The sequence below is a fragment of the Talpa occidentalis genome, unplaced genomic scaffold (assembly GCF_014898055.3).
Source record: "Talpa occidentalis isolate TD23 unplaced genomic scaffold, MPIMG_talOcc4v2.1 talOcc4.2, whole genome shotgun sequence".
Taxonomy (NCBI): domain Eukaryota; kingdom Metazoa; phylum Chordata; class Mammalia; order Eulipotyphla; family Talpidae; genus Talpa; species Talpa occidentalis.
Genome location: NW_023602073.1, coordinates 50800816 through 50872404, shown reverse-complemented (window position 1 = coordinate 50872404; position 71589 = coordinate 50800816). Strand labels below are relative to the sequence as shown.

Genomic DNA, 71589 nt, shown 5'->3' with positions numbered 1-71589 from the left:
GGGGTTCATGTCTCTGTCCATTATTGTTTCCCTGAAACCCTGTTCTGTGCTCTCTTTGTAAGAAAGCAGTCGCATGTTTTGGTCTCCTGTCCTCTCTATTATTATAAACCCTAAATGCTAAGTCTACTACCTGGGACGGACTCATCTCTGTCACGCCGTCCACCTTAGCTAACTTTTTCTTTATGTCTGGGGCACTATGGGTAATGAAAGCCATAGTGATCAGATGAGCATTTTCTGGGGCATCTGGGTTTATATCTGTGTTGTTAGTGTATGTTTGAATAATCCTCTCAAGGAACTCTGACGGATCCTCATCAGCTCCTTGCTCAAGTTGCAATATTTTGTTAAAGTTTTTTTGTTTGGGGATTCCCTGCTGCAGTCCTACCAATAAACATTTTTTATACAGATCCAACATCGCTGTTCCTCCATTGTTAGGGTCCCATCCAGGATCTTGCTCTGGGACAACAACATCTGGCTCTGGGGACTGCCTATCCTGTTGGTGGAGACGGTCAGCCTCCTCCCTGGCTTCTATGAATACCATTCTCTGCTCATCCAGAGTTAATAAAGTATGGAGCATGGACTGTATATCTGCCCAGTTAAGGTGGTGGGAGACGAAGATGGAGGCAAACAAGTTCGCCATCCTCTTAGGAGCCTGCCGGTACGAGGGAACAGAGCTCCTCCAGTTTAGAAGGTCCGCAGTACTGAACGGATGGTGCAACCAAAAGTACCCAGCAGGTCTCCCATGTTCATTTAAGCCACCCATTGGCATCTGGCGAAGGGGAAACTGCCCTGCCTCAGGGTGATCCTTCCTGCCAAAATGGGTGCCGAGTCTAGTGTGGGGAGGAGACGCCATTTTAGTGTCCTCCCCAGAGGGCAGTGGAGTCTGTGCAGCCTCAAGGGTCTGCACGGGAGGGGCCTTGTCACATGGAAGAGCATTTTGTCCTGATGTATTTAAAGCATTTAAAATATGATGCTCCTCCTCTTCTAACTCTGCCCGCTGGCTGTCCTCAGGGAAAGGGGAAGGTCTATCCTTTCTCTGTGCCATAAGCCGAGCCTCCGCCATATCCAATTTATGGAGGACAACCTCTATCCGGTCCTGCATATTTTTAAAAGCTTGATCTTGTATGCTTTGATAAACTGACTCAAAGATGTTACGGTTCTCATCCCTCATGCACTTAATAGTTAAATCGAAGGCCTGATGTTGTTGTTGTATGGCCACGTTAAAAGCCTGAATTTGTTGTTGCATGGCTACGTTAAGAGCCTGAATGTGTTGTTGCACATTCTCAGTATGTGAAGTAGAACATCTACCTCTCACAGAAATAAGAATGTAGCAAATGGCGCTTGCACATATTACCAAAAAAACACCCAGAAGCACAGACTGTAAAGGGATGGCTTGTAAACCACCCACGTATGTATACAGTAGTAAAATCACGTGCCATACACCAGGCTTCATCAAATTATTTATATTAATGAAACTGGTGGTGATATTTAATGGAAGAATGCTACTTAAATTCAAGGCCGGAAGGAAACTGAAAAAACTCAGGCTACGGATGAAACTGTATAGGCTCATGGTTGAGGCCATATTTGAGTCAAAAACGCACCCACAAGGGCTGTACACACAGGGGAAAAAACAGATTTTTCAGGACTTGAGATAAATATTATACCGTGAGTCTTGCAGGACTAATGCACTTATGGTGACCAACGCAAGGAATGTTACTTTGGGCTGGTCAACCGCGGGTGTAACTTGGAAGCCACGCTGGGCGCCAAACTGTTGTAGAGCAACCCCGATACAAAACGGGGTGCCTGACTGTGGGTCCTCACCCGCGCGCTTAAAAGGACTTATCAATGCTCTACTGCAGGCACACAAGAAAGATTAATAAAAGGTTTATTTACAAGGGAAGGGGAAATGAGGAAATGTACCGCTCAGGGAGAAAAGTGGGAGACAAAGTTTTAAATAAGTCCTACCTGATCCGCCAATCAGGAATCCCAAAATGGTGCTCTGAGAGCTGGCCGTGAGCCAGGAGCCATGAAGCCAGCAAGCAAGCGATAGTGAGCCCCCCAAGGCCCACGTGTTTGGTTTTTATATCCAACCTGGCTGCCCAACTCCACACTCAGGTCCCAGCTACCCTCCCTTTGGTGGTGATGGGGTTTGTCTTTCCCAATGTCTTGATGGCTTTAGTCTGGTGTGGGGGTGGGGTGCACAAAACCTGAATGGGATTAACTCAGGACATCATTTCCCCCTAATAGGATGACATGAGTAGCATGGCTCCCAGTAATTGATAGTTTTACTTCTTCTTTCCCTATTTGGATTCCTTGTATATCTTTTTCTTTTCTTATTGCTCTGGCTAGGACTTCCAGTATTATTTTGAAAAGCAGTGGTGAAAGTGGACATCCTTGTCTTTTTCCATATCTTAAGGGAAAAGCTTTCAGTTTTTTACCATTGAGAATTATATTAGCTATGGGCTTGTCATATATGGCCTTTATTATGTTAAGGTATGTTCCCTTTTATCCCAAGAATTTTGAGGACCTTTATTATAAATGTATGTTGAACTTTGTCGAATGCTTTCTCAGCATCTATTGATATGATCATATGGCTTTTTTTTTTTAATTTTTTAAAAAAGATTTATTTATTTATTTATACAAGCACTGGGTGCAGTCAGAAGCGTGGGAGGGTGAGAGAATTCACCAGAGCCAGAGCTGGGAGCAGAGCAGGCAGAAGGACCTACGTACACTGCTGAGGGGTGCAGCGGGTGGCAGAAGAGGTCTGCACACTATGCAGGACCCTCCTCCAGTGGCTGGGGAACAGCCAGGATTGAACCGGCACTGCAGAGGCTGCGGGCTACTTCGCAACCCAGCGCTCAAACTCTGTGCCACCGGGGAGGCCCTACATGGCTTTTATTTTTCTTTTGGTTTATGTGTTGGGTTGCATTTATTGATTTTCAGAAATTGAAACATCCTTGTGTCCCTAGAATAAATCCTAATTGGTTGTGGTGAATTATCTTTTAGGAGCTTTGTTGGATTCTGTTGGATTTTGTTGAGGATTTTTGCATCAGTGTTCATTAGAGAGATTGGCCTGTAGTTTTCTTTTGTTGTGCTGACCTTGATTGGTTTTGGTAATGCTGTCTTCATAAAACATATTTGGTAGTATTCCCTCCTTCTCAATTTTTTTAAAAATATTTATCTATTTATACAAGAACTGAGTTACAGACCAGATGCGTGGGAAGGTGAGAGGATTCACCAGAAACAGAGCGGGGAACAGAACAGGCAGACGACAAAATACACTGCTGAGGGGAGCAGCAGGTGCAACAGGAGAGGTCTGCCGCGCCATGTGGGACCCTCACTGGCTGGCCGGGATCGAATCAGTGCAGCAGAGGCTGTGGACAGCTTCACAGCACGGCAACCACCTGCGCCACCAGGGGAGACCCTTCTCAATTTTTGAAAGAGTTTGTGTGGGATAGGCACTAGTTTGTTTCTGAACATTTGGTAGAATTCATTTGTAAAAACTTCTGGTCCTGGGGGAGGGTTTTGTTTACTGTTTCAATTTCACTGCTTGTAATTGGTCTGTTTAGGTGTACTATTTCTTCTTTATCTAGCTTTGGATGCTTGAAAAGTTGTAGGAATATGTCCATCTTTTCTAGATTGTTGAACTTGGAAAACAAGTAAAATTTAAATATCTTTTTTTCTAAGGACATTACGTAAGCCACCCCATCCTTCTATGTGATCTTGTTTCTTTTCTTTCTTTTTTTTCCCCAAAAAGATTTATTTATTTATTTATTCATTTATTTATTTATACATACATAAATACATACATACAAGCACTGGGTACAGTCAGAAGCTCGGGAGGGTGAGAATTCACCAGAGCCAGAGTGGGGAACAGAACAGGCAGACTGACGAAATACACTGCTGAGGGGAGCAGCAGGCGTGGCAGGAGAGGTCTGCGCGCCATGTGAGACCCTCTCCTGCAGCTGGGGAACTAACTGGCGCTGCAGAGCCTGTGGGCAGCTTCGCAGCCCAGCGCTCAACCACTGCACCACCAGGGGAGCCCTGATCTGGTTTCTTATCAAGCAATTCAACAAGATGGAAATGTCAATTTCTCTCCCTCAGCTCTTATAGGTGTAGTTGCTTATCACATATTCATTCACAGTGTTTGCAAGAAAATGTCGTTATTTATTTCTAACAGTGTTAATTGTGAATCCTCCCTCTTTCCTCTTCTCTCCTCACACAGTTGGGGAACTCATGATCTCTCCTGATGTTCTCTCAGAGTCTTGCTGTGTATAACCTGAGTGTTGGGGAATGATCTGCTTCCTCCTTCCCAGGCAGGTGTGGGGTGAGGAGAGGACATGGCCTTGGGGCTCTGGGGGGAGAGGGGTCTCTGCTTCCCTTTCAGTCTGTTTAGGGACTCCACTGGAGCCACTTGTTCTAAGAACCTGTGTGGCACTTGCTGAGGGGGGCAGGGCATGTCCCATCTGGTCATTAGGGCTTGTGGGTGACCCTCCCTCTACAGCAGAGTCAGGGATCTGGGGTCAGCCTCTGGTCAGCAAATTTGATGAAACTTATGGTTCCTTCCTCCTGTCCCTTGTGTCTTGTCCTCCTCTCCACACCTGTCCCTTCCTCCCTACCTGTTCTCCAGAGCCTCTGCCTGCCCCCCTTCCTTTTTCCCCAAAAGCATTGACATTTATGGGTCCTCATATCTCCATGTTCATCATGGGGTCCTCATTTTCCCTCAAGACCCCTCCCTATCTCCCACACAAGGCCCTGCTCACATTGTTATCATCTCACACGACTGCAGGGCATATTCCTGAGACCCATGTCCTGGGACTAACTCCAGGGTCTGGCAGCTCCTTCCTTCCAGGAGCCCCTTCCTCTCCCAGGATCAAGAGCCCCCTGCATTGACTGGGGACCCCCATCCTCTGTCTACACAGCCTGCCATGCAGCCTCTTTATGGCCCTGCTGCCGTCACCATGTGACTGTCTCTGAGCACAGGTGCAGCGTCACAGCTGTTCAGGCTCATGTGATTGGTTCCCCCTGATGATCCATAGTAACATCCCTGTTTCCAGGCCCCATCTCTGTCCACCTGTGATCTGCAGAATGTTTTTACAAGACAATCTAGTTTTCAGGATGTGTGTGTAGCTGACAACTTGAAAAGCATAAATCGATGGTCATTTTGTTCAGTTGGTGTCCAAGCTCTCAATCCCTGGGTATTAAGCTTTCAACCCTAACTGTCACAGAAGGTTGCAGCATGGTGGGGGTGTGGGGGGGGTGGTGTGTGTGTGTGTGTGTGTGTGTGTGTCTATCTAAAAGATAGATGTATCAACTAAAGGTTTCCAAACATTTTCCCCTATAAATTCGATGTCACTCTTTTGTAGAAAACTAGGCCTGGACACGATGTGTCAGTATCTAGAGTCCCTCATGCAATATGTGTGTCTCTTGCAGATTGGTGAAAGGAGAAGTTCCGGGCCTGTGAGTGACCCTGTTTTCTCTGGGGCTGTTCAGCTGCTGGCTTTTCCTTCTGTTCTCTGTGTGGACATAGACTGCATCCTCGAGGGGTAGGTGCAGCTGTGACGTCCCACAACTGGGCTGGGGGTGACTGATCATGGGTGCTGAAGGGGCTCCTTTGTCCTTGGGTCCAAGTGGGTCCCCAGAGCTCTTGACCTATCTGACCCCCAATAAGTCTTGTGGCTCTTTCTCTGCTTGGAGGACTGTGGGCTGGAGTCATGAGACTCACATTTCAGGGGCCAGTCCCTCTTCCACCACAGATAAGTATCTGGGGTGAGGTGGTCTGTGCCCTTGTTTTGGGGCAGGAGGTCTTGCATAATGGGTCCTTTTCTCCACAGGGTCCATCACTCTGGATCCACTCTGGATCCTTATGTGACAGCACTTAAGATCTCTCCTGACAGGAAGAGTCTGACCTGTGGTTCTGATTGCATACGAGATATTTGGGGCCTTGAGGGCATCACGTCAGGGCGCTGTTACTGGCAAGTAGGGGTCAGGGATGGAGACAAAAGCCTGTGGGGTCTGGGGGTCTGCAGGAAAGATAAGCAAAATATGTATTATGATCCGTCTCCACTGAAAGGGAAATGAGTTTTTGGCTACTTCCATAAGTCTTTTGCAGCCTGTACTGACCCTCCTATTCTGCTACCCCTCAGGCAGGTTCCCCGCAGGGTGGGGTTTTCCTGGACTATGCTCAAGGGGAGGTCTCCTTCTATGACATGACTGATGGCTCCCACATCATCTCCTTCCCTCCTGAGTCCTCCGGGACCCTCTTTCCATACTTTGTCTGCTGTTTTGGAGACGTGTCCCTGACCCTCTGCCCCCTGGAGACTGGGCCCCAGGAGCCCTCTGTGCCCATGAACAATCCTCGTTCTCTAAGGGATCCTGTGAGTCCCCCAGGGGAGGGGATCCCCTCAGGCTCTGGTGTGGATGGGGCTCCCCCAGGGTCTGAAGCCCCCCTCCTCCCCTGTACCCCTGAGACTGTGTCCCCATGAGGCCTCTCCCTGCCCAGCCCTGTCCTGGGCTCTTCTTGGAGCGGCAGGTTCCCTGTGGACAAACCTGTGAGTGAGTCCTGGATGCTGGAGTCTCATCCTCCTGCTCTGGGTGCAGATTCCTGGGCCATGGCTGAGAGAACAGTCAGGTCAGGCCTGTGCTGAGAGTTACTTTGAACTCATTTAAGGTAGGATGAACTTTACCATGGGAAATTGCCTGGGACCAGCCTTAGCAAAATGTCGTGTGAGGGGTTCCTGAAAAGATGAGACGGCCTAGGCAACACGTTAAGGGGCTGGGGGGGGCCTCCCTGGTGGTGCAGCAGTTGAGCGCTGGGTTGCGAAGCTGCCCGCAGCCTCTGCGGCACCGGTTCGATCCCCGGCTGCTCCCCGGCCACAGGAGGAGGGTCCCACATGGCGCGCAGACCTCCCCTGCCGCCCGCTGCACCCCTCAGCAGTGTGTTTCGGTCCTTCTGCCTGCTCTGCTCCCCGCTCTAGCTCTGGTGAATTCTCTCACCTCCCGCTTCTGACTGTACCCAGTGCATGTGTAACAAAACAAACAAACAAACAAAACAAATAAATAAATAAATAACATGCCTCTGTTAAAAAAAAAAAGGGGGCTGAGGGGAAAGGGATGAGGTAGTGAGGAGACACTGACACTCTTTGAGGTGCAGGTATCTTCTGCTGAGAAACTCAGCAGGTCTTTATTCATTTTTAGTAAGCAGAAAAAAATACATTTCATGTGTAAAGCAGAAACAATTAGTGTATTCTATTCCCATGGACTACCGGCTCCTACAGGCCCCAGCTAGATGGTAGCCTTCAAGGTTAATAGAAAAAAACCAAACCTTACACTAAAACTTATTATTTCAGCTAGACAATTACCTAAGACAGTGGATAGCCGCCAGTACACCCCTATCAGCTAAAACCTAAGCATCAAAAGAAGCTTCTATTGATATGGCCTTCAGCCAGAGACCAGCTGCTACTCAGCTATCAGAATTTTTCTACCTAGAAATTTCTTAGCACAGTTAACTTCATTTAAAAACTTTCCCAAGAAACTTCTAAATAAAAAGGAACTTCTAAAAAAGCAAAAGGAGTACTTACTACAATAGTTGTGCTGGTTTGCTTGTCAGATATGTACAATAAATTGTCTCCCATTGTCAACTGGGCCAAATTGTGTAGTAACTAATTTCTAAACAGGTAATTTTCCATGCCAATTGCTTGCAGTCTACTGATACATATAATTTGTTGCCTAATGTACTTTTCTGATAAATTTTTCTCTTTTTATGACCAAGAACAAAAAATAAAAGGATGTTAAATCTCAGCCCCACGGTGTGAGGCACAAGGAATCTTCGGCCCCACGGTGTGAGGCCCTTTGAGCTTCGCTGCTTGCCAGTATCTTATCTGGCTGGGGCATCAAGTCCTCCTGCAGCAGGAAATCATTTGTCATTTGGTAAAGCAAATATTTCATGAAGAATTTATGCTGTTAGGATAAAAAAAAAGTATCAGCTCTGAATTATTCTCCTAAATTAATTGGAGTTTACTTTATCCAAATTGACTTTTTTGGAGGAATCCAGAGCCTTATGGAGGGTCCCAACATCTATTTTGAGGGGCCTGGAATACCTGACTAGAAATTTAGTCATCCAAAGTATTTGGGTAAATGGCAGATGATGGACTTTTACTTTTTTTTTTACTTTTTTTAAAATTAATTAATTTATTTATACAAGCACTGGGTACAATCAGAAGCACAGGAGGGTGAGAGAATTCACCAGATCGGGGAGAGAGCAGGCAGACTGACAGAAGTACACTGCTGAAGGAGCAGTGGGTGGCAGGAGAGGTCTGTGCGCCATGTGGGATCCTCGCCCTGTGGCCGGGGATCGAACCAGTGACGCAGAGTCTGCGGGCATCTTCGCAGCCCGGTGCTCAACCGCTGCGCCACCAGGGAGGCCCTATGATAGACTTTTAATTTTTTTTTTAAGGTTTATTTATTTATTTATTTATGCAAGCACTGTGTATAGTCAGAAGCGCGGGAGGGTGAGAGAATTTACCAGAGTCAGAGCAGGGAGCAGAACAGGCAGAAGGACTGAAGTACACTGCTGAGGGGAGCAGCGGGCGGCAGGAGAGGTCTGCGCGCCATGTGGGTCCCTCGCCCAGTGGCCGGGGAGCAGCCGGGGATCGAACCGGCGCTGCAGAGGCTGTGGGCAGCTTCGCAACCCAGCGCTCAACCACTGAGCCACTGGGAGGCCCATCTATGATAGACTTTTAAAGAAGCCTAGCATTCTGTTATATGCTTCCTATTCTGAAATGCAAGAAATATGCCTGTTTTTTTCAGAGCTCGTGAATTTTTATTACCAGTGATAAATTTGTGGTGTATTAACTTGGTAAAATCAGAAGGATTTGCTTCCTCTTTTGTGTAAACACCATTTGGAAAGTAGACAACTGCTCCCTGGTTTAAGATGTGAATGAACAGGAGACTTTTCAATTCTGGGTGACTTGGGGAGCTGGGACCTGAGCTCCAGGGATCCCTGTGCTGACTCAGTCCTTCCACGTCCTGAGGCAAAGGGTCACAGGAACCACAGCTGCCAGAGGACGTGGATCCTGAGCCCCAGACCTGCAGGGAGGAAGATGTGATCCCTCCCCCAGGGGACACTGATGTGGTTCTGGTGGGAGGAGAAGACAGAAAAGGGGGAGCGGGGGAGGAGTCAGACATCATGACATTGGTCTTGTGTGTAACTGACTACATAAAAGAGATAATAGTTTTAACAAGTTCTCTTCTTGTTGTGTGTGTAAATTTGTATTCATTATCCATTGTCTTCATTTCTCACCTTACCCTTTTGCTTTTATACAAGTTGCTGTAGTTTGTTTATAATGCAGTTTTTGGGTAACAGAGTAGATGAAGGTATTGTGAGCAAAATTGAGAAATATTTAATATAGCATGTTAGCTACAAAGATTGGAGCTTGTGAATGCTCATTTTGGGGAAAGATGAGCCCTTCTTCACTTGTAAAGGAAGCTTTTCTTGATATTTAAAAATAAGCAGTGTATACACCGTTTGTATGAAAGCTGAGTAGTCAAATGTGTGGACTCTCCCATCACCCATGCATTGCTTCCTGGCCCACATCCCCCATGTGTCCTCCTGTGTGACCTGGAGCTGGACCCCAGGATTGTGTCCGCTTTGCCCACTGCACAGAGTCAGGATGAGCCCTGGAGGGGACACTCCAGTTACAGCCAAGGACACGCATCTCTCCTGGTCATGCTGCTTTTCTTCTGGATCCCGTGATGGGCTGTTGGTCATTTTTTTTTGTCCAGCTGTTGTGACCTCCTCAAGCATTATCCATGAAATTTTTCCTTCTATTGTTAAGAAAAACTATTAAAAACCTACAAATAGGTGAAAAGTTGGGTGTCATGACTTTTCCTTGTCATTACAGAGATTGTTATTAGAAATAAATTTATGTAATTATTTAGGGTATGGATAATATTTTACCTGGGGTTTTATCATTCATTAAGGACATGTTTTCTGTGAAGTCACTTGCTGTGTGGGCAGTAGGAAGATAATTCAAGATTATAGTTTATTGCCCTATAGACATTAATTGCTCTTTTTCTTTTATTTAAAAATATTTTTCTTCATATTTGTTTGAAACAGCCACTCCTCCTGGACAATAAAGACTATATTCTTCAAATTTTTTTGTAGAAGTTTACAATTTATCACTTCATTGCTATTAACCAATTGTATAAATTACCTATTTATCTGAGTCATGCTAATGACTATGAAAACTATATATTTCTCACTTTATTTTTTATTTTTTTAAAAGATTTTATTTATTTCATTTATACAAGAACCGGGGTACAGGCCAGATGCACAAGAGGGTGAGAGGATTCACCAGAGACATAGTGGGGAACAGAACAGGCAGACTGATGAAATACACTGCTGAGGGGAGCAGCTGGTGCGACAGGAGAGGTCTGCTGCTGCCATGTGGGACCCTTGCAGCGCGGTGTAGGAAATGAAGTGTTAATGTCGTTTTGCCGGGAACATTGGAGGACGTGCCACCACCTTTTGGCCCCCTGGTCCGGGAGCCTGGCCAGTGCCCGGATGGGGAGCCAAAAGATAGGGCTGGTTATGTAACTGTTTTCGATGTCCAAGACCGCCAAGAGATATGGCTGGTTATGTAATTCTGGGGCATCATGAACAGAAACGTGACCAGCCCACCATGAATCCCTGGGCTTGGATGCTGGCCACATCCGACCTTGGGAAATTAAAAAACACAGTGGTCTACTAGCTGCTACTGCTCACAGCCACTGGACTTGGATATGTCTCCCGTGCTGTTCTCCGGAGTGCTGACTCTTTGCCTCCGTGATGCTGATTTCTGAGGAAACTGTACAGTATGTATGCATGTTCATCAGTTTGGTTGGGTTTGGGGCACTGTTCATAATTTTGCTCGCACATCGCCTCTGTTACTTACAATAAATCCTTTTTCTTTTAATACGGTGTGGTCATTGAATCCCACAGAATCGAGCCTCCCTCAAACACCTGTGCTCAGGGCTAGCAATTATATTTTATTGCTAGTAGCATGCGGCTGGGCTAAAACCAGCACTGCAGAGGCTGCGGACAGCTTCAAAGCATGGTACTCAACAGCCTACGCCACCAGGGGAGGCCCATATTTCTCACTTTAAAGACTTATTTATGCATATATGAGCTGGGATACAGGCCAGAGGTGTAGTGGGTAAGAGGATTCACCAGAGACAGAGTGGGGAACAGAACAGGCAGATGACTGAAGTACACTGCTGAGGGGAGCAGTAGGCGAATCAGGAGAGGTCTGCTGTGCCATGTGGGTTGCTCCCTGGCCAGCCTAGGGAATTGCACTCGTGCTACAGAGGCTGAAGATTGCTTCAATGTGGTGCTTAACCCCTTGCGCCACCAGGGAGGCCCATATTTCCCACTTTAAAGAGAGATTTTTTATTAAAAAAACCTTTAATTAGACTAGAAAATCTTTTACACTTGATAAAGAAAATACACTAAAAATCCCTTGCTATTAAGATTAAAACAAGAAATACTGAAATCCCAGTTATCATACAGCTCAGTACCTTCCCCTGCAGATCTGAGAAGCCTGAAGACAGGAGGACACACCAAGTCCCAGACAGGACAGGTCAGACCCTGTATCTAGATTGAAGCTGCTCATCTTGTTATAGAGCAACCCTGATATTAAAACGGGTTCCTGGCTGTGGGTCCTCACCCGCGCGCTTTAAAGGGACTTATGAATACTCTACTCACACACACACACACAAGGTTAATAAAAGGTTTATTTACAAGAGAAAAGGAAATAAGGAAAATGTAAACTCAGGGAAAAAATAGGGAAATAAAGTCTTCAATGCGTCCTACCCGATCCGACGACCTGAAACCCAAAGTCACTCTCAGAGCAGGCCGGACGCTGCGAGCTGGTGGAGAGCCAAAATGGGGGATCCCCAAAGCCCACGTGTCTGGCTTTATCCCAACCTGGCTGCTGAACCCCACCCTCAGGTCCCAGCCACCTTCCCTTTGGTGATGATGGGATTTGGAGTTCCCAGTGTCTTTGACTTTGACCTAGGGTGGGGGTGGAGTCCACAAAGCCTATATGGAATTAGCTTTGGGACATCCTTTTTCCCCCAACAATCTGACACTCATGGTCCTTCTCATCTTGTTATAGAAATTCTGGTCTTTCACCCAGGCAGAGGAAGAACAAATGGTACTTCAAGAATGTTGAGGTCAGGAGAAGCTTTACTGCTCATGCGCGAGGTTCCATACCTGGGTAGCCCAGTAAGGTATGAGCACAAGTTTAAAACAAAGGGTTCCTTTTATATACAACTGTCTTCATATTTGTTACATTGATAGCATCGTTTTCCAGCAGGCACAACCTGTTATGGGACAGGGAGAGGGGTAGCCCAAGCCCCGCAAACCTGCCTATTCTAAATGGGTTCTGCCATCCGCCGCATCAACACAAAACATATGACACTTTAATGGGAAGGAACTTTAATAAAAACTAGGAAACAATACAGGTAAGGCAAAGAGTCTAGTTTCTAAATGAAGCACCCAAAGTTACCCATCCCCTCGTGGGTAAAACTCCATCCATATGGGGTCGGCCCAGAGCAAGGCCCAAAGCCTGCCACAAGTCTAAAACATCTTCCAGTGGGGACCCACAGAAAAGGGTCACAAACAACCGGACAAGCCCGGAAGGAAAAGAGCAAAATCAACATCCAGATAAAAGCTGCCATGGTCACCTCCCCACGGGTCTCACCCACATCTGTGTCACCCAGTCCACGACCAAAAGACAAGCTCAGTTTCTTCACATGTCTCTAGGCTCCATGCGCCTCCTCCAGGTCTCCTGGCTCCATCCTGCTTCCTTCCTCAGTCTCTTCTTCAGCTTCTCCTCTTCCTGCTCAGCTCCACCCTTCCTTGGGTGGGGCAGGGAACCTCCCCCTTTCCTGGGGACCACCCTGTTACAAACCATTTGCTGAAATGTCCCCAGAAAGGAAGGGGAGGACTGGCAAAGTGGGAAAGAGGCAGACACCAGGGATGGCCTTGGAGGGACAGACCAGCTTAACTGGCTACCACAACCTTCTGAAATGCAACTATGTTTAGACAGGAGTGCTGAGGCCCCCGCCATGATATTTTTATTTTATTTTATATTTTTACTTTCCAGTTTGTTAATTTTCTTTTTTTTTAATTTTATTTTTATAGTCCCCATACAATTGCAGCCCCTTATTTTGACCCCAATCCCTCCTTTCCCTGCACCCCCACCCCCCATAGTGTGTCTCTGGTTCATTGTTGTTTGTTCAGCCATGAATCTTTAAAGGGAAAGAGCTGTAAGTAAGCAAACTTGTTAGTTATGCCTGCATTGGAGTGTTCATTGCACCTGGACTGGAAGTTCCGTTGGAATCTTTATTATATTCATTTGCTCAATGATATATTTTCTCATCATTTCCTGCTTTGATGTCCATGAGTTATTTTTCTCACAGGGCATCATCTATATACCTTTTTTTAAGTAACCCTGATTATTACCCAGCGGCCTTGGTGAGGTGAGAGACACAGGAACCCTGGGGAGGAGGAATCTTACTGGGTTGGCTGCTGCAGGGCATCTTCCCGGCAATCAGTTTGGTCCCACAGCTGGGTGGGTATTTCTGAACCATCCCAAACTTGTTTATATAGATGCAACATTGTTCTTGTAAATGCAGATACCTCCTTGGGCAGCAGTGAGCAGGTCTAGTCTTTGCTGGTCCTGGTGCACTACAGCTGCCAAGGAGTTAAGTTGGTTTTGGAGGGCTAGGGCTGTTCTAATGAGAGCATTATTTTTTTTTAATTTTTAATTTTTTTTTATTTTTAAACAATATTTGCGGGCCTTCCCGGTGGTACAGTGCTTGAGCACTAGGCTGCAAAGCTGACCGCAGCCTCTGCAGGGCCAGTTCGATCCCCGGCCACCAACGAAGGTCCCACATGGTGCGCAGACCTCTCCTGCCGCCCGCTGCTCCCCTCAGCAGTGTACTTCGGTCCTTCTGCCTGCTCTGCTCCCTGCTCTGGCTCTGGTGAATCCTCTCACCCTCCCGTACTTCTAACTGTACCCAGTGCTTGTATAAATAAATAAAAAAATCTTAAAAAAAAAAAAATATTTGTTTCCCCCTATAACCTCAGGTTGAGTCCTCATAGAATTTCCTTCCCCAAGGCACCCGTGCACCATCACCACAGTTCCCTGTTCTCCTCCCTCCCTCCCTCTCACCCCTCTCCCTTCTCCTCCCCTGCAGGATGTCTCTGATTTATAATTGTCTGTTTTTTTACTTTGTTGTGTTTTGTACTGTTATTATTTTTTTACACTGATGTCTTATTTGATTCCCCTATATTCCTGTTATAAGTGAAACCATCCAATATTTTTCTTTTTCCTTCTGGTTTATTTCACTGAGCATAATTCCTTCCAGCTCCATCCACATTGCTGTGAATGGCATGAGTTTATCTTTTTTGACTGCTGAGTAATATTCCATTGTGTATATATACCACATCTTCTTGATCCAGTCATCTGTTTTTGGCATTTGGGTTGTTTCTAGGTTTTACCTATTGTAAATAGTGTTGCAATAAACATAGGGGCACAGGTGTTCTTTTGAATCAATGTTTTTGTGCCCTTTGGGTAGATTCCTAGGAGAGGAATTGCTGGGTCATATGGTAGCTCCATTTTCAGTAGACTGAGGAGTCTCCAGACAGCTTTCCACAATGGTTGGACCAGTTTGTACTCCCACCAGCAAGGTTGGAGAGTTCCTTTTTCATTGCATCCTCACCAACATTTGTTGTTGCTTGTTTTTTTGATATGTGCCATTCTTACTGTCGTAATGTGGTATCTCAGTGTGGTTTTGGTTTGCATTTCCCTGATTATAAGAGATGTTTGCTGCGAGCCCGCCGCAGCAGCCCTGGTGTCAGTGTTCCTTGAACATCCTATGGGATGGTGTCAGCGAAATCTCAAGGAAAGGGGGAATGGGGAAGGAGTGAGGAGACACAGACACTCTGTCAAGGTGCAGGCATAGTCCTGCTGAGAGTCTCAGCAGCCCTTTATTTATACATTTCAAGCAAACTGGGAGAGTGCATAAGCATATGTATTTAGGGAAGATAACAATCACATCTTTCCCAGAACAACAAAGCTTTATTTACCCTTTCACAGAGGTTGTGACATTTATCATTTGATTTAAAGGAGGCACATTTGCTAGAAAGAAGTTTCTCAGAGTAGTCATTTACCTTAAACAACCAGTCATTTTATTACTAGCAAATGACTTAAGCAGCTGCACTAACATTTCTGTGTTTACTATAGTGAAGGGATTAACTAGAGGCTAGGAGAAACAAAGGGCAGTAAGTTACCTGGGGGGAAGGGAGACAAAGGGATTTTTCCTAACTAACCTATGAAGTTTAGACTAACATATAACTAATTGATTAAAGTAAAAAACAGAAGGCTTTTATATAGAAGTCATTGTCTATAGTATATTGTTTTAATATTGATTGGATATTAAGGAACCAAGGGCCTGGAGGGCATTAATGCCAGGCAAGCAGCACTGACTCTTCCCTAACCCCCAGCTCTCAATTAAGGGAGGAATTCTCCTAATCTAAACAAAGAGTTTTCTACCTATTACTCCTCTACTTATCTAGTCAACCTAGTTCCGTATCTAGCTTTATGATCAGAGGAAAATTCCTTTCTCAGTAACATTGCTGACTGTTGGGCCTCCCCTGTGGCACAGCTGTTGAGCACTGGGTTGCGAAGCTGCCCGCGACCTCTGCAGCGCCAGTTCGATCCCCGGCTGCTCCCCGGCCGCCAGAGGAGGGTCCCACATGGCGCGCAGACCTCTCCTGCCGCCCGCTGCTCCCCTCAGCAGTGTACTTCTTCGGTCCTTCTGCCTGCTCTGCTCCCTGCTCTGGCTCTGGTGAATTCTCCCACCCTCCCGCGCTTCTGACTGTACCCAGTGCATGTATAAACAAACAAATAAATAAATAAATAAAACATGCCTCTATTAAAAAAAAAAAGATTGCTGACTGTTGTTTGTAGTTATGAGGAATTACAAATATTTCATCAGCAGCATGGCCAAATATGGTTATAGCTAGCTCAACCAGTCACATAACTACTGTTGATTTATTCTTGAATGTATACTCTAACAGCTATCATACCATATATGCATGGGAATTAGTCCTACTTAACAGGAATAATTTAGCAGGAGTTGGCTATGACGCCTCCTGGCTTATCAGGAGTTTTCTCATACTAGGAGCCTGGCTCACCTCTGACACTTAAATGTTATTATAAAACTTAAGGTAAAAGTATTTCCTTCTCCAATTAGCCCTTTGCCTCAAAAGGCCACATATCCATACTAAAAGATTCAGCAGAGGGATGTTTACAGACTTTTGTTCCCAGAAGTTTTTTCACTTGTTAATGTAAGGACAAATGTTGAATTGCTGCCTTTTGGCAGAGAACTACTAATTTTATAAAAAATGTAATATATGTATCATGCAGTGCCATTTGTCATCAAATTGGTTATTCAGTAATTGATCAAAAAGCATTTGTAGTTTTACTTTTATTTTTTTTAAATAATAAATTTTATTTTTATATTCCCCATACAATTGCAGCCCCCCCATTCTGACCCCAATCCCTCCCCTCCCGCCCCCGCCCCCCTAAAAGTGTCTCTGGTTCATAGTTTTTTTGTTGATTTTGATTTTCACTTTCTTATAGTTATTCATTTTCCTGGTCCCTTATTTAAGTTTTCTAGATTCCTGTTATGAGTGAGACCATCCGGTATTTTTCTTTTTCTTTTTGGCTTATTTCGCCGAGCATGATCCCTTCCAGCGCCATCCATGTTGCTGCAAATTGCATGTGTTTATCTTTTTTGAATGCTGAGTAATATTCCATGGTATATATGTACCACATCTTCTTGATCCAGTCATCTATTTTTGGGCGTTTGGGTTGTTTCCAAAGCTTAGCTATTGTAAACGGTGCTGCTGTAAACATAGGGGTGCAGGTGTTCTTTGGAATTGATGTTTCTGTGTCTTTTGGGTAAATACCTAGGAGTGGAATTGCTGGATCATATGGAAGTTCTATGTTTAGTAGGTCCAGAAATCTCCACACAGCTCTCCACAGTGGTTGGACCAGTTTGCACTCCCACCAACAGTGCAGGAGAGTTCCTTTTTTTCCACACCCTCGCCAACATTTGTTGTTGCTAGTTTTTTTAATATGTGCCATTCTCACTGGTGTAAGATGGTATCTCATGGTAGTTTTGATTTGCATTTCCCTGATGACAAGTGATGTTGAACATTTTTTCATATGCCTGTTGGCCATTTGCATTTCCTCTTCAGAGAAGTTTCTTTTTAGCTCTTCTGCCCATTTTTTGACTGGATTATTTTCTTTGTTGTTGTTGAGTCTCATCAGCTCTTTGCAGATTTTTGTGATCAGTCCTTTATCATTAGTGTTGGGTGCAAAAATGTTCTCCCAGTTGGTGGGGTTTCTCTTTGTTTTTGTTATTGTCTCTTTTGCTGTGCAGAAGCTCTTTAATTTGATGTAGTCCCAGCTGTTTATCTTTGCCTTCACTATCACTGCTTTGGGTGATGTGTCTGTAAAGATGTCTTTGATGTGCAAATCACGTAGTGTTTCGCCTATATTTCCTTCTATGTATTTTATGGTTTCAGGTCTTATGTCTAGTTCTTTAATCCATTTTGAGTTGATTTTTGTGTATGGTGTGAGGTAGTGGTCAAGCTTCATTCTTTTGCATGTAGCGACCCAGTTTTCCCAGCACCATTTATTGAACAAACTTTCTTTGCTCCAATGCATAGTCTTTGCTCCTTTGTCAAAGATTAGTTGACCATAAATCTGTGGGTTTATTTCTGGATTTTCTATTCGATTCCATTGGTCTGTATGTCTCTTCTTGTTCCAATACCATGCAGTTTTGATGATTATGGCTTTGTAGTATAGTTTGAAGTCTGGGAGTGTGATGCCTCCATTCCCTTCTTTTTTTTTCAGGAGAGCTTTGGCTATTCGGGGTTTTTTGTGATTCCATATGAATTTCATCAATAATTGTTCTATTTCTTTGAAGAATGACATTGAAATTTTGATTGGAATAGCATTGAATCTGTATATTGCTTTTGGAAGGATGGCCATTTTAATAATGTTTATTCTTCCAATGAATGAGCAGGGGATGTCTTTCCATTTCTTTGTGTCTTCTTCTATTTCTTTTAACAGTGTTTTATAGTTTTCTTTGTATAGGTCCTTTACCTCTTTTGTTAGATTTATTCCCAAATATTTGATTTTTTTTGTTTCAATAACAAAAGGGATGTTTTTTTTTGATTTCTTCTTCTTCAGATTTATTGTTTGTGTATAGGAAGGCTACTGACTTTTGCGTGTTGATTTTGTATCCTGCCACTTTACTGAACTGACTGATGAGTTGAATTAGTTTTTCTGTGGAGTTTTTGGGGTTCTCTATGTATAATATCATATCATCTGCAAAGAGTGATAGTTTGACTTCTTCTTTTCCTATTTGGATTCCTTGGATGTCTTTCTCTTGTCTTATTGCTCTGGCTAGGACTTCCAGTATTATATTGAAAAGCAGTGGTGAGAGTGGGCATCCTTGTCTTGTTCCAGATCTTAATGGAATTGCTTTCAGCTTTTCACCATTGAGAATTATACTGGCTGTTGGCTTGTCATAGATGGCCTTTATGATGTTGAGGTATGTTCCTTGTATCCCAAGAATTTCAAGGGATTTTATCATGAATGGGTGTTGCACTTTGTCGAAAGCTTTCTCAGCATCTATTGATATTATCATATAGTTTTTATATTTCTTTTTGTTGATGTGTTGGATAACGCTGATTGATTTTCGGATGTTAAACCATCCTTGTGTCCCTGGAATGAATCCTACTTGGTCGTGGTGAATTATCTTATGGATACATTGTTGGATTCTGATAGCTAAAATTTTATTGAGGATTTTTGCATCAGTGTTCATTAGGGAGATTGGCCTGTAGTTTTCCTTTTTTGTGTTGTCCTTGTTCGGTTTTGGTATTAGTGTAATGTTGGCTTCATAGAACGTGTTTGGTATTGTCCCTTCCTTCTCAATTTTTTGGAAGAGTTTGTGAAGGATAGGCACTAATTCGTCTCTGAATGTTTGGTAGAATTCATTTGTAAATCCATCAGGTCCTGGGCTTTTGTTTTTGGGGAGGTTTTTGATTACCATTTCAATTTCGCTGCTTGTAATTGGTCTGTTTAGGTGTTCTATTTCTTCTTTATCTAGCTTTGGGTGATTGTAGAGTTGTAGGAATTTGTCTATCTCCTCTAGATTGTTGAACTTGTTTCCATATAACTGTTCATAGTAGTTACTGATTATTCTTTTGATTTCTGCTGTGTCCGTTGTGATTTCTCCTCTTTCATTGATGATCCTGTTTATTTGTGCTTTCTCCCTTTTTTCCTTTGTGAGCCTGGCTAGGGGTTTGTCTATTTATTGATTTTTTCAAAGAACCAGCTCTTGGTTTCATTGATCTTTTGGATTGTTTTTTTAGTTTCAATTTCATTTATTTCTGCTTTGGTTTTTATTATTTCTTTTCTTCTACTGGTTTTGGGGTTTTTTTGTTGTTCTTTTTCTAGATCTTTGAGCTTCGAGATTAGGTTGTTTCTTTGAGTTCTTTCTTGTTTTTTGATGTGAGCTTCTATTGCTATATATTTTCCTCTTATTACTGCTTTTGCTGTATCCCATACATTTAGGATATTGGTGTCCTCCTTGTCGTTCAATTCAAAAAAATTTTAATTTCTTCTTTGATCTCCTCGTTAGTCCAGTGGTCTTCCAATAGTGTGGTTTTTAATCTCCATGAGGTAGGAAAGTTCCTTGCCTTCTTTTTATGGTTTATTTCTAGTTTGATGCCTTCATGGTCAGAAAAGATGGTTGATATGATTTCAATCTTGGTGTATCTGTTGATGTTTGTCTTGTGCCCCAGTATGTGATCGATCCTGGAGAATGATCCGTGTGCGCTTGAGAAAAATGTGTACTCTGTTTTTTTTGGGGTTTAGTGTTCTATAGATGTCTGTTAAGCCCAATTGCTCTAGGTCCTTATTTAGAGCTTTGGTTTCTTTACTTATTTTTTGTCTTGTTGATATATCCATTGTTGATAGTGGTGTGTTGAAGTCTCCCACTACATATGTGTTTTCTCTGATGTCTGTTTTCAGAGAGGACAACAGTTGTCTGATATATTTTGGTGCTCCTTCATTTGGTGAGTATATGTTAATGAGTGTTATTTCTTCTTGAAGTATTGTCCCTTGATCATAATGTAGTGACCATTGGGGTCTCTTTTTATCTTTTTGAGTTTGAAATCTGTTTTATCTGATATAAGTTTAGCTGTTCCTGCTTTCTTTTTTGGTCCATTTGCTTGTAGGATTGTTTTCCATCCTTTAACTTTGAGCCTATTTTTATCTTTTGTAGCTAAATGTGTTTCCTGGAGACAGCAAAAGGTTGGGTTTTGTTTCTTAATCCAGGCTGCAACTCTGTGTCTTTTTATTGAAGAGTTTAGTCCATTTACATTTAGAGTTAATATTGATATGTTAGCATCTGTATTTGCCATTGTGTTTGTCTTTCCTTTGATTTTATTTATTTATTCTTTTAATAACTTTTTTTTTTTTTTGGCCTTTTTTCATTTTTTTTCGTCCTCTGAGGTTCTGGTTTTAGGACTCCTTGTAGTATTTTTTGGAGTGGGGGTTTAGTTGTAATGAAATTCCGGAGTTTCTGTTTGTCTGGGAAGGTCCATATTCTTTCTTCAAAGAGGAAGGAGAGCTTTGCGGGATAGAGTATTCTTGGTTGGCATCTGTTTTCTTGGAGTCTGTTGACTATGTCCCTCCACTCTCTCCTTGCCCGTAGTGTTTCTTCGGAGAAGTCTGATGTCAGCCTGATTGGCTTTCCTTTGAATGTTATCTGTTTCTTCCCTCTTGCCAGCTTCATTATTTTTCCCTTGTCCTGGATTCTTGGGAGCTTTACTATTATGTGTCTTGCTGTATTTTTCCTTTCGTCGTGGAAGTTTGGTGTTCTTCTTGCTTCTTGTATATCAATTTTCAGCTCCTTCTTCACATTTGGGAAGTTCTCTTCAATTATCTCTTTGAAAATTTTCTCTGTTCCTACTTCTCTCTCCTCTCCTTCTGGTATTCCTATAACTCTTATATTTCCTTTCCTCATGGAGTCAGATAGTTCCCGAAGTCTTTCTTCGTTCTTTTTCCTTCGTACTTCTCTTTCCTTTTCTGTTTTGGTTCTTTTTATTTCTGTGTCTTCAAGAGAACTTATTCGTTCTTCCATTTCATCTATTCTGCTTTCATTGCTTTTCCCAGAATTCTTTAGTTCTTCCATTAATTCTTTGATCTCCTGCATTTCTTTTACTTCCCTCTTTAGTGACTCAATTTCATTCTTCTGATCGTTGATTATTTTTCCCTTATCATTGTTTTCCTTTATGACTTCTGTCAGTTTTTTAATCACGGCAATTTTAAATTCTCTTTCTGGAAGGCTCAGAAGTTCTTCCAAGTTACTGTCGTTGCAATCTGGGGGCTGGTTTTCTTTTTGTGGTGTGCTTTTTCCCTGGGGAGTAGCTAGGTTGCGTGTGGTTCTTCTCCTCCCTACTGTCTGTTTTCTAATTTGCCGTATGCGTTGGGACACTGTGTTGTTGGGACTGGCCGGCATCTTGGGTGAGCTTCTCCGCTCCCCTCTGGTTCCTCCAGGAGTCATCTGTCAGTTTCAGGCAGTCTTTACTGGAGAAAGGTCCCTGTTCTAAAATGCCGATGTGGGGACACACTCCCCTGTGCGCCTGGTCTGCCCCGGAGGTGGGTTCCTGCTCCCCTCTGGGCTTGGACTGCAGGCCAGAGGGGGTCTGGCGTGGGCGAACTTCCCCCGCTCACCTCTGGCTCCTGAGGAAGCCTTCTGCAGGTAGTCTTTACTGAAGAAATGTCCCTGTTCTAAAATGGTGATGTGGGACACACTCCCTGCGCGTCCGGTCTCAGGCACACTCTTCTGCGTGCCTGGTATGCCCCGGCTGTGGGTGCTCGCTCCCCCTGTGGGCTCAGACTACTGGTCGGAAGGGGCCCGGCGTGGGCTAACTCCCCAGCTGGCCACTAGCTCCTTCAGGAGCCTCTGCTGGTTTCAAGTCGCTAGGTGGCACCAGGGATCTCACCTAGAGCCCTTGGGGAGCTGAATATCCACCCCGTGGGACAGGGAACAGAGCGGGGATGGTAGGGTACACCTCAACGGCTTTGGGGTGCTGTGTCTGCCTTGTGCCCCACTGTCATGGGGAACGCACGCCCCTAATTTCGTGCCCTGGGTCTCAGTTCCAAAGCCCTCAGTTCCAGGACGCGGGCTGTAGCCCAGTTCAGTGGCGCGGGAATGGCGCCTTTTGAATCCCGCTCCCGTGCCTGGGCGCCTGGTTCCTGCTCACACAGTGAGGGCCTCCGCGCGTCTCCCCGCAAGCCTAGGTCGCAGGCGCGGGGACCTGGGCAGCTGTGATCCGATCCGGATCCGCGTTTGCTTTTCAACTGCACTGCTTTTTCAACCTCACTGCTTTCCGCGCGATCCTGTTTCCGATCCACGCCGCTTTTTCACGCAATCCCGATCCGGATCCGCGTCTGCTTTTCCAGAGGCCACTTTTCCGCGCAAGCTTACCGGGCGGCCCGGGGCTGTGTGCTGGTCCTGGCCTCCTCCCCGGGGCGGGGTCTCTCTTTAATGGCGCCTGGAGCTCACCTCCGCGGCGAATCCTGCAGAATTCTCCACAGCTCCCGTTCACGGGGTGTGGTGGCTGCAATAGTTCCTTTCAACTCACAGTCCCGCTTGCTGCATAGTTTGTTCTTGTTGGTCGTTTTAGTTTGTTGTTTTCCTCCTCTCTGTTGGTCGGAGAGTGCAGCCTCTGTGGGCGGGGGAGGGGAGCAGGGTTCTGCGCTTTCCTCCCTTCTGGTCCTCTTTTATGGCAACTTTCTTCTTCGGGCAGTTTGCTGGAGTCACCCGTTTATCTTCCCTGTCCCAGTTCTCACTGGGACCTGCCGCTTTTCCTCCCTATTAACTTTTTTTAATGGGAGATCTTACTCGCAGTGTCTCCTCGCCGCCATGTTGCTCCGCCCCCTCGTAGTTTTACTTTTAAATGCGTGTTTTGACAATGGTAGAAACTAGCCAAAAACAAATAAGGAGAATCTAGCAGGAATCAGCTAAGGAGATACCTGACTTTTCAGGAATCTGCCCTATGTCCAGACCTTTGTCAGGCTGTTTGGGGGAAAAGGATGTCCTAAAGCTATTTCCATACAGGCTTTGTGGACTCCACCCCCACTCCAAATCCCATCATCACCAAAGGGAAGGTGGCTGATACCTGAGGGTGGGGTTAAGCAGCCAGGTTGATATAAAGCCAGACATGTGGGCTTTGGAGGAGATCCCCCATTTTTGGCGCTTGTCCAGCTGGCAGCATCCAGCCAGCTCTGAGAGTACCTTTGGGTTTCCAGGTTGGCGGATCGGGTAGGACACATTAAAGACTTTATTTCCCTATTTTCTCCCTGACTTGTACATTTCCTTATTTCCTTTTCCCTTGTAAATAAACCTTTTATTAACCTTTTGTGTATGCCTGTAGTGGAGTATTAATAAGTCCCTTTTAAGCACGCGGGTGAGGACCCACAGCCAGTTAACCCATTTTATATTGGGGCTGCTCTATAACAAGATGACATGAGTAGCATTGTAACAAGGTGGTCCCCAGGAAAGGGGGAGGTTCCCTGCCCCACCCAAGGGAGGGTGGAGCTGAGCAGGGAGAGAAGAAGCTGCAGAGGAGACTGAGGAAGGAAGGAAGCAGGATGGAGCCAGGAGACCTGGAGGAGGCGCATGGAGCAGAGAGACAAGTGAAGAAACTGCGCTTGTCTTTTGGTCATGGACTGGGTAACACAGATGTGGGTGAGACCCGTGGGGAGGTGACAATGGCAGCTTTTATCTTGATGTTGATTTTGCTCTTTTCCTTCCGGGCTTGTCTGGTTGTTTCTGATGCTTTTCTGTGGGTCCCCACTGGAAGATGCTTTAGACTTGTGGCAGGCTTTGGGGCCTTGCTCTGGGCCAATCCCATTTGGATGGAGTTTTACCCACGAGGAGACGGGTAACTTTGGGTGCTTCATTTAGAAACTAGATTCTTTGCCTTTCCTGTATTGTTTCCTAATTGTATTAAACTTCCTTCCCATTAAAGTCTCATGTTTTGTGTTAATGCGGCAGATGGCAGAACCCCATTTAGAGCAGGCAGGTTTTGGGGGGATTTCGGCTGCCCCTCTCCCTCCCCTATAACAGCATGGCTCCCCATAATTCCCCTTTTTTGTTTTTGGCTAGAAGTTGTAACACTTTTAATTCAATGTGGGTTTGTTTGATGGCTCTGCTGAGGAGTCGGACGATGACTGGAAGCAGAAACAAAACAGAAAGAATAATTAGTAGTGATATGCCAAGGTTGATAAGAGACGGGGACTGTTGTGCCCAACGTCGACCAGTGCAGCCCCCAAGGACACAGACAGTCGATGCAAGAACACAAAGGAGTTTATTACTGGCTCAAGTCCGGGCTCACGACACGCACCGATGCAACAGCAGAGGTCAAGAGCCCCGAACAGAGGAAGCAGGGGTCTATTATAGGGTCACGAGTGGCGCAAATTTTCAAAGAAGCTGGCAATTACTCATTGGCTACTACAAAGGCATTTTGGTGCACACGGTTATAGTTTCAAACTGATTGGACAGTTAGTGATGCTGTCCCATTTATGGATAGGACTGCCCTCATTGGCGGCTGGGGTGGTCTGCTTTTTTGTCACCAAGTGGAGTGAGGGTTGTGACTATTGAAACTATCTCCGGAATGCGGCTGTACAAGGACTAACATATCAAGGTAGAGGATATACAAAATGGCGAAAACTTGGCTAAGCTTGGTTCCACAGGAACCAAGTGGCTTTGGTTGTAAAATGTTGTAAAAAGGCCAGAAATGAATCTGCAACCTCAGAAGGAGTCGAAGAGGGAACGTAAGCTAAACTAATTGCCTTAATTGAATCCTGAAGGGAACCTAAATCAAAAGAAACATTATTATTATCCCAAACACCTAAAAAGTGGTGTTTTACATTATCCCAAGGAATGGAGGAGGAGTTGTAAGGGTATGGAGTCACACAAATCCATCTATATTCAGAGTGGGACCTAGTGGTTAAGTGAGTTTTGATATGCTGAATTTGATTACCAATATATAGGAGTGTCTCCTCTAAAACATTAAAGTGATCCTCAAATTTTTTATCAATGTGTTCTTGAAGAACAAGGGCATGAGATACATTATGAGATAAATTATTAACATGAGAGGCAGTGTGAACTTGCTGAACTAAAGCAGTAGTGGAGATGGCAAAGGAGCTAATAACAGTGATGAGAGCAGTAATATCTAAAATTAATGCAGCAACAAACCTTTTTGGGTGACTTAAGCCTTGTTTGACCAATTGTAGAGCATACATACCTGAATCATCATACCAGGTCTTAATTAAATTTACAGGAAGGACAACATAAGGACGTTGATGAACAATATCGAAGGTGGAGGGGCCAATGGTAGGGTCAATATAATTAGTTAAAATACAGTACAATTGACATGGAAAGCTTGTCCAGTAGATCAAATATGCAAAACACCCCTGCCCTGAATAAGGAGAGCATGGGGAGGGCTCACACAGGTAGTAATGAGAGAGAGATTGTTGATACCTCTCGGTCTTTGAAAAAATACTTTGGTGGCTGCAAGCAATTTGAATAGCTCAGGATACATATGAATGCCTTTGACTGTCTTAACAAAGAAGGTGGGTGTGATCCAACCTCCTGGATACCATATAGTAATTATTTCAGGAGGAGGAATAAAACTATCAGACCAATTATAGAAGGTTGAGCGGTGAAAAATTGTTCAGTAGGGAATTTACCAGAATCAGGTGTAGCGCCACAAACAGAAAAATCATAAACAGTCATAACGGTAAAAACTGAAGACCTGCAGGAGGAAACATACATTTATGCCAGGGTGGGAATCCCTGGGAACGATCAATTTTTTCCCAGGGAGTATTTTGGGAAGAGATTGAAAAGGAGCATCCAGGTAAGCTGAATGGGGCAGGAGCACTAACAACAGGGTCTTGATAGTCAGTTTGTCCAATAAGCATGATTTTAAGTATCCAAAGATCTCTGCAATGAGTTTCAGGATTCCGAGAGTCAGTCACGAAACTTCGATAGTTGAGGGGAAGACAAACATCTGGGAGATAAGTAACATTAGAACTAAAACACATGGGAGCAGAGGTTAATCTACCATGAAAAGAAAAATTATGATTGGACTTATGAATAATAAACGAATTTGAGTTTCCTCCCAAAAGATCAGTGTAATTAGTGAAAATGCGAAATGAAGGAAAACCCCAAGGTGTGGGCTGCAAAATTGGAGGATCAGGGATAAATGCCCAATATTGGGATGCAGAAGCAGACATCACTTGGCATGAGATAATTTCTATCATAGCCAGGAGCAAGTTTTCAGGGGTCATAGCAAGATGTTGTCTTTCTAGGCTAAGGTGAGCTTGATAGGTGAGAGATTTAAGCTGTCCCCATGTAGGAGGGAGACTGTGACTGGTCGATGAAATTGCAGAAGGAGGCTGGTTGTCTTGGAGTGGAGGTGATGGAGTCGGAGATGGAGACCAGCTATCTCCCTGTTCATTGAGACACAGTTGCCACATAGGAGGCACCAGAACATTAGATGAAGGCTGTGGAGGGGGTTTTCGTTTGGGGTGAGAGGGTGGTGTGGTCGTGTTGGACATGGTGCTGGATGAGTCTGTCAGGAATCCAAATTGGGGCATCAGAGTCCTGTGGAAAGACACCAGCATAGCCTCGCCCGCAAGTTAACAGCACATCGGGTCCCTTCCAGAAACCCGTCAATAAATCCTTCCACATAACCAGTGCCTTTGGGTGAGAATTGTCAGGATTCCAATGTTTAATGGCTGGAGAAACATCTTGAGAATCGCAGTTCAGGTAATTAATAACAAACAGAGCATGGTTTAAAACATGATGTGCTGAGCTATATTTATATTCAGAATGCTGTAATTTGAAAATTTGGGCTTTTAAAGTTTGGTGGGCTCTTTCAACTATAGCTTGTCCTTGAGAATTATAAGGGATCCCCATAGTATAAAATTTTAAATGAGGTACAAATTTTTTAAAGACAGCTGAAGTATATGCAGGGGCATTGTCTGTTTTAACAGCCTTAGGTTTCACTGCATAGGCAAAGCAAAGCATTAAATGCTGAGACACATCCTTACAGGCTTCTCCCCTTCTAGCTGTAGCCATAATTAAATGGGAAAAAGTATCCACAGTCACATGAACAAAACTGAGTTTTCCAAAGCTGGGAACATGAGTAACATCCATTTGCCACAAGTCATTTGGCCTGAGGCCCCGGGGGTTTACTCCCATAGGCAAGGAATTCTGAGTAGTGGGGCAGATGGAACATTTCCGAACAATGTCCCTAGCAGCCTCACGAGTTATATGAAATTGCCACTGTAAAGAGGCTGCATTCTGATGATGTAAGGCATGATCAGCAATAGCTTCTTGTACCGTGAACACAGTGTCTTTAGTCAATGCATCAGCCAATCATTTCCTGCAGTTAAAGGCCAAGGTAATTTAGAATGTCCTCGAATGTGGCCTACATAAGCCTTGCAAAATCTACTTCTTATCAGGGTTTGTAGCTCTCGTAAACCAGGAGCAATGGTGGTTTTATTATCAGCAATGATAGCAATGATAGCAATATCAGGAAATAGACTGACCACATATTGGGAATCAGTAAAAAGATTAAAAGGCTGTTTATGCAAGATTTTAAAAACCTCTATAACAGCTATGAGTTCAGCGTTTTGCGCTGATGTTTCCGATGTTTGAATGACCTTCTGTTGGTCATTGATAATATAAACAGCCTTTCCATGAGATGACCCATCTGTAAACACAAGGGCAGCTGGCTGTGGTAATGGCGTAGTGCTAACAATTTTTGAAAAATGAAAGTCTGCTCCCTTAAGAATTGAAGCAATGGGTCAGCAGGTAAATGATATTTTTATTTCTCAGCAAAAGACTGGATAGCAATCTGCCAATCATCACTGAGCTGTAGCAAGGTATCAAGCTGGTCCTTTTTATATGGGATAATGAGAGAATGAAACTCTCACCCAAAGAGCTCCACACTCCGCGTTCTACCCTTAATTATTGAAAGGGCAACGAGAGTAGCATAAGCACTGATAACATTTTTGCAGTCACTGGAAGGTGAATCCATTCCAAAGGACCATTTTTGCCATAACACTCCAGTCGTAGTGTGAGAAGTGGGCAAAATTACATATTCCCACTGTTTGGTATAATCCAGTCTCTGTAAATGCTGCTTATTAATAGCTGCTTCAACTTTAGAGAGAGCCTCCTTTGCTTCAGGAGTTAGTTAGGGGTGGGGGGGATTTAGGATCTGAGCTGCCCTGCAAAATATTAAAAAGAGGTTGGAGATCAGCAGTAGTTAATTTCAAATACATACGGTCTGACCCAATTATTGTCTCCAAGGAGCTTTTGAAATTCATTTAAAGTACTTAAGGAATCAGTCCGCAGTTGTAACTGCTGAGGAGAAACAGTCATAGTTCGAATGACCCGTCCCAAATAGTTAAGCGGAGGGTCAGTTTGAATTTTTTCAGGCACAATAACCAAGCCAAATTTTGCAAGAAGTTAGTTAGAACAGTCAAAGCTTGTTGCAGTAGGGACATTGAGAATGACTAATTAAAATATCATCCATATAATGAACACAATATATTTGAGGAAACATTTCTAAATTGTATTAAGGCAAAATCCACAAATTTTTGACACAAAGTTGGGCTATTTTTCATTCCCTGAGGTAAAACTGTCCATTGAAATCTTTGATAAGGACGTTTGAAATGAGGAGATGGAACACTGAAAGCAAATCTTTTACAGTCCTGGCTGCTAAGGGAATAGTAAAGAAGCAATCCTGCAAATCAATCACAATAACATGATCTCCCTTGGGAATAGCAACAGGAGATGGCAGGCCTGGCTGTAAACCTCCCATATCTTCCGTAGTGACATTTATTGCTCTCAAGTTTTGCAATAATCTCCACTTTCCAGATTTCTTTTTGATAACAAAAATAGGAGTATTCCATGGACTATTGGAGGGCTCTATGTGCCCCTTTGCCAATTGTTCCTCTATGAGGTTTGTTACAGCCTTAATTTTTTCTTCTGGGAGGGGCCATTGCTCAACCCACACTGGTTTGTCATCTTTCCAGGTAATTGGATCAGCTGTAATTTTAGCAATGGCCCTTTTCATAAACTTTGGTCATACCCTAGTCCTTGTCGTGGCTCTCTTGGAGCTACTTCAATGGGAAACACCCTTCCTTCCTGGTTTTTACCGAGACACTGGTCTGGGCTAAAACCCATTTGTAACATAGGACCGGTAACAACCTCGCTAGGACTTAAAAGAAGTACTCCCATTTGTGACAGAATATCTCGTCCCCACAAGGTCATAGGCAGAGATGGGATGATGTGCGGTTGAAAAGTACCTGAGGTTTCTCCATCAGACCAAGTCAGAATCTGAGAGCTTTTTGCCACATTAGAGGCAGAGCCTACACAGACAAGTGTCGAGGGTGTACTCTTAGTTGGCCACGCAGCAGGCCAGTCACGGCTAGCAATACCTGTAACATATGCCCCTGTATCAAGGAGGCCTTCAATGTCGGCTCCCTGAACCTTAATAGTCTTAGCAGGTCTAGTATCTTTGATCCGCTAAACCCAGAAAGCTGCATCGTTAGACCCCAAGCCATGGTTTCCCCACAGCATATTAGAAGCAACTTTATTACCCACGGATATTAAAGGCAAAAGGAGCAGTTGAACTATTCTTTGTCCTGGGTGAATTTGTACAGTTTTTATAGGGGGTTCCAACACGATTTTTATTTCTCCAGTAAAATCAGAATCAATGACCCCAGGTACAATTTTAATGCCCTGCATGGACATAGAGCTACAGCCAATGACAAGCCCAACAGTGTTAGGCGGGAGTGGCCCATACACTCCAGTGGGGATTACAACACATGATTGATCAGAAGTCAATATTGCTGAGGTGGTGGAACGCAAGTCCAGGCTTGCATTGCTTGAGGTGGCGCGGGCGAGATCTGAGATTGTTCGCTGCCTTGCTGAAGGGATTCCCCTGTTATTTGAGGGGCCTGGGTTGGGCCCTGCACCCAGTTTCCCGACTGCCAAGTCTCTTTTGGCGGAGCTGCTGGGGAAGAACCCGCTAATTGCTGGTCATTAGGTGGCAGTAAAGACCCATCCTGGTGAAATTTGGATCTACAATCTCTTCACAAATGAAAGCCCTTATTGCAATGCGGGCATGGAGTCCTTGGAAGCGTAAGTCTTGAAGGGACTCCAGCTAGTGATGAGGGGTTAATTTTGTTAGGGCAATTTTTGCTAAAATGCCTGGGCTCTCTACAGGAAAAACAGGAAGCATTAGAATTTAGACTATTGCCGTAATTTTGAGCCGATTTTAGCTGATTCAATGACGAAAACCATTGTGAGCTAGTCTGGCCTTTAAGTGCAGCTGCTATAGCCACCCCCTGTAGATATGCGTGGATAACATCCCAGCATACCCTAACATATTCATTAAGATCACCTGTCTTTTTTACAGGTCGGATTAGGGCCTGACATGGGGGAGCAGCATTATCAAAGGCTAGCTGTTGAGTTAAAATTTCAGCAGCTTCATTGTTAGAGACAGCCTTGCGGACAGCATCCATCAATCGGGAAGAAAGTCTTCATAGGGTTCCTCCGGCCTCTGCTTAATATTAACAAGGCCTGATGTCTTTAGGTCGGATGTTGGTAATTTATGCCAAGCTTTAGTGACGCATCACGTGTAAGGCGTAGTGCTGCAACAGGTAGGGCCACCTGATCTTGGGGAGTCTCCCACTCGTCTTCTCCCATCAACATCTCAATGTCAACCTGATTTCTTTCTGAACTACTCTTATTATGTTCTTCCACTAATTATCAGCCTCATACTCATAATTTGCTTTCCACAATAAGTACATACCACCAGGGAGAGCGGATTTTACAGTCTGGTTCCAATGAGACGGGGTCAGATAGAATTGAGCATCTGGGAGACATGAGAGGCAGGTTCGTAAGCGGACACGGAATGCTTTAATTCTTTTAAAAGTTTAAAAGGGATGGGCTCCCATTGAGCATTATCATATTTATCACTGGCATACTGGACAGGGTAACATTGGAGAGTGAAGTCTCCCTGCTTCTCTGCCCGCTTTACAGCTCTGGCAAATTTTGCCTCACTTAATCTCTTTTGTCTCATTCTATAAGCGGGAGCGAGTGCTGGAGGCCTCTCAATTGCTCCAGTTAGCTAAGGTTGTTTTGGTCAAGCCTCTTTTTTTGGCCACTTCCTGCATATATTTTTTAACAATATTGGTTAAGTCAAGAGCAATCATAGAGTCCCTACCCTTATGGGACAGGGATTCATAGGGCGGAGCAGTTGCCTTTTCAAATGTAACCTTTTCAGCTTTTTTAGATATTATTTCTTCTTCCTCGGACAAGTCCGAGGCATCTATTTGAACCTCATTAACTAATTTTTCCTGATCCTTGTATTTTAACTTTGGGTCATCTTCCTTTAACGTAATTTTTTCAACTTGGTCGTTCAACTATTTTATTTTAACTTCCTCTGCCTTTTCTGATGTCAAAAATCGTGTTTCTTGTAGCTTAGCACTTATTTTTTGGAGTTCAGACCCTTGATCTAGCATGTCTTTTAGCAGTCCTCATAGAGAAAAGGCATCCACAGGGACCTTTTCAGGCCCAAAGGTCGAATAATATGTGGACATTTCCTCTCCTGCCCTTGCCCATGTCTGCACATCAAGAGTGCCGTCCGTCCCTCGGGAACCACAGACAGCATGTTTCTACGAAGTTTAAAAAGGACGTCAATTGAGCATGGGAGGTTTTTATGCTTCTTTTACTAAATGTATACTTAATAATGTCTATAAAGAGTCTTCTTTCTTTAGACTCAATAAGGCCCATAACTTCTCAAAGTTCTGTATTTCTGCTCGTCCTTACTCCGCTTACCTCTACGGAGGGGTTCCGGTTACCCTTGAGCAGATCCTAGCTGATCCCTGAAAACTGAGCACAAAAATGACTTACCTGTCAAGTCCCTGTTCAGGAACCACCTGCTGCAAGCCCGCCGCAGCAGCCTGGGTGTCAGGGTTCCTTGAAGGACGATGCCTGCACCTGACCGAGTGTCTGCGTCTCCTCACTCCTTTTCCCTTCCCACTTTCCTCTTGATTTTGCCGACGCCGTCCCATCCTTCAAGGAACCCTGACACCCAGGCTGCTGTGGCGGGTTCGCAGCAAGACAGTATATAATAATTAATATTATTAATTAATCAGTGACAGCACTGGTATTATTGCAACATGCTAATAAGAGGATTTTGAGGAATAGATCCTTTATTTCCAGCATGAAAGCAACTTAAAATAAAATATTCTAAGAAAGAACAAAAGTGGTAATATCTATAGATAAAAAAATTATAGTCTTTGGAATTCTCTTTTTTGTTTTACAGACAGCATGTGACTCCACGGCAAACACATCCTTAATTAATGATAAAAACCCAAGTCAAACCTTGTGCATTTTCTAAATAGTTACATAAATTTGAATCTAATTACAAAATCTCTGTAATGTCCCATTAGATCAAAAGACATGACACACACAGCTTACTTATTTATCAGTTTTTAATAGTTTTTCAGAACAATAGAAGGAAAAATTTCATGGATAGTGGCTGAGGGTAATTCCTAAAAGTGACAAATATCCCATCACAGATTCAGAAGAAAAGCAGCTCAACCAGAAGAGATACATGTCCTTGGCTGTGACTGGAGTGTCCCCTCCAGGGCTCATCCTGACACTGTGCAGGGAGCAAAGAGACACGCTCCTGGGGTCCAGCTCCAGGTCACACAGGAGGGCACGTGGGGGGATGTGGGCCAGGAAGCGATATATGGGTGATGGACACAGTATATATCTGTGACTACTCAGCTCCTTACACTGAACAACCACACAGCACAATTGTATGTTTTTAACTACCAAGAGAAGCTCCCTTTACACGTCTCCGAAACAGGCAACACCAATCTTTGTATCTATATTGCTTATTTCTCAACTTCAGTCACAATTCAATTGTTTATCTGTTACCCCAAAATACATCATAAACATAAGGTAATCTTCAGCATCTGGATTCCTCAGCACAAGCTCAAGTTGGATAAACTCCAGCTACTTTAGGACCGGAATTCATAGCTCATCCCCTTCCTTGTCCAAACAGTATCTAAACCCCTCGAAATATTTTCTTTATGAAAAGAAAAATGATCTCCCATGGTAACATTCTTCCTACCCCAAACAGGTTCAGGTCAGTCAATTTCACCATCTCTGGCCTCAGCATAAGGCCTGGCCTGACTTTTCTCACAGCCACGGCAGTAAATGGGTGATGGGAGAGTCCATGCATTTGACTCCTCAGCCCCACACTCACAATGTATACATGGCTTATTTTTAAATATGAAGAGAAAGTTTCCTTTACAAGTGAAGAATTGCTCACCTTGTCCCAAAATGAGGGGACAGACAGTCCCAATTTTGTATCTAACATGCCATGTTAGGTTTTTTACAAATTTACTCACAATAACTTTATCTATTCTGGTTTTTTTTTAAAAGATTTATTTATGTATGCATACAAGAACTGGAATACAGGCCAGAGGTGCAGATTCACCAGAGACAGAGTGGGGAACAGAACAGGCAGATTGACTGAAATACACTGCCTAGGGGAGCAGCAGGCAAAACAGGAGAGGTCTGCTGTGCCATGCAGGTAGCTCCCTGGTTTGGGACAGTAGTTGGCTGCAGTGGCTACACATAGCTTCATAGTGCTGAGCTTAAGTCCTGGCACCACGAGGAGGCCCCTTTATCTATTCTGTTACCCAAAACTATATTATAAACATAAACTACATCAACTTGTATAAAAGCACAAGGGAAGATGACAAATGAAGACAATGGGTAATAAATACAAATTAACACACACAAGAGAAAATTGTTAAAACTGTTACAATCTCTTTACAGTCACACAGGTTTATGACATCTGACTCCCCTACTCCCCCTTCTCTGTCTTCTCCTCCCACCAGAACCATGTCAGTGTCCCCTGAGGGAGGGATCACACCTTCCTCCCTGCAGGTCTGGGGCTCAGGATCCTGCTTCTTCTGGCAGCTGTGGTTCCCGTGACCGAGTCAGCACAGGGGTCTGTAGAACTCAAATTCCAGTTCCCCAAGTCACCCCGAGTCTGAAAGTCTCCTTTTTATTCTCATCTTAATTCAGGGAGCTGTTCTTTTCTTTACAAATGGTTTGACACAAAAGAGGAACCAGATCCTTCTCCTGAGGTCACCAAATTAACACACCCCAAGTTAACCACTGGTCATAGAAATTCATCAGGTTTGATAAAATTAAGTGTATTTCAACCATTCAAGTGTAGGAAGCAGATAACAGAATATTAGGCTCCTCTAAAGTCTATCATCTGCCTTTCCCCCAAATATTTTGGAGGCAGAATTTTCCTGGTCAGATAGTCCAGACCCCTAAAAATAGATCTGGGGACCCTCCATCAGGCTCTAGTTTCCTCCAAACAAAGCCAGGTTGGATTAAGTAAACTCCAGTTAATTTAGGAGAATCATTCAGAGCTCATCCCCTTTCTTGCCCTAACAGCATAAAATCCCTAGTAAATATTTTCTTTACCAAATAAATTTTTCCCATGGAAAAACTAGTTCTACCCTAAACAGGTTCAAAGTTATGTCTCAGCACAAGCCCTGACCTGACTGTTCTCTCAGCCACGGCCCAGGAATCTGCACCCAGAGCAGGAGGACAAGACTCCAGCATCTGGGACTCACTCACAGGTTTGTCCACAGGGAACCTGCAGTCCCAAGAAGAGCTCAGGGCAGGACTGGGCAGGGAGGGGGCTCATGGGGACACAGTCTTTGGGGTGCAGGGGAAGAGGGGGCCTTCAGGCCCTGGGGGAGCCCCATCCACACCAGAGCCTAAGGGGATCCCCTCCCCTGGGGGACTTACAGGCTCCTTCAGAGAAGGAGGATTGTTCATGGGCACAGAGGGCTTCTGGGGCCCAGCCTCCAGGGGGCAAAAGGTGAGGGACACGTCTCCTAAATGGCAGACAAAATATGGAAAGAGGGTCCCAGAGAAGGACTCAGGAGGGAAGGAGAAGATGTGGGAGCCATCAGTCATGTCATAGAAGGAGACATCCCCATGATCATAGTCCAGGAAAACCCCCACCCTGTGGGGAACCCGCCTAAGGGGTAGTAGAATAGGAAGGTCAGTACTGGCTTTGAAAATATTATGGTTCCGGCCAATAACCCATTTCCTTTTCAGTGGGGACACAGCACCGTTTCTATTTTCCTCATCTTTTGTCCAGACCCCCAGTGCCCACACAGTTCTGTCTGAACTCCTGACCTCTACTTCCCAGTAACAGCGGCCTGATGTGATGCCCTCAATACCCCAAACTCTGTATCCTCCTTCTATTCCTTCATGATAACAGGTCAGACTCTTCTTGTCATGAGAGAGGACAATTCCATGACTGCAAAAACCTGGATCCAGAGTGACAGGCCCTGCAGAGAGAGAACCCATGTGCCAGCCTGACATAACAAGGGCACACACCTCCTCACCCCAGATACTCAGCTTTATGGGGAGAAGGATATGTTCCCTGAAATGAGAGCCTGGTGACCCCAGCCCATAGCCCCCAAGCAAGAGAAGGAGCCACAAGATAATTGGGGGTCAAATATGTCACAGGACCCCTGGGGACCTGCCTGGACCCCAAGGACAAAGGAGCCCCTTCAGCACTCATGAGCAGTCACCCCCTCCCAATACAGCTGTGTGACATCACAGCAGCACCCACCCCACCCCCACGGAGGGTGCAGAGTCTGTGCCCACACAGAGAACAGAAGGAAAGGCCAGAAGCTGAGCAGCCCCAGAGAGAACAGAGTCACTCACAGGCCCGGAACTTCTCCTTCCTCCAATCTGCAAGAGACACACATGTCATGTGAGGGACTCTAGATACTCACACATCAGGGTCAACTCCTAGTTTTCTACAAGACAGTGACACAGTTCACAGGGGAAAATATTTGGAAACATTTAGTTGATATTTCAACTTTTAGATTCATACACACACACACACAATTGTTATGTGGCAAATTCCCCATAATTCAGACATAAAGCTTAATACTCAGGGGTGCAGGCTGACCACCAATGGAACAGAAATGTCTTCACCCAGATATGACCATCAAATTATACTTTTCAGCCACCAGCCACACATGCATCCTGGAAACTAGGTTTTCTTGAACAGGTTCTATGGAGATGAAATGCCCAGGACTGCGTGTGCTTGTGAAGAACTAACAGACCTGGTCTTAGAGCTACAACCAGCCCAGGCCTGTGTGCGGCCTGATGCTCCCGCTTGCTGGGACAGGAAAGGCCTCTGGAGGCCTGGAGACATGGGGGCTGGTGGGCAGAGCTTTTCCCTCTGATTGTGAATAAATCTGTTTGTCCAACAAGGGGAGACAGACAGAGAGAGAGAGAGAGTGAAAAAAGGTAATTGAGCTGCACATGGGGGTGACTGTGACATGAATGAGGAGACTCAGGGCACTCAGCAGAGGGTCCTGCCCACTCAGGAGGGGGTCGAGAGGGTTCTAGGAGGAGATAGACGTGCAGAGTAGGGGACATGGACACACACTGAGAGGATCAAACACTAGTGACAATTTTCCACATTTTCATGTGTGGTGGAGACAAAACCATCCCTGTAGACAGAGAAGAACACAAACACATTGGATTGACACACTGTTTCCTTCAAGAGGAGCCCAGAAAGATGGAAGCTTCAAAGTAAAACCTCCCTGTATAAGCAGAATAATGATTTCAAAGATGTCCATGTCCTCATCCCATGACTCTGTAAACATGTGTCCTTTACAGAGGAAAGAGAAACCTTCAGGTGGACAGAGACGGGACCTGGAAACAGGGATGTTACTGTGGATCACCACGTAGAACCAATCACATGAGCCTTAACAGCCATGACCCTGCACCTGTGCACAGAGACAGTCACATGGTGACGGCAGCAGGGCCACAAAGAGGCTGCAGGGCAGGCTGTGTAGACAGAGGATGGGGTTCCCCAGTCAGTGCAGGAGGCCCTAGATCCTGGGAGAGGAAGGGGCTCCTGGAAGGAAGGAGCTGCCAGACCCTGGAGTTAGTCCCAGGACGTATTCTCAGGTGTCTTCCCTGCAGGCGTGTGAGATGATAAACTGCGTGGGTGATGCTGCTCAGGGTGTGGTGACGTGTGTCAGCAGCAGCTGGAGCTTGATGCCCCATGTGGGGGCCCAGGCAGGTGAGCAGGGCCCTGGCAGGGGAGGGTCTGGAGGGAGCACCCGGACCCCATGATGCACGTGAAGAGATGAGGACCCAGGAGTGTCACCTGCTCTGGGGGGAGAAGGAGGGAGAGAGTGAGGCCTGGAGAGCAGGCAGGGAGGGAAGGACAGGTGAGGAAGACAAGGACATGGGACAGGAGGAAGGAGCCAGAAGGTTCATCAATTTGCTGACCAGAGACAGAACCAGACCCTGATTCTGCTGTAGAGGGAGGGTCACCCACAAGCCCTAATGACCAGACAGGATGCGCCCTGCCCCTCTCAGCATGTGCCACACAGGATCATAGACCAGTGGTCCCAGGGGAGCCCTTGAAATGACTGAAAGGGGAGAATAGGCCCCTCCCCCCCAGCACTCCAAGGCCATGTCATCCCCACCCCACACCTGCCTGGGAAGGAGGAAGCAGGTCATTCCCCAACACTCAGGTCAGACACAGCAAGACTCTGAGGCCGTGAGGGGAGAGCGTGAGTTTCCCAACCGTGTGAGGAGAGAGGGGGAGAGAGGAGAATCCGGGATCCACATCTATAGGAATAAGGAACAACATCTTCTTGTGCACATGGTGTATAAATGTGTGACACCAGCCACACCTGCACAAGCTCACATCTGAGAAACTGGCATTTCCATCTTTGCTTGATAAGAAACAAGATCACATGCAATGATTGGGTGGCATATATGTGACCTCTTTGTGAAAAAAGGAGATTTTAAATTGACTTATTTTTGCTAGACACTAGCTGACATCCAGCTCTAACGCTCTACAATATACTTCTTCATAAACAGTGAAAAAGAGGGTGTGGAGGAGAACAGGAACAGGAGCAGAGGAACAAAAAGAGAAAATCAAAGTGACATTTAATGTGAGACACAGCGCACCCAGGACTGTGTGTGCACTGACTGCGCTAGTCAGTTCATTTTTGTAGCAAAACTTTAAGTAAAAATGCTTTTTTTTCTAATTTTATAATTAATACTAGATCACACATGTATCTATCTGTGACTCTTTTGATATCAAAATGTTAATTCTAGTGTATTAATGGTGCTTCATTCAAACACATCATTCTTTTTGCATGCCCAAGGAAAGTTTGTTAAAATGCATGAGACATGAACTCAGCAGACACTGAAATGATGGTAAAGACGATGCTATGATCCTCACTGTGTGGAAATGAGCCCCAGGGGAACCAGGGAGACTCTCAGGAGGGTCCTCACACTCCTGATCCCGAGACCCCTCCCCTACAAACCCTCTCTCTTGGCTCAGGGTCTGTGTCCAGGACCATAAACAAATCCCTGAGCAGGGAAAGGGCGTGTGACTCAGGCTCACAAGGCTCAGATCTTCCTCCACCAGCATCTCTGACTTTCCCTGCAGGACTCTGTGCAGACCCTGCCCTGGGGTTACAGGGGGAGCTCATGTGAGAAGCAACAAAATTAGATGGTCACCTCGATAATGGTTTTTAAAGTGTAACTTTATCTGAAGTACTTCAAAAGGCCCACTGTGTTTCATTCCCAAGCCTTGCACAGTGTCTGCACAGCACAGATTCAAACTGGTGACTGTGCCCAAAACTCTAGAAGGCTCTTCTCCCACACACCCCTCTCCTTCCTTCCCCTCTCTATCTCCATCTAGACTTTTCTTTCAAATTTCCCCCCTGTTCTTTGGAAATTGATTATAACCATTTACTTAGTTACCTCTTTAAAAAAAAACCCTACACACTACAGGGGAGGAGGGATTCGGGTCAAAATAAGGGAATAAGAGGGGCGGGAATTGTATGGGGACTATAACCAAGATGAAAATGCATACACTGTGCAAAAATGAAAAATGATGTAAAAATATATAAAATAAATTTAAAGAAGAAAATGAAAAAAACCCACTTAATAGCAACCATGAGAATGTCAGACAGAATTCTCCTTAAAAAGATGATGGTCTTGAAAAATCATACATTGTTTATCTTGTTATAAAGACACAAAAAAATACACACAAACACATACACACACCACACACACACAGGATTTTACATCAAATTTCAGACCTTTGACAGGCCTCTACCCAAGAGCCATAAACACCCCAGAAGCTCTGACCCAGACTCAGACACCAGCTCTAAACAACTGATTCCTCAGAAACTACAAGGGATTAGAAGAAAAATCCAGCTTGGACATGAATCAGAGCATGCATGAGAAGACAGACAATCAAGAGGAAGCAGGAAACAAAAACTAGATCCAAAATAGGACTGGAATTTGGGATCCAGAAGGATCCATAACCCAGGACCCCTTAGCAAGACCTGACTAAGAAATAGTAATCTGGAATTTTCGAGTGATCAGCAAATCCTGGACCACACACTTGTCCCTGCTGCAGCCTCTCCTCACACTGACACCCAATGCCCTTACCCACAAGAAAGGACCAGGTGACAAGGGGTCAGAGACTGTCCTGACCCCACATGATATGTAGGGAGGACAAGGCAGGTGGAGGCACGTCCGTGATCACAAGGGTTGGGGGCACTGCAGTTCTCAGATAGAGGCTCCAGAGTGAGGGAAGACCAGGGACCCCAGGTCCTTCCTGGTGGGAGGTCCCTATAGAGAAGTAGTGGAGGACAGGATGGGAGGGGATCCCAGGACTCTCAGGACCACTCACCTGCATACAGCTGGGCCTTCCTCCAGGCTGAAAGGAAACACACAGGTGAGACCTCAGCACAACCAGCTGCTCTTGTGATCCAGGGGCCCTGACCATCCCCTGTTCTGCAGGTGAGACTCTCTAGGGGATGGAGGGGAGGCCTGGAGAGGTTATGACCTCCTGCTCCCAGCAGACAGCAGGGGGTGGTGGGGAATCCCCTGGCTCAGGTCAGGAGCCTGCAGGACAGACTGACCCAGCCCTGCCTGATGCTGCTGTGGGGTTTTGGGCAAGTCACTGAGCAGCTCTGGGCTTCAAAGACTTCAAAGGTCGTGCTTCACTTGCTGCTCAGTGTTACTCACAGGATCAAAAACAGTATATGGCAAGCTTTTTTTTTAAAGATTTATTCAAATCTTTAAAATTTATTTATTTATACAAGCACTGGGTACAGTCAGAAGCGCAGGAGGGTGAGAGAATAAATCAGAGTGAGAGTGGGGAACAGAACAGGCAGACTGACAAAGTACACTGCTGAAGGGAGCAGCGGGTGCAGCAGGAGAGGTCTGCACACCATGTGGGACCCTCCCAGCGACCAGGGATGGAACTGGCGCTGCAGAGGCTGCAGGCAGCTTCGCAGCCTAGTCCTCAACTGCTGCACCACCAGGGGAGGCCCGTGGGAAGATATTTTTTAATGTACATATTACTCCATAATTATTACATTCAGTATTTCCTTGGAAATTAATGGGAAGATGAAATAAAAACACGACATGGACATCAACCAGCTCCAGAGTAGAAATGGCCCATCTTCCTCCAATGCAGTATTTCTAGTAATACTGGGAGAGGAAAGTCCCCCCACTCCCATCCATGCAAGGTCACCCCGACCTCTCCCAGCACTACTGATCAGCAACTTCAGGAGTAGAGAGCACAGACTTTCCTTGGGTTGTTTGGGGAGAAAGGGCAGGAGGAGGTCACACTCCTAAACTTCAAGAGTCCATTTACTTATAAAATCCCGGAGCAGCTGCTTTACTTCCAGGTGCTGACCAAGAACCAGATGCACTGAGGACTAGAAAGCCAGCACCATGGTGGGAAAGTCAGGGCTGGAATGAGACCAGGATGCAGGAGACTCCAAGGGTCACCACCCCCCAGGATCCCAAGAATGGGGGGAAAACAGCACCCAGATCTGGAGACCCCATGCAACAGAGTCCTGCCTCCTACCAGCTCCCACTTCCACCGCAGGGAATGGTCCACATGTCTGTGCTTAGACAGCCAAGGGGAGGGACCCCTGAGCACAGGGGACAGGGACACAGGACCCTGGGGCATCACTCACCAGCCAGGTAAGCTGCCTTCCTCTGGCCTGAAAGGCAACACAGGACACAGGTGAGCTAAGAACCAGAATGTCTCCTATGAAGGGGGCACAGAGAGTTCAGGAGGGAGAGCAGAGCTTACCTAGAATTGCCTGGAGTTCCTCTGAAAGAGAATGAAAAATATAAGCATAAACTGTTGCTAAGAACAAAATTTGTGCCTAGAGAAGAAACAAAAATGAAACTCTCTGTGTCCTAGAATTTCTACCGTCAGACCAACATGAGCCTCCAAGCTCCACTGTCTCCTCTGGGACTCAGCACCTGCTCTGATCTCCCTGCAGAGGGACCCTGGGCTCTGGCTCTGGTGTCAGCTTGTCCCTCTCAGCACCCACCGCCACACTCACCAGCCTGGCCCCTGTCCTGCCCTACCTGTGTCCGTCAAGGCCTCCTCCTTGGCCTGTCTGTCCTTCTCCTTAGCCCCACACAGATTCATCTGTTCCTGCAGCTCCCGCATCTGTGTGGAATGTTCTCTCTGGGTGTAGCAGGCAGCCCCCAGGAGCAGGAGCAGCAGCAAGGGCAGGATCACCAGGAAAGCCGGCTTCCAGGGAGAGGCCCGGGGGAAGAAGGGCTCTGCAGAAAGAGACCCCACAGAGACCCCATCAGGACACAGCCCAAGACATCCCAGCCCAGTACCCGGGGGGTGCTGGCCCCCGCCCCTGCAGGGAATGGGGAAGAGGGAGATGTGCTGACCTGGGATGACAATGGCCATGACCTTCTCCTGACCCAGGACAGGGTTGAGGATGGAACAGGTCACGCTCCCCGCAGAGCTGTCTCTCACCACCAGAGCGGCCTCCACACTGAACAGGCCCTCAGTGTCCTGTGCCTGGACCTTGGAGAACTCCAGGAACTGCTCCCCACGGGGCTGTCTCCACTGCACCTGAGGCTCTGGGAACCAGCCCGAGGCCGTGCACACCACGCGTACCCCATCCTCCTCTGGCCCCGTGATGTGCACTTGGGGGCAGAGCCCACAACTGCAGAGAGAAGATGAGAGACAGGTGGGGCAGGCCCACATGTGCACACCTCCAGGTGAGGCTGTCAAGGTGCACTCTGAGAAGTCTGGGAGAGACCTAGACCAAGACAATGACAAGATATGTTCATCTCTACCTTTCTACCTATTATTTTTATAATGATATAAACATGTTTCAAATCTTTATAGAATTCTTTTCTTGTTAAAGAGTACACCTTATAATCCATAAACAACTGTATTTTCTCATTTCTCACCAACATCTCAGCCTCCATAGTGCAACTTATCCTTCTAGTCCATTCTGTTCTGGGTGATTCAACAAAAGTCTCCCTTTGTCCACCCAGGTCTCCAAGGTCCTCTCACCCAGTCTCCCTTCATTCAGGACACTCCTGACCTCATCTTGAAACCACCTCCATCTTGGGTTGGTCACTTCCCTCTGAGGGTGGCTTGTTGTAACTTGGACCCCTGCTGAGCCCCTTTCCTGACTTTTCTCCCTGCACCTGCTCCCTGAAGGCAGCGCAGTCCCAGGGTCCAGTTCTTAAAGCCCCATCTTATCTCACACCCTCTCCCAGGGCTTCTTCCCCCTCAGCTCCTGTGTCTCCTCATGCATCACTTTCAGATATCACCTCACCAGCCTCCTCATGTCCCTCCCTGATAGCCCCATCCCTGTGGGTTACATCTGCCAGGATTCCTCACATGCTCTTCACATCCTAAATTCTACACCTGAACTCATGCTGTTGTCTCATCTGAGGTAAATTAGCAAAAAAAAAAAAAAAAAAATGTTCCTAATTCTTCATCCTTTTTCATATCAGGCTCACACTCTGCCATGTACATTTTACTCTCACTCTGACTCTGGGATCAGTCATGTGACTTCATGTGTCTAAGGAGAGATCAGCTCATGTGACTCAGCAGAGGTTTAAAGTGCTGGCCCCTTGGGTCTTCCCTCTGCCATCTCCATAGAAGGACACTGTAGTTCAGGCAGAACAGGGTCTGCCACCAGCCTTTCCCCCTGAAGCTCCTCCCTCAGCCAGGATGGAACAGGTCACGCTCCCCAGCCAGGAGCCCATGAGCATTCATGCTACAAGCCCAGCCAAAGTCCACTTGATGACATTTTCATCTGACCAAACAATGTAGGAGGAAGTTCAGTGGAGAGTAGTCAAGTCCATGCCAGGTTAGCTGAAGTCCCCTCCAGCCTATGAATACAAGTCCACTGAGGCCACTGAGAGATTTTTTCTGTGGTTCTGTTACACAGCAGCACTACGGTGACAGGCAAGTGATACACATTATTAATGCTCCTGACATTAAATATCACACAGACTCTGCAATCCCTTCTTCCACTTTAAATTCTGTGACCCAATTCTCCCCATTCAGTTGGGTTATTTCTGAACCTCACTGAGGGCACCTCCTGAGCATCCACCGCCACTGTGTGAACCAGCCCCCCCTCCACCCCGTAACTGCAGCCACAACTCCAGATACTGTCCCCGCCCTTGTCCTCCCCACTGATGCCAGAGTCACATGCTAAGCGCTGCTGTGCTGAAAATCTCCAACAGCTCCACATGCAAACACCACAACATGCGCACCAGGACTCCTCATCTGTGACTCCTCCCCAGCCTCTTCTCTCTGCAGTGCTCACACTTTTATACCTGTGCCCCCAAGGCGCAGCACCCCAAACTAAAGAATCTAACTGCTGTTGCCCACAATCACCAGGCCCTGTGGACTCCACCTTCCCTTCTGCATCTGATCTGAGGGCTTTATAGACCCTGTTAGATAAAATGATGTCCCAGCTCAAATATCTACATCCTATGGAGGTTTTTACGATTACCTTTGGGAGCATTCATCAGCCACCCTTGACCTCTCTGACATGCGCTCACATTTTTTTATGAGAGTTTGTCACCTCACAACACCCTGCCCCTCACTCTCTCCTACCAGCCATGAGGACTCCATGTGAGCAGATCACACACCAAACACACGCTCCCCCCAGGTCATTCACACGGGCTGTGCCTACAAGTAGAAATTCCCTTCCCTGTGATGTACAACATGCCTGTAGCCAACATTGCTGTGTGACATGTAGGGAAGTTGTTAAAAGACAAACTCCAAAGAATTTTTTTCACAGTGAGGAAATTTTCCCTTTTGCTTCATTTTCTTTCTTTTTATGAAACCTATAATAGCTGACAGATGTGATTTAACCTATTGTGGAAATCAATAAACTGTATATATAAATGAGTCATTATGCTGTATGCCTCACATTACATATAATATATAGTAATTATCTGTCTATATACTGGGGAGAAAGGAACCCCCACACATCTGATATCTACTCAGCTGTATTCCCACTTCCCTGGAGTCTTTGCTCCTACGGCCCCAGCCTGAGCTACTGTTTATTACTGGAACCTCCCCTCAGCCCCAGCCCCACATTTCTCACCCAATTCCCTGCTCCATTTAGCTTCCTGTCCTCATCCCTTCTCACTTTGAAAGTCATTTATGCCCTGGTTATTTATTATGACTGTTCCCTCTCCCACTACAAATATAAACTCACAGAGTAAAGAACTTTATTAGATTTGCTTTTATATTTAAGAGTTTAGAATAGGGCCAGACATGTGGTAGGGACCCTGGATATTTACATTTCATAAAACATGAATGAATAAGCCTTTTCTTACTCATAAATAACATGAAAAACTAAATTGCATTGCCCTTATTTTCTCCCCAATTCCAGAACTCCAGGACTCTGAGATATTTAACATGTCACCAACCTGCCACCTGCAACTCCAAGCTGGCTTGCTCATGGAACACTCCGTTGCTGAAGAAGCAGGTGTACAGCCCATTGTCAGCAGCCTGGACCTCGTGGATGATCACAGCAGCTTTCCCCACACGGAGGAATTCCCCCACCAGCGAGGTCCGCCCTGCGTACTGGGCCATTAGCATCTCATGTCGTTCCTGTCCGTCTTGATAGGTGAACACTGACTCGAAGGTACTGGACCGGAACCACCTCAACTCCATTTTCTCTGCACTCATGACTGGGTCCAGGGAGCAGGGCAGTGTGGCATCCTCACCCAGCTCTGCCACAATGGGGTCTGGGGGGCCAAACACACGGAACCTCTCTGTGAACACAGACATGGGAGTTAGAAAGGCTGAGAGACACAGTCATATCAGGGAACACACACCATCACTGGGGGAGGCCCAGGAAGACTGAGGGAAGGTGTCTGATGAGCAGACAGCTGAAATGAAGGATTAGCAGTGACAATTCTGAATCTGGGAAAGATCTTCCAACCACAACTTGTGGTCCAGAAATAATGTCAAAGATGCTCCCTCACTCACTAGTGTACCTGATAGCAGGACCTTCCATAAAAAATGCTAACTCCCTGGTTCTCACCTTGACCATCACTATCATCAGGAGGGCTTGTAATTGTAAAATGCCAGGACCCTACCTCAGGCCTGATGCAGCAGATTGGGATGTACCCAAGAATGTGCATTTCAAAAGAGTTCTTGGGGTACTAAGAAGGTGCCTGAGAAATCTGTTTCATTGCACAGAGGATCATCAATGCGAATGAGTGAACAGGGCAGCCAGAGAACACCAGGCTTGCGACAAAACTGGACACTCTCATACAGCAGTCACCAGGCAGACAGCACCAAAAGGGACACAGAGGAGAGTCATGCTTCACTGAGCAAGAGGTAGGCATAGAGAGACACCTGGAGGCTGTGGTCAGAATGGAGGAGGCTCAGCACATGCTGTGGTGGTCACTCAAACAGGCACGTGACCCTGGGCAGGGAGAGCTGACAGTGAGGGGTTCACAGCTCTGATGGGGGCTCCCAGCTAACAAGGTTCCCAGTGAAGAAACAAGGCACAGAGCTGGATGCACCCCCACTACTCTCTCAGGACTGGCCCTGCCCTCCTGAAGCTCAGGGACAGTGTGCACAGGGAGAGTCTCAGGGCTGAACTGAGAGAGGCGGGTGGCAGGGGAGCCACAAACATGAGCTCACGCGCCCCAGCCAGAGCACCCACCCTAGAGGCTGGATGACTGCAGGCCCCACAGTCTCTGAGTCAGCATCTCAAGGATCAGGTCTCTAGTTCTGCATAAATTACAAGTCTTAAAAAAATAACATGGTCACCTGATGGAAAGCACAAGTAGTTGAACTCTCTAAGTTACCACTACAGATGCATTTTTTGAAAAATAGGAAATGTAAAGCAGCAAAATAAGCCTCAGAAACTTGAGATCTCAAGGGAACATGATATCACAAGATGAGACCAACTCTGCAATATGCAACTACAAAGATATGGATGATCGTATCTTACTATCAGGTAGAGTTCAAATTGCCATAATAAAGAGAGTCAAGGATCAAAGGAGCAAAGACTATGCATTGGAGCAAAGAAAGTTTGTTCAATAAATGGTGCTGGGAAAACTGGGTTGCTACATGCAAAAGAATGAAGCTTGACCACTACCTCACACCATACACAAAAATCAACTCAAAATGGATTGAAGAACTAGACATAAGACCTGAAACCATAAAATACATAGAAGGAAATAAAGGCGAAACACTACGTGATATGCACATCAAAGACATCTTTACAGACACATCACCCCAAGCAGTGATGGTGAAGGCAAAGATAAACAGCTGGGACTACATCAAATTAAAGAGCTTCTGCACAGCAAAAGAGACAGATAACAAAAACAAAGAGAAACCCCACCAACTGGGAGAACATTTTTGCACCGAACACTAATGATAAAGGACTGATCACAAAAATCTGCAAAGAGCTGATGAGACTCAACAACAATAAAGAACATAACCCTGTCAAAAAATGGGCAGAAGTGGGCCTCCCCGGTGGTGCAGCGGTTGAGCGCTGGGTTGCGAAGCTGCCCGCAGCCCTGCGGTGCAGGTTCCATCCCTGGCTGCTTTCTGCCACCAGAGGAGGGTCCCACATGGTGCGCAGACCTCTCCTGCTGCCCGCTGCTCCCCTCAGCAGTGTACTTCAGTCCTTCTGCCTGCTCTGCTCCCCACTCTGTCTCTGGTGAATTCTCTCACCCTCTCGTGCTTCTGACTGTCCCCAGTGCTTGTATAAATAAATAAATAAACAAACAAACAAACAAATAAATAAATAAATCCTTAAAAAAAAGAAAAAGAAAGTCAAGGAGATGGAGAAAACACAGAAAAGTGAATCAAAAAAGATAAAACAAAATTCAGAACAATAAATGAATGACTTGGAAAATAAAATCAGTGAAAAGAAAATAGAAATTGAAGCCTTAAATTAACATCATAGAGATGAGGACTGTAAAAAGATCAGCAGAGAAGTTACTCACTCCTGGAGAAGCTATTGGAGCGGAATAGACCAAAGAGAAAATCAAATCAGTGACCCCACACTAATAAAGAATAATGGACTGAACTAGAAGAAAAAAGAGAAAAATTAAAAAAAAAAACTGGAAGAACTAACCAACTCTATGAGGAAAGCAACAGAAGCATAGTGGATATTCCACCATTTGAAGAGAGAGACAGGAACAGAGATACATTGAAAGAAATAGAGCAAAATTACGCAAACACAAACACACATAAAAATATAGTACTAAGATTTTTTTAAAGATTTATGTTATTTATGTGTACATACAAGAGGTGGGATGTAAGCCCGAGGTGCGGGGGTGGAGGGCTGAGAGGAATCACCAGAGACAGAATGGGGAACAGAACAGGCAGACTGACTGAAATACACTGCTGAGTGGAGCAGCAGGTGAATCAGGAGAGGTCTGCTGAGCCAGGTGTGTAGCTCCCTGGCCAGGGATCGAACTCCTGTTACAGTGGCTGATGATAGCTTGATAATGCTGAGACTTAACCTCTTGCGCCACCAGGGAGGCCCACAGACTTTTTTTAAAATAAGTTAAATCATGTCATTTAAAAAAATATGGATGGAACTTGAAGACATTTATTGCTAAGTCAAATTGACAAAGACAATTCCTAAAGGAGGAGCTCCCAGAGCCCCTGGGCCCCACCCACCGGAGGGAGACACAGGACAGGGAGGGACACACTCACCTTGGGACCCCCCGGGGGGCAGCTGGAGGAGGAGCAGCAGGGAGGGGAGGAGGCAGAGCACAGAGCTGGGGCAGGAGCAGGTCGCCATTTCCTCAGGGCTGGGGAGAGACAGGGCAGGTGGCACCCAGGCCCACACAGAGGAGCAGGGCAGCCAGGAGCTCTGGACTCAGGGGGGAGCAGAGCCCAGAGTCCTCACCAACAGGAGCGGGACCCTTTATTCCCTGACCAAGGAGGACAGACCTGGCTCTTTTTAGGGCCTCTGAGCCTCTGTGCTTCTAGAGACCATGAGGTTTATTGGAGAAAAACGTCCTCCTTTCCCTTTTCAACCCGAGAAACCCACACCCCAGACTCACTCCGCTCAGAACACCAGGCCCCTCCATTCCCAGCACCTGGGCCCGTCGTGCAAACTGCCCTCCCCTCCCCAACATCATACCCAGTGACTCCCCAGGACAGAGGCCCTCCCCAAACCCAGGTCCTCATGAAGGACAGGCCAGTGCTTGCTCTTGGTCCCGTCCCCCTCAGTGTGTGCAGGTGTCCTTGAGAAGCCTCAGGACACATGACACTGTCCCCAAGGAGTTGGAGTCTCCCCACAGGCCCCTGTTCCTGCTCTATCTGCTTGTTCAATTCACCTGAAGGTCAGTCCCTCCCCAGCCCTGAGCTGCCAGGGCCAAGGACAAGGTCCTGCCCCAAACACAGCAGGAGCTGGGTCATATCCCTACTGAGGCCTTCATCCTTGCACTCTCTAACTCTGGGGGGGATTTCTGCTTCCAGAGGAGGGACCAGTGGACTAGAGCAGCAGAGAAGGGAAGATGAGTCCTGGTCAGAGAAAACACCCTCAAACCACCTCCTGGGTGGGGTTGTGGGGAGGCAGGTGATGGTCCAGGAGGGCAGATTCTGGAGCTGACTCTGAGATCATCTCTGGGCTTGACCACTCTCTGTGTGACCATCTTCATCAAGTCTCTTAACCTTCTTGCCTAACATTCCCCACCAGAAAAATGGGAATAGTATCAGCATCTCCCAACCAAGGTTGGAATGAGAATTACATGGATTATGTTTAAAGAGTCACTACCTGTAACTCTAGAACAGGGTCCAGCCCCAGGAAATATTGCAGACACATGACTAAAATAAGTGAAGGACAACTTTCGATGAGGTTGTGCTGGGTCCTCTTAGAGCTGGACCATTTCCTCTGCTACCTCCCATCCTACCCAGCCCCACCACCTTCTCAACCCCTCCTAATGCCAGCTGCTCCCCGCTTTCTTCTTAAAATAAATGTCTTCAAAACTGACATACCTGCTTTGAAATGGGGCTTCTAGGGCGTCCCTTCGAACTTGAGAAGTTTCAGTGTTACTCCAAATTTTCTTGCAGTGTTAGCACCTGCTGTCAGCTGCTTGGAGCCCTGCTGGGTGCCAAGGGGCCTCATGGCTCAGAGAAGATTGTTCCCAGGAGAGGAGACAGGCAGATTTGCCACTCTTTGAGGGGTCTCTGACTAGGGGTGGGATCCCTGGGATCCTCCTAATTTTCTCTTGAAAACCCAATCACCCTTCTCTGGCTCCTACACTATTTGAAGGTGAAAGCTGAAATGCAGACCCCACCCTGTAGACTCCACCCTGCCATCTGGACAGTGCACCCCCATTATCATCAGGGAAACAGCAGGATCAGAGGAGCCAGAAAAGGGGAGGGGCAGGCACCCTGATACCCCTGCAGGCACAGGGGAGGTGCCCGCTGTTGAGGACCTTCTGTGCTCCAGGCTGCTTGGCTCCCAGACTCAGAACTAGGGGTGAGTGTGGGGCCCTGTCAGTGTTGTAGAAATAAATTATGACCTTTTACCCAAGCAGAGGGTAAGAAACAAGCAGTACTTCAGGAATGGTGAGGACAGGAGAAGCTTTAATGACTCATGCAAGAGGTCCCAGACCTGGGTAGCCCCGCAAGGTCTGAGCACCCATTTAAAGACCAAGGGTTCCTTTTATGCACCAATGTCTCCATGTCTGTTACAGGGATAGCATCATTTTTCAGCAGGCACTACCATTTGCTGCAAAGTTCCCAGACAAGGGTGGCAAGGCAAGGCGGGAAAGATGCAGGCATTCGGGGATGGCCTTGGAGAGACAGACCAGCTGGTTGGCTGCCCAACCTGTAGTTAAGAGTGCTGAGGCCTGGCCATGAATCTGGAAAGGGAAAGAGATGTAAGCATACTTGATGATTATGCCTGTGTTGGAGTGTTCATTGCTCCTGGGCTGGCAGTTCTGCTGGAATCTTTATTATATTCATTTGCTCAATAATGTATTTTCTCATCATTCCCCCTTCATGCCCTTCTGAGTTATTTTTCTTATAGGGCATCACCTGTATACCTTTTTTAAGGGAACCCTGATTATTACCCAGCGGCCGTTATGAGGTGAGAGTACTGGAACCCTGGGGAGGAGGAATCTTACTTGGTTGGCTGCAGGGCCTCTTCTCTGACATACAAATACCTCCTTGGGCAGCAGTGAGCAGGTCTAGTCTTTGCCTGTCCTGGGGCACTACAGCTGTCAAGGAGTCACATTGGCATGAAGGGCTAGGGCTGATCTAATGAGCACATTCAAATTTGACTTAAGTCAGCCACCAGCCCTTTATGATGGATTTGAGGCTCTCTTACCTCAGCTGCTCTGGATGCAGTCAGCAGGCCCCTGTGAGTGGGATGCTCAGGGTGGGGGGACTCTTATTCTGGTGAGGGAATTTTAACCTTGAAAGTGTATCTCTTTAGTTAAAATAACCAAGTTAGGCATCAAATTTACAACACAGCATGATTGTTTGTGTTGGGTAACACAATGATATACTCCCTGAGCACAGGCAAGGTAAGGGCCATCTGTGGCACAGATCCTAGAAGTGTGAGTCAAAGGGTTTGTAGCATTTCCCACAGAGACACAGGACCTAGGATAAGATTTGAGGAGGAGTTAGGTGATACCTTTGGAGGGAACAGACCTGGGTCGAGTATGACTCCCGTATACTGGGCAGGACCTGGCCCTAAGAAAATCCAGCAATCTGAAGCAAGAGCCGCATTAGAGCAGTCGAGAGCCATTTGTGCACACTGATTATGTCTCATAGCTGGGACACAGGCATCTGTGGGGAGCGACCAGAAGAAGCCCAGGGTGTCAGAGACCAGAGATCTCCCTTGCTCTTTGTGGCCCTTCTGTCAGACTGGGTACAAACCCTGATTTCATTGCAGTTACTTGTGGTTTGGGAGGTAAGTCCTCACATACAGAAGGGAGGGTGAGGAGCAGGTGTAGGAAGATTCTGGCAAGCAGGCTCATTTTAGCAAACATTTGAAAACAATTATGTCCATACACAGTATCAGGTAACCTAAGGCAAGAGGAAGACGTGCCTCCCAATCCCAGGGGTCAGGGGCCACCGTGGCTAGGCCGACTGCAAAGGCAGTCACTACAGGAACAGAAAAAACAACAAACAAGAGGTCAAATGTGTAGAAGGTCCTCAAGCTTCTGCTGTGCGTACACCAACCAGCTTCCCGAGTGTGGCCAGAGCAGGGCTTGATGTCTAAGGCTGCCTGGTGGGTTGATCCATTTGTAGCCTCAAGCGAGGGAGATTCTTGGGATCAGGGGCTGTTGTCCATCCGCTGGCTGAAGTGTCCTTCCTCTGGTTTGTAGGCCCCTTTTTTTTAAAAACATAGTTTTTTGGGTTTGTTTTTTGTTTTTTATTTACTTATTCAAGCACTGGGTACAGTAGAAGCGTGGAAGGGTGAGAGAATTCATCAGAGCCAGAGCGGAGAGTAGAACAGGCAAACTGATGAAATACACTGAGAGGGGAGCAGCGGGCACAGCAGGAGAGGTATACGAGCCATGTGGGACCTTCGCTGGCGTCGGGGGATCGAACCGGCGCTGCAGAGGGTGCAGGCAGCTTCGCAACCCAGAATTCAACAGTTGCGCCACGGGGGAGGCCCTGTAGGCCCCTTTCACTTCGAAGTGATGCACACAAGGGAGTAGAAACTGAGACATCTACTAAGGAAAAAAAAAGGGGAGATGGGCAAGGTCTACAAAGGGGAAGGTTAAGAGATCAGTACAGAGGGCCTCCCTGGTGGTGCAAGGGGTTAAGACGCAAACCTATGAAGCTACCCACAGTCACTGCAGCACAAGTTCAATCCCCCACCAGGGAGATACCCACATGGCACAGCAGACCTCTCCTGGCTCCCCCGCTGCTCCCCTCAGCAGTGTATTTCGTCAGTCTGGCTGTTCTACTCCCCACTCTGTCTCTGGTGAATTGTCTCACCCCCCTCCACACCACTGGCTTGTACCCCAGTTCTTGTATGCATAAATAAACAAATCTTTAAAAAAGAGAGAGAGAGAGATCAGCACAGAGACGGGTAGGTGCCAGCTGGTTCTGCTGTTTAACCCCCTTCTCCTTGGACATCATTTCCCCCTTTGATGCCCTTGTGGGTTTCTCACAGGGCAGCACCTGTATCAAACAAGGGGGATTGGGAGAAATACAGGAAAGACAAACTTGTTAAGACAAACAAGTTTGCTTTTTTTTTTCAAATAAACACATTTAATTGTACAATAGAATTATTAACTGCCAACATTATAAATTTAAAACATGTATGCTTTAATTAAACCATTGCATTTTGAACTAATTTGTTTACCAAAAATTTCAGATCGCGATCTCAAAATTTGTTTTTTTCTATTAGAATTTAATATAGGCGCCATTTGTAATAATTTTAACACAGCAACCTCCAGAGACAAAAGACGCAAAGGCAAAGACACAGACACAGAGATCTCGTCCATTTAGAATTTGGCCCTTTGCACTAACTTTTAGAGAGAGTTATTTTACCAAAATTTCTGACAACACTGACAATTATTAATTTATTTTTAAATATTTTTAACTCCCTCCTTCAGAGAGGAAAACATTTCTCAAGTTATATTTGTAAGACAGTCCCTTAGGTTTTAAAGAAAGTGGGGCAGAAAATTCCCTATGAGTTTCCTTTTTTTTTTTTTTTAAGCACGGTCTCCAGGACCGTCTGTTTGCTCCAATTCCCTCCCATTTATTTGATGTTGCAGCGAGGGAAGGGGGAGCACACAGATGCTTCCCTGACCGTCCCCCTCTCAGAGATTTTGACAAGTCCAGACATTAGAGGAACATTGAGCTATATGAGTTGTGGACAGAACCACAGGTAAAGCCCAATGTGTCTCCGCAGCTGCAGCTGTGGACATTTCACACACACACACCGCTCTCTTTCTCTCACACACACACATCCCGAAGGTTATAACCATCCCATCCCTGCCTTTATGGGAGCTCCAAGTTCCCGACCAAAACGTCATGAGACCCTCGAGGTCTCCCCAAGAGGTGATCAGCCTCTCCTTCCAGCACTCTGGGCAGGCCACATGGGAGCCAAAGTCCAGGGACCTACCTGATCCAACCTCGGGCACAAAGTCCTGCCTCACTCAGTCCTTTGGAAGTCTGGCCAGGAAGGCATCATGGGGGCTGGGCAGGAGCAACCAAGTCAGAGACCAGCCTAAGGTCCTCAGCGGAGTGCGCTTCCCCTCCAGTGGCTCTCCCTCCCCCCGCACACTATGTGTCCTCTTAAGCCAATGGCTCAATAATATATTTTCCCATCATCAGGACTGACACTCTCCCCAAGTAGGGCTCTGCCTGTGCCCAATGTTGATCACCCCAGTGACCTCATGGCAGAGGTCACCTCACATGGCAGGGCCAGTGAGGAGCCCCCAGGGAGGCTGATCTCTTCTCCTCAGAGCAGCTGACCCAGGAGATCCTCACCCTGGACCCCAGGAGTCAGCACTGGGCACCAAGAGCTGCCAGGACCTGGTCCTGCCAACACTGTGTGGACGGGTCCTGCGGCTCGTTCAGATGTTAATGTCACCTGAGACCTGGTCACAGTGACCAGATCCTGTCCCTCCAGGATACAGGGTTACCAGGAAGTCCTAGTTCTATGTCTCCAAGGAAACCGAGGGGGGCCTGGGCCTCCCCTCACCCCTCACTTCCTGTGGTTTCCCCTCCTCAGTGAAGGTGAGTTTCCCCTGGTGCCCACCCAGTTATCTCTGCCACAAACTCCAGGGTCATCTTCACGATCCACCCCCCCCACCCAGTCTTCTTCCAATGCACCCAAATGTTCAATTCATGTCCATGACCAGCACCTATTCCACATCACCCTCCTTTCTCACCTGGCCCAAGGGTCACACCACTCCACCTCCAGCCTCACCTCTCCCAGTCCATTTCCTTCCAAGACCATGATCCTGTTCAGTCAGCTCATGTCAACTCCCTGTCTCATCCCTCAGGGGATCCCTCTGCTTAATGGAGGGGCTCCCAGGTCTCCCCATTCCTCTCTGACCCCCTCCCATTTCTCTCCCAGGGCCCCCCTCTGGCTCAGGTGACTCCTCCAATTCAGGGAGCTCTCTCAGCCTCAGGCCTCCTCACAGTCCATGAAGCTCCTGCTGCGTCTGCTCCCCAAGCCCTCACCTTTCTGGCCTCCCCTGAAGTGACCAGCTCAGAGAAGCCTCTGCCAACCTCCTGATCCCACTTGTGCACCCCACACCTGCTTATTGGGCTTGGGGTCCTGTCCTCCACCCCAGCCCGGACGTGTATCATCTGGGAACCATGTGGGATCCCAGGAGTTGGCCCTGTGAGTCCTACTCTGTGTCCAGCAGTGAGGGGCCTCACCAGCCTCAGCTGAGCTTGTCTGCAGAGGAGACACTGTTGCTGACCCTCGGCCCCTCAGCCTTGTCCACTCAGAAAACCCCTTGGTCCACTGAGAACACGAGACGTCACCTCTGACCTGAGCACCATCCTCTGATAGACACAGTGTCCACCATGCTCCCCTGTCTGCTATTCTATCCACCCAAATACAACTGGGTCACTAATCACATCTCACTGAGCTGGAATCATTCAGGGCAGCACCTGTGTCTGCCCCCAGATTCTCCCAAGGCTCAGTCCCCAGAGTCACTACCTGGTTACCGAGGCCCTCACCACACTCCTGCCGGGTTGTGGACTTCACAGCACGTTCTACACACCAGGGACCCGACTCCTCACAGAGCCACAGCCTCACAGCAGCAGGACTGTCCCTGCCAGGGCTCATTCTCCTTCTCTTGAGGGGCCTCCCATGTCTGTCTTCATGGCCAGACTGACTGACCCTGATGCCAGAAATACTTGGTTTTCTGCCTGAAGTCTTATCTGACATATTAAAAGCTCAAGATGCTTCTGTATATTCTCTGAAACATCCCACACTTCTGACTGTACCCAGTGCTTGCATCCTATTGAGATAAAAAAAAAATTTAATTTATGATCATCTTGACTTAGAGTCCATCTTGGAATATCCAGCTGAATTTGAAAATAAATATAGAGACAAGGAATAATTCTCTCTTCCATATTTAGCCCCTCAAACATCACCAATCCCTCTCCAGTAGGGACAATTCTCAAGGCCTAAAGGCATTAAGAGTATTTGGTGAAGAATCAGATGGGACAAAAGCACTGTACTGAGCACCTAAGTGCCAGGAGCTGGGCTGCACAGACAGAGATGAAGGCGCCTGAGTCCTGCCCTCTGTGTAGGGACATGATCCAGGACCTTCCTGGGGGGAGGGGCTGCAACTACAGGATGTGCCCCACCCCCACCCCAGCTCTCAGCCCAGTCCCCACCTCCACACCCCTCAGGGGGAGGGGAATAGGAAGGGGACCTCCAAATGCCCAGGAGGACACACCCAGAAACCTCATCTCCCCCTGAATGCTGCCCTTGGGTCCATGTTGGGAGGGGAAGGAGGAGGGACAGAGCACAGGGCATGTGTCCCTGAACAACACTGGGGGACACAGGACACCCTGCAGGAAGGACAAACACCCCCCTCACTGCCTCTCCAGCTCCTCAAGGCCTGTTCCTGCTGCTTTGTCAAAAGTCACTGGGGGTAACTCACTGAACTGTCTTGCTCAAAAATAAATTGTCCCATGGCTGATGGGTTAATAATTTACTCTTTTTTAAAGACATATGATACCACTAATCTTTTAATTGCTTCAAGCGCTTTGAAGTTCTTTCTGGTAAATACCTAAATTAGCCAAAAGACAATGGCAAATGTTTAAAGAATAATGATTTTAAAATCAACTTTTGGTTGGAAGGACTAAACCCCCTTTCTTTAACATTAAAGCTTAATTTCTCTGGACATTGTTAAAATTAAAGGTTCACAGGGTTATTTTCTCTTGCAACAAAAAGTTTACAGTCATTTTTCAGACTTCGTAGTTTCAGGTTGGTTGGAGTAGGGTGCTTCCCCAGAAGGAATTGAAAAGTAAAAGAAAGACACACACATGCACACACACACACAGAGACGGCTATAATTGCTACTTTAAGTTTCCCTCCTTGTGCCTCCCTGGTGGTGCAGGGGGTTAAGACACAATCTGTGAAGCTATCCGCAGCCTTTGCATCACGAGTTTGATCCCTGGCCTAGGAATATCCAAATGGCAAAGCAGACCTCTCCTATCTCACCTGCAGCTCCCCTCAGCAGTGTATTTCAGTCAATCTGCCTGTTCTGCTCCCCACTATGTCTCTGGTAAACCCTCTCACACACCACCTGCATCTCTGGCCTGTTCCCAAGTTCTTGTATGCATAAATCAACCTTTGGAAAAAAAAAAAAAATTAAGATCCCAGCTCCAAACCCCCACCCCTGAGGGTCTCTGAAGCAGCAGGTCCCAGAGGGAAGCAGGGCCATCCTGCAGCTCCTGCCTTGGCACACCGGACAGAGAGGCTACTTGGTGGGGGAGGAACCCAGGGGCCAATAAAAACGCCCCTAGGCTGGTCTCCAGGTTCCATGAGGCTCTGCTGCCCCCTCGTGGCAAGTTCAGGGTGGACAGTGAGAGGGAAAGGATGATTCAGATGTCATCCTTGGAAATTTGGACAGAAGAGCAGGAACCACACACATACACCCACACAGTCCATGCAGAATTCTAGATACAAAGAACAGGCAAAACAAATCTGTGGTGATGGAAATCAATGGTCCCCAGGCAGGCTGGGAGGGTCCTGGGGTGGTGAGAAGTAATTCACCTGCTTATTCACTCACTGGAGACTGAGCTCTTCTTTGTGTTCATTTTCAACAATGAAAAACTGATTCCCACAGGGCAGCAGGGGACACAGTCAGCATCTCTGTCCAGCCAAGCTTCACCTCTGGGTCTGTCCCTCATGAGCCCCAATCTCACAGCTGCATTGAGCCCTGAGGGGGGGGGGGGGGGGGTCGTCACCCCTTTCATGGAACACACACACACACACACACACACACACACACCCCTGCACCCTGAAACCAGAAGCATTTCTCCTTAACCTGTCCCTCCCTTTTTACCAGGGATCCCCTACTGGAAGGTTTAGGACTCAATTCTGACACTCACCTGTCAGTGAGTATTTATTGACAACCTGCCATATGCATCTTGAGGAAAGATAAATATGTCTTGCCCAAGTGAGGCTTAGCGCCATAGTCTGTCATCTGACAGGACACAGGGTGAGCTGGAGAACATCACAGAGCAAGTGACCAGAACCTCTGTCACACCCAAGGGGTGTGACACACCCAGGAGGGAGGGAGCAGAGGCTGCTTCTGACAATGACAGAGGTGCAATGACAGAGGTGCTGAGAATTAGCTCCAGCTCCAGCCCTGACTCCCCAGGGGAACCCACACTCCCTGGAACAAGCTGCACCTGCTGCTCAGCTCCTGCCCTGAGAGCCTCTTCCTGCTGAGGAGACCCTGACACAGCAAGGGCCTGGGGCTCAGAGCCCGAGGGGGGTGCTCAAGGCTGAACCCCAGGGAGGGAGGGGAGCCCACAGCTCCCCCAGTGTCTTCTGAGAGAGCCCAGTCCTGAGTGAGGAGATTGTCCCCCATGGAGACCCTGTCTTGCCCAGCCCAGTGAGGCAGAGGGAGGAGAAGAAGGGGAGAGGGGTGTCAGGGGGAAGCAGGTTCCCCTGAGCTGCTCCCTGCAGCCTTGTGAGGAGGGGCTGTGTCTGTGGGGGGGCAGCTGAGGGGGCACTGGGGCAAAGTCATGGCCCAGCCACTGTGGGGCCTGCAGAACCAGGGATCCCCATCTCCACTGCTGGCTGGGTCTCCAGGGACAGGCAGAGCTCCTTGGCTTGGGGGGTGGGGGCTCCCAGGAGCTGAGGTGTGGGTTCTCTACCAGGGACACCCCTCCAGGGACACCCGCATGCACTTCTGTATCCACCTCCCCAGAGACCACAGGAGAAATGGCCTCCACTGTCCCTCCTGTTCACAGTCAGGAGGTAGAGCATTTTAAAGAACTCATAAGAAATGTCAAGGGGAACAAATGAAATGAGGCCTAACCAAGGTTCCAGAGCATGAGGCTCTGGCTCTGTGTCCACATTACACTGAAAACCAGGGGCAGCTCCCTGGCTGAGCAGCCCTTAGCTGGGGGACCCAGCCTCAGATCACACTAGCCCCTCCTGTTCCCCACTCTCCCTCCATGTGCCCCCAGGCTCCTCCCAGGGCCCTGGCTCACAGGGCAGTGTCCTGCCCTGCTCCACTTCCCACCCCCTGCCTGCCCAGGGAGACTCACCCCCCTCCCTGACCCTCTCCCCTCACCTTGTCTACCAGCCCCCCTGCACAGCTCTCAGGCATCGCTCCTCCCTCACTGTTCCCCAAGACACCAGCTTCTGTGGGAGAGAAGCAGCCTCTCTTTCCCTTGACCAGCTCCCCCAAGTCTTTTTCCTGCCAGTCAGTTCTCTGGGATCCTCCTCCAGCTGCTCCTGCATCAGGGCTAACACAGGCGACCCAACTGGCTCCAGAACCTTCTGGTTCACACCCACAGGTTCAAGTGGCCCCTGGCCTCCTCACCATCTCCCCTTTATCCCTCCTCCTCTGAGGTGACCCCTCCCTTGACTAAAATGCAGGAGGGCAGAGGAGAGATCCCAATACTGATACAGACTGTTCCTTGCCCCCCCTCAAGGGGACCTGGCCCTGCAAGGTGAGGCCTCCAGCCCTGGGGCTGCTCTCAGCAGGGCACACTCCTCCCCTGGGGCATGGAGACCACTGGCTTCCCAGGTCAGCTGGTCAGAGGCAGGATTCCAAACTTGGGGTTCATGTCTCTGGGGCACCTGAGAGGATGATGTCAGGGGGCACAGGGATCATCTTCCTGATCAACACAAGATATGACAGATCCCTCCAGGTGCATGGGAAAGGCCACATGACTGTCAAAGCTGGAGAATTGGAGAAAGGAAGAGATGAAATGGGGAGGTCAGAAGATGGGCTCCGTGGGAGTATCAGGCAGGAGCACCCCAAGGCTGAGGGAGTCATGTCTGCTCTGCCTGAGATCACAGTGATGGCATGGTTCCCGCAGAGCTGGGAGAGGATTGGGGTCCCCATGAGAGGAATCAGAAACCATATAGGGAGGAGGATCCTGAGGACACTCTGAATCTCATGAATCCCCCCCTGGCATGCCCACTTGGGGGTTCCTCCCCTCTGGATGAAGATCTCACCTCCTCAGATGACTCTCCCTGAGCCCAGAGAGAGAAGAGAGGAGGGAGATGGGGTGGGAACAGTTTACAGAGGACAAGGGGATAAGCCCCTCCCAGGACTCTAGGGACATGGACTCTGGGGCTCAGCTGGGGGTGGACAAGCTCCTGAGGTGAGAAGGACCATGAGTGTCAGATGAGCAGCTTCAGTCTAGACCTAGGGTCTGCCTTGGCCTGTCTGGGGCCTGGTGTCTCCTCCTCTCCTCAGGCTGCTCCTCAGGTCTGCAGGGGGAGGTGCTGAGCTGTGTGATATCTGAATTTCAGTTTCTCATTTTTGTGTTCAAAGCGGGGCATTTTTAATGCATTTACTTTATAATTACTAGCACAAAAGTTTTCTACTATAATCAATACAAAGTTTCCTGTATAAAAATCTGTCTTAAAATAAGTAATCTTGTGTAATTATTAGGAAATCATAAACATGACTCTCAAACAAATATATAAACAATTAATATTATTATTAATAACAGTACTGGTATTATTGCAACATGCTACAAAGAGGATTTTTTTAAAAAGATTTATGTATTTATTTATTTATTTATTCAAGAACCGCGGTAAAGGCCAGATACACGGGAGGGCGAGAGGATTCACCAGAAACAGAGCAGTTTGCAGAACAGGCAAACTGATGAAATACACTGCTGAGGGGAGCAGCGGGCGAGACAGAAGTCTGCCTCACCATATGGACCCTCGCCGGCCAGCAGGGATCGAACCACGCTGAAGCAGCTGCAGACAGCTTCACAGCATGGTGGTCAACCGCCTGTACCATCAGGGGAGGCCCTACAAAGAGGATTTTGAGGAATAGATCCTTTATTGTCCAGCATGAAAGCAACTTAAAATAAAATATTCTAAGAAAGAACAAAACTTGTACTATCTATGGATAAAAAAATTATAGTCTTTGGAATTCTCTTTTTTGCTTTACAGACAGCATGTGACTTCACAGCAAACACATCCTTTACTAATGATAAAAACCCAAATCAAACCTTATACATTTTCAAAATAGTTCCATAAGTATGAATCTAATTACAAAATCTCTGCAAAGCCCCATTATATCAAAAGACATGACACACACCTCACTTATTTATCAGTTTTTAACAGTTTTTCAGAACAATAGAAGGAAAAATTTCATGGATAGTAGCTGAGCATACTTCCTAAAAATGACAAATATCCCATCACGGGATCCAGAACAAAAGCAGCTCAACCAGGAGAGATGCATGTCCTCAGCTGTGACTGGAGTGTCCCCGCAAGGGCTCATCCTGACACTGTGCAGGTGGCAAAGGGACACGCTCCTGGATTCCAGCTCCAGGTCACACAGGAGGGTGAATGGGGGATGTGGGCCAGGAAGCAATGAATGGGTGATGGGCACAGTATATATACCTTTGACTACTCAGCTCCCAACACACATGATTCACACACATTTGAACAACCACACAACACAATTGTATGTTTTTTAACTATCAAGAGAAGCTTTCTTTACACATCTCTAAAACAGACATCACTAATCTTTGTACCTATATTACTTATTTCTCAAGTTCAGTCACAATTCAATTGTTCATGTTATCTAAAACATACATCATAAATGTAAGGTATTCTTCAGCACCTGGATTCCTCAGCCAAGCTCAAGTTGGATAAACTCCAGGTAATTTAAGACATGAATTCATGGCTCATTCCCTTCCTTGTCCAAACAGTAGAAAAATCCCTTGAAATATTTTCTTCATGAAAAGAAAAATGATCTCCCATGGTAACACTCTTCCTACCCCAAACAGGTTCAAGTCAGTCAATTTTACCATCTGTGGCCTCAGCACGAGGCTGACCTGAAAGTTCTCACAGCCACAGCAGTAAATGGGTGATGAGACAGTCCACGCATTCAGCTCCACACTCACAATGTATACACGGCTTATTTTTAAATATCAAGAGAAAGCTTCTTTTACGAGTGAAGAAGTGCCCGCCTTCCCCCAAAATGAGGGCACAGACAGCCCCAATTTTTGTATCTAACATGCCATGTTAGGGATTTCTCAAATTTGCTCACAATATCTTTATCTATTCTGTTTTTTTTTTTTTTGAAGATTTATTTATGCAGACAAGAACTGGGGTACAGGCCAGAGGTGCGAGGTGTGAGAGGATTCACCAGAGACAGAGTGGGGAACAGAACAGGTAGATTAACTGATATATACTGCTGAGGGGAGCTGTGGGCAAGACAGGGTAAGTCTGCTGTGCCATGCAGGTAGCTCCCAGGTTTGTGATAGTAGTTGTGCTGCAGTGGCTGCAGATAGCTTCACAGTGCTGTGCGTAAGCCCTTGTGCCACGATGGTGGTCTCTTTATTCTGTTATCCAAAACTATGTTATAAACATAAACTATATCAACTTGTATAAAAGCCCAAGGGAAGAAGACAAATAAAGACAATGGGTAATAAATACAAATTAACATACACAAGAGAAATTGTTAAAACATCGTGTGCCATTTCCCCAAATATTACAATCTCTATATAGTCACGCAGCATTATGACATGTGACTATCCCCCATGTTTCCTTCTCTGTCTTCTCCTCCCACCAGAACCACATCAGTGTCCCCTCGGGGAGGGATCACACCTTCCTCCCTGCATGTCTGAGGCTCAGGATCCTGCTTCCTCTGGCAGTTGTGGTTCCTATGACTGAGTCAGCACAGGGGTCTGTAAGTTCCAGCTCCCCAAGTCAGCCCGAGTCTCAAAGTCTCTTTTTCATTCTCATATTAATTCAGGGAGCTGTTCTCTCCTTCCCAAATGGTGTTGACACAACAGAGGAACAAGATCCTTCTCCTGAGGTCACCAAATTAACACACCACAAGTTTATCACTGGTAATAGAAATTCATCAGATTTGATAAAATTAACTGTATTTCATCCATTCCAGAGTAGGAAGCAGATAACAGAATATTAGGCTCCTCTAAAAGTCCATCATCTGCCATTTCCCCAAATATTTAGGAGGCAGAGGTTCCTGGTCAGATAATCCAGACTCCTAAAAATAGATCTGGGGACCCTCCATAAAGCTCTAGTTTCCTCCAAACAAAGTCAGGTTGGATAAAGTAAACTACAATTAATTTAGAAGAATCATTCACAGCTCATCCCCTTTCATGTCCTAACAGCATAAAATCCCTAGTAAATATTTTCTTTACCAAATAAAAAATTTTTCCTATGGAAAAATTAGTTCTACCCTAAACGGGTTCAAAGTTATGTCTCAGCACAAGGCCTGACCTGACTGTTCTCTCAGCCACGGCCCAGGAATCTGCACCCAGAGCAGGAGGATGAGACTCCAACATCTGGGACTCACTCATAGATTTGTCCACAGGAACCTGCAGCCCCAAGAAGAGCCCAGGGCAGGACTGGGCAGGGAGGGGGCCTCATGGGGACACGGTCTCGGGGGTACAAGGGAGGAGGGGGCCTTCAGACCCTGGGGGAGCCCCATCCACACCAGAGCCTGAGGGGATCCCCTCCCCTGGGGGACTCACAGGCTCCCCCAGAGAAGGAGGATTGTTCATGGGCACAGAGGGCTTCTGGGGCCCAGCCTCCAGGGGGCAGAGGGTCAGGGACACATCTCCTAAATAACAGACAAAGTATGGAAGGAGCCATCAGTCATGTCATAGAAGGAGACGTCCCATTGAGCATAGTCCAGGAAAACCACCCGGTGGGGAACCTGCCTAAAGGGTAGTGGAGTATCAGGGTCAGTATAGGCTTGGGGAAGGTTATTGTACCGGCCAAAAGCCCATTTCCCATTCAGTGGGGACGGAACACCGTATCTGTTTTTCTCATCTTTCCTCCAGACCCCCAGACCCCACTCAGTTCTGTCTGCATTCCTGATCTCTACCTCCCAGTAACAGCGCCCTGATGTGATGCCCTCAAGACCTAAAAAACTGTATCCATTTCCTGTTCCATTGTGATGATGGATCAGACTCTTCTTATCACGAGAGAGGACAATTACACGCTTGCTAGGACCTGGATCCAAAGTGACAGGCCCTGCAGAGAGAGAACTCATGTGCCAGCCTGACATAACAAGGGCACACACCTCCTCACCCCAGATACTCAGCTTCATGGGGAGAGGGATATGTTCCCTGAAATGAGAGCCTGGTGACCCCTGCCCACAGCCCCCAAGCAAGAGAAGGAGCCACAAGATTATTGGGGGTCAAATATGACACAGGACCCCTGGGGACCCATCTGGACCCTTAGGACTAAGGAGCCCCTTAAGCACCCATAAGCAGTCACCCCCTCCCAACACAGCTGTGTGACATCACAGCGGCACCCACCCCACCCCACGGAGGGTGCAGAGTCTGTGCCCACACAGAGAACAGAAGGAAAGGCCAAAAGATGAGCAGCCCCAGAGAGAACAGAGCCACTCACAGGCCCGGAACTGCTCCTTCCGCCAATCTGCAAGAGACACACATGTCATGTGAGGGACTCTAGATACTCACACATCAGGTTCCACACCTAGTTTTCTACAAGACAGTGACACAGAGTTATGGGGAAAATACTTGGATATTTGGTTGATGCATTTAACTTTTAGATTCATACACATGCACACACACATACACACAGTTGTTATGAGGCAAATTTCCCACAGTTTTAAGACTCAGGGGTGAGAGATCTTAATACTTAGGGGTCAGAGGCTGGACACCCACTGAACAGAAAGATCTTTACCCAGATATGAACATCAAATTATACTTTTCAGCCATCAGCTACAGGCCTACCCTAAAAACTAGGTTTTCTTGGACAGGTTCTATGGAGATGAAACGCCCAGGACTGCATGTGCTTATGAAGAACTAACAGACCTGGACGTGCCGCTTCTCTCTGAGCCATGGGGCTTAGAACTACAACCAGCCCAGGCTTGTGTGTGGCCTGATGCTCCTGCCTCCTGGGGCAGAAAAGTCCTGCGGAAGCCTGGAGACATGGGGGCTGGTGGGCAGAACTTTTCCCTCTGATTGTGAATAAATCTGTTTGTCAAACAAGGGGAGAGAGTCAGAGAGAAAGAAAGAATGACGCAACGTGACTGAGCTGCGTGTAGGGGTGACTGACACGAGTGAGAAGACTCAGGACACTCAGTAGAGTGTCCTGCCTACTCAGGAGAGGGTGGGGAGGGTTCTAGGGGGAGAGAGACGTGCAGAGTAGGGAACATGGACACACACTGAGAGGATCAAACACTAGTGACAAATTTCCACATTTTCAAGTGTGGTGGAAACAAAACCATCCCTGTAGACAGAGAAGAACACAAACCATTGGATTGACACACTGTTTCCTTCAAGAGGAGCCCAGAAAGATGGAAGCTTCAAAGTAAAACCTCTCTCTAGAAGCAGAATAATGACTTCAAAGATGTCCATGTCCTCATCCCATGAACCTGTGAAAATGTGTCCTTGACAGAGGAAAGAGAAACCTGCTGGTGGGACAGAGACAGGAACTGGAAACAGGGACGTTACTGTGGATCATCAGGGGGAACCAATCACATGAGCCTTAACAGCCATGATCCTGCACCTGTGCCCAGAGACAGTCACATGGTGACCGCAGCAGGGCCATAAAGAGGCTGCACAGCAGGCTGTGTGGGCAGAGGATGGAGTTCCCCAGTCAATGCAGGGGGACCTAAATCCTGGGAGAGGAAGGGGCTCCTGGAGGAAGGAGCTGCCAGACCCTGGAGCTAGTCCCAGGACGCGGTCTCAGGTGTCTGCCCTGCAGGCGTGTGAGATGATAAACTGTGTGGGTGATGCTGCTCAGGGTGTGGTGATGTGTGTCAGCAGCAGCTGGAGCTCTGATGCCTCATGTGGGGGCCCAGGCAGGTGAGCAGGGCCCTGGCAGGGGACGGTCTGCAGGGAGCACCAGGACCTCATGATGCATGTGGAGAGATGAGAACCCTGAAGTGTCAATGCTCTGGGGGGAGAAGGAGGGAGAGAGAGGGTCCTGGAGAACAGACAGGGAGGGAAGGACAGGTGAGGAGAGGAGGACAAGAACGTGGGACAGGAGGAAGGACCCAGAAGGTTTATCAATTTGCTGACCAGAGACAGACCCAGACTCTGACTCTGCTGTATAGAGAGTGTCACCCACAAGCCCTAATGACCAGATGGGATGTGCCTGCCCCCCTCAGCATGCACCACACAGGATCATAGACCAGAGACCCCAGGACAACCCCTGAAATGACCAAATGGGAGCACAGGCCCCTTCCCTCCAGGACCCCAAAGCCATGTCATCCCCCACCCCACACCTGCCTGGGAAGGAGGAAGCAGGTCCTTCCCCAACACTCAGGTCAGACACAGCAAGATTCTGAGAGGTTGTCTGGGGAGAGGTGAGTTTCCCAACTGTGTGAGGAGAGAGGGGGAGAGAGGAGAATCCAGGATCTACATTTATAGAAATAAGGAACAACATCTTTTTTTTTTTAAAGATTTATTTATTTATACAAGCACTGGATACAGTCAGATGCGCGGGAGGGTGAGAGAACTCACCAGAGCCAGAGTGGGGAACAGAACAGGCAGACTGACGAAATACACTGCTGAGGGGAGCAGCAGGCGGCAGGAGAGGTCTGCATGCCATGTGGGACACTCGCCAGCAGCCAGGGATCGAACCAGCGCTGCAGAGGCTGCGGGAAGCTTTGGAGCCCAGCGCTCAACCATTGCGCCACTGGGGAGGCCCAGGAACAACATCTTCTTGTGCACACTGTGTATAAATGTGTGACACCAGCCACACCTGCACAAGCTCACTCAGAGTGTAACATGGTGGTCCCCAGGAAAAAGGGAGGTTCCAGGTTTCCTGCCTCACCCAAGGGAGGGTGGAGCTGAGCAGGGAGAAGAAGCTGCAGAGGAGACTGGGAAGGAAGGAAGCAGGATGGAGCCAGAAGGAGACCTGGAGGAGGCACATGGAGCAGAGAGACATGTGAAGAAACTGTGCTTGCCTTTTGGTCGTGGACTGGGTGACAGATATGGGTGAGACTCGTGACAATGGCAGTTTTTTTTTTTTTTATTAAATAATAAATTTTATTTTTATATTCCCCCATACAACTGCACATGCCCCATTCTGACCCCAATCCCTCCCCTCCCAGCCCCCACCCCCCAAAAAGTGTCTCTGGTTCATAGTTTTTCTTGATTTTGATTTTCACTTTCTTATAGTTATTCATTTTCCTGATCAATTATTTAAGTTTTCTAGATTCCTGCTATGAGTGAGACCATCCGGTATTTTTCTTTTTCTTTTTGGCTTATTTCTCTGAGCATGATCCCTTCCAGCGCCATCCATGTTGCTGCAAATTGCATGTGTTTATCTTTTTTGAATGCTGAGTAATATTCCATGGTGTATATGTACCACATCTTCTTGATCCAGTCATCTATTTTTGGGCATTTGGGTTGTTTCCAAAGCTAGCTATTGTAAATAGTGCTGCTATAAACATAGGGGTGCAGGTGTTCTTTGGAATTGATGTTTCTGTGTCCTTTGGGTAAATACCTAGGAGTGGAATTGCTGGATCATATGGAAGCTCTATGTTTAGTAGGTCCAGAAATCTCCACACAGCTCTCCATAGTGGTTGGACCAGTTTGCACTCCCACCAACAGTGCAGGAGAGTTCCTTTTTCTCCACACCCTCGCCAACATTTGTTGTTGCTAGTTTTTTTAATATGTGCCAGACAATGGCAGTTTTTGTCTTGATTTTGATTTTGCTCTTTTCCTCCCAGACATGTCTGGTTGTTTCTGATCCTTTTCTGAGAAAAGGATCAAATAAGAAACAAGATCGTGATAATAAACAAGATCTTGATAAGAAACAATATCAGGACCTCCCTGGTGGCCCAAGGGGTTAAGCACCACACTATGAAGCAATCTGCAGCCTCTGCAGCACGAGTTCGATCCCCGGCCAGGGAGCTACCCACATGGCACAGCAGACCTCTCCTGTCTTACCCACTGCTCCCCTCAGCAGTGTATTTCAGTCAAACTGCCTGTTCTGTTCCCCATTCTGTCTCTGGTGAATCCTCTCACCCCCAGCATCTCTGGCCTGTACCCCAGCTCTTGCATGCATAAATAAATAAATCTTTAAAAAAACAAAAAGAAAAGAAACAAGATCACATGCAATGATTGGGTGGCATATATGTGATCTCTTTGTAAAAAAGGGAGTTTTAAAATTTACTTGTTTTTGCTGAAACATTAGTTGACATCCAGCTCTAATGCTCTACACCATACTTCTTCATACAACAGTAAAAAAGAGGGAGTGGAGGAGAACAGGAACAGGAGCAGTAGGAAAAATAAGAGAAAATCAAAGTGGCATTTCATGTGAGACACAGTGTGCCCAGGACTGGGTATGCCCTGAACTACGCTAGTCAGTAAATTTTTGTAGCAAAACTTAAAGTAAAAAATTTCTCTTAAATTTTACAAATAATACGAGATTACACATGTATCCATCTGTGAATCTGTCAATATCAAAAGGTTGATTCTAGTGTATTAATATGTTTCATTCAAACATATCATTCTTTTTGCATGCCAAAGGGAAGTTTATATTAAAATGCATGAGACATGAACTCAGCAGAGGCAGGAATGATGGTAAAGACGACTCTGTGGTCTTCACTGTGTGGAAATGAGCCCCAGAGGAACCAGGGAGACTTTCAGGAGGGTCCTCACACTTCTGGTCCCAGGCCCCTTCCCTACAACCCCCCTCTCTGTGTCTCAGGGTCTGTGTCCAGGACTATAAACAAATCCCTGAGCAGGGAAAGGGCATGTGACTCAGGCTCAGGAGGCTCAGATCTCCCTTTACCAGAATCACTGACCTTCCCTGCAGGACCCTGTGCAGACCCTGCCCTGGGGACACTGGGGTGGGGGGTCATGTGAGAGACACCGCAATTAGATGTTCACCTCAGTAATGGTTTTTAAACTGTAAGTTTTTCTGAAGTACTTCAAAAGGCCCACTGTGTTTCATTCCCAAGCCTTGCACAGTGTCTGCACAGCACAGATTCAAACTGGTGACTGTGCCCAAAACCTCTAGAAGGCTCTTCTCCCACACACCCCTCTCCTTCCTTCCCCTCTCTATCTCCATCCAGACTTTTCTTTCAAATTTCCCCCCAATTCTTTGAAAATGGATTATAACCTTTTTTGTTTTGTTCTTTTCGAGTCTACATTGTTGCCTCTTAAAAAAAAACCCTAAATAATGGCAACCATGAGGAAGATAGAATTCTCCTTAAAAAGATGATGGTTCTGGGACTCCCCTGGTGATACAGCAGTTGAGCGCTGGCTGGCTGCGAAGCTGCCTGCAGCCTCTTCAGCACCATTTCGATCCCTAGCAGCCAGCGAGGGTTCCACATGGCGGCGTGACAGACCTCTCCTGCCACGCCCGCTGCTCCCCTCAGCAGTGTATTTCGTCAGTCTGCCTGTTCTATTCCCCGCTCTGGCTCTGGTGAATTCTCTCACCCTCCCACGTGTCTGACTATACCCAGTGCTTGTATAAATAAATAAATAAATAAATCTTTTTTAAAAAAATTGTGGGGCCTCCCCGGTGGCACAGCTGTTGAGCGCTGGGTTGCAAAGCTTCCTGCAGCCTCTGCAGCACCGGTTAGATCCCCGGCTGCTCCCCGGCCACCCGAGGAGGGTCCCACATGGCGGACAGACCTCTCCTGCTGCCCGCTGCTCCCCTCAGCAGTGTACCTCGGTCCTTCTGCCTGCTCTGCTCCCCGCTCTGGCTCTGGTGAATTCTCTCACCCTCCCGCGCTTCTGACTGTACCCAGTGCTTGTATAAACAAACAAACAAACAAATAAATAAATCTTTAAAAAAAAATATATAAAAAAATAGTGATTTTAAAAAAAAGATGATGGTTCTGAAAATCATACATTGTTCATCTCATTATAAAGACACCTAAAGTACACACACACACCCGCGCAAACTGGATTTTACAGTAATTTCAGATCTTTCATAGCCCCCTGCTGAAGAGTCATAAACACCCCAGAAGCTCTGACCAAGACTCAGAACAGCTTCACTAAGTAACTGATTCCGTAGCACCCACAAGGATTAGAAGAAAAATCCAAGCTGGACATGAATCAGATCATGCATGAGAAGAGAATCAAGAGGAAACACAAAACAAAAAACAGACAGATCCAAAATAGGACTGGGATTTTGGATCCAGAAGCATCCATAACCCAGGGCCCCTTAGCAAGACCTGACTCCGAAGCAGGAAAGAGGATGTCTGGAATTTTCCAGAGATCAACAAATCCTGAACCACACTCGTGTCCCTGCTGCAGCCTCCCTCACACTGACCCCCACTGTCCTCACCCACAAGAAAGGACCAGGTAGCAAGGGGTCAGAGGGTGCCCTGCAGTTCTCAGGTGGAAGCTCCAGAGTGAAGGAAAACCAGGGGCCCCAGGTCCTTCCTGGTGGGGGTTCCTGACAGAGAAGGGGCAGAGGGGAGGCAGGGAGGGGGCTCCAGGACCCTCAGGGTCACTCACCTGCGTATAGCTGGGCCTTCCTCCAGGCTGAAAGGAAACACACAGGTGAGACCTCAGCACAACCAGCTGCTCTTGTGATCCAAGGGCCCTGGGCTCCCCCTGTTCTTCAGGTGAGACTCTCTAGGGGGTGGAGGGGAGAGGCTGGAGTGGTCATGACCTCCTGCCCTGTGCAGAATGCAGGGGGTGGTGGGAAATCCCTGGTTCAGGTCAGGAGCCTGCAGGATAGACTGACCCAGCCCTGCCTGCTGCTGCTGGGTGGCTTTGGGCAAGTCACTGAGCGGGTCTGGGCCTCACAGTCTTCAAAGCTCCTGCTTCACCTGCTACTCAGTGTTGCTACACAGGATCAAAGCAGGATAAATGGGAAGATATTTTTAACGGACATATTATTCCATAATTATTACATTCAGTATTTGCTTGGAAATTAATGGGAAGATGAAATAAAAACACAACATGGACATCACACCAACTCCAAATGCAGTAATTCTGGTGATAAAAAATTTCTGTCAGAGGGAAAGTCCCCTCACACCTTTCCATGCAAGGTCACCCCGTCCTCTCCCAGAACTACTGATCAACATCTTCAGGAGCAGAGAGAACAAACTTTCCTTGGGGTTGTTTGGGAAGAAAGGGCAGGAGGTCACACTCTTAAACTTCAAGAGTCCATTTACTTATAAAAATCCCAGAGCAGCTGCTTTACTTCCAGGTGCTGACCAAGAATGAGATGCACTGAGGACTAGAAAGCCAGCACCATGGTGGGAAAGTCAGGGCTGGAATGAGACCAGGATGCAGGAGTCTCCATTGGCCACCACCCATCAGAATCCCAAGAATGGGGGGAAACAAGCACCCAGATCTGGAGAGCCCATGGATCAGGGTCCGCCTTCTACCAGCTCCCACTTCCACCCCAGGGAAGGGTCCACATGTTTGTGCTTAGAACGCCAAGGGGAGGGGCCCCTGAGCACAGGGGACAGGGACCCAGAACACCTGGAGCATCACTCACCAGCCAGGTAAGCTGCCTTCCTCTGGTCTGAAAGACAACACAGGACACAGGTGAGCTAAGAACAAGGATGTCACCAATAAAGGGGTCACAGAGATTTCAGGAGGGAGATCAGAGCTTACCTAGTTTCCTGGAGAACCTGTGTGGAATGTTCTCTCCAGGTGTAGCACGCAGCCCCCGGGAGCAGGAGCAGCAACAAGGGCAGGCTCACCAGGAAAGCCGGCTTCCAGGGAGAGGCCTGGGGGAAGAAGGGCTCTGCAGACAGAGACCCCACAGAGAACCCATCAAGATACAGTCCAGCCCAGCACACCTGGGGGGTGCCGTCCCACCATCTGATACTGCAGAGAGCATGGAGTGGGGAGCAGCACTGACC

General features: G+C 47.0%; 1 protein-coding gene and 1 long non-coding RNA gene across 2 annotated transcripts; both read right to left on the bottom strand.

Annotated features, from left to right (window-relative positions):
• Window positions 1-34965: 34965 nt before the first annotated feature.
• Window positions 34966-48428, bottom strand: LOC119251371 (butyrophilin-like protein 1). Its single transcript, XM_054698132.1, has 10 exons — window positions 48341-48428; window positions 45075-45426; window positions 42055-42335; window positions 41734-41934; window positions 41450-41470; window positions 41331-41357; window positions 40031-40057; window positions 36007-36033; window positions 35074-35624; window positions 34966-34980 (listed from the first exon to the last, which is right to left on the bottom strand). The coding sequence occupies exons 1-10, from the start codon at window positions 48426-48428 to the stop codon at window positions 34966-34968; spliced, it is 1590 nt and encodes a 529-aa protein (XP_054554107.1).
• A 1771-nt stretch (window positions 48429-50199) lies between these two features.
• LOC119252286 (uncharacterized) lies at window positions 50200-54253 on the bottom strand. Its single transcript, XR_005126782.2, has 4 exons — window positions 54098-54253; window positions 53730-53803; window positions 51824-51979; window positions 50200-50502 (listed from the first exon to the last, which is right to left on the bottom strand). It is a non-coding gene; the product is annotated as an uncharacterized LOC119252286 (long non-coding RNA).
• Between the last annotated feature and the right edge of the window lie 17336 nt (window positions 54254-71589).

What these genes read in the sequence shown, in the direction of transcription:
- LOC119251371 (XM_054698132.1), bottom strand. Translation starts at nt 48,428, where the DNA reads ATGGCGACCTGCTCCTGCCCCAGCTCTGTGCTCTGCCTCCTCCCCTCC. An exon ending in CATGGCCATTGTCATCCCAG is followed by an intron (nt 41,935 to 42,054) that starts GTCAGCACATCT and finishes CTCTTTCTGCAG; the next exon opens with AGCCCTTCTTCCCCCGGGCC. An exon ending in GGAGGCCTTGACGGACACAG is followed by an intron (nt 41,471 to 41,733) that starts GTAGGGCAGGAC and finishes ATTCTCTTTCAG; the next exon opens with AGGAACTCCAGGCAATTCTA.